Source organism: Gymnoscopelus microlampas, assembly GCF_963454915.1.
Source record: "Gymnoscopelus microlampas genome assembly, chromosome: 13".
In the NCBI taxonomy this organism is placed as follows: domain Eukaryota; kingdom Metazoa; phylum Chordata; class Actinopteri; order Myctophiformes; family Myctophidae; genus Gymnoscopelus; species Gymnoscopelus microlampas.
In genome coordinates this window covers 143,628-215,716 of record NC_139950.1, presented here as the reverse complement: position 1 = coordinate 215,716, position 72,089 = coordinate 143,628, and the positions used below count along the sequence as shown (strand labels likewise).

General features: G+C 43.1%; 2 protein-coding genes across 2 annotated transcripts; one reads left to right on the top strand and one right to left on the bottom strand.

Moving 5' to 3' along the window:
- Positions 1-31,890: 31,890 nt before the first annotated feature.
- LOC311058961 (inorganic pyrophosphatase-like) lies at positions 31,891-33,215 on the bottom strand. The gene has a single exon (XM_084076520.1). The coding sequence runs from the start codon at positions 33,182-33,184 to the stop codon at positions 32,168-32,170; it is 1,017 nt and encodes a 338-aa protein (XP_083932646.1). The 5' UTR covers positions 33,185-33,215; the 3' UTR covers positions 31,891-32,167.
- A 15,837-nt stretch (positions 33,216-49,052) lies between these two features.
- On the top strand, positions 49,053-61,128 carry LOC311058108 (uncharacterized protein; the record flags this gene model as incomplete). Its single annotated transcript, XM_084075414.1, has 4 exons — positions 49,053-49,124; positions 50,181-50,310; positions 58,162-58,375; positions 61,125-61,128. 4 exons carry the CDS (start codon positions 49,053-49,055, stop codon positions 61,126-61,128), a joined length of 420 nt encoding a protein of 139 aa, XP_083931540.1.
- Positions 61,129-72,089: the final 10,961 nt, after the last annotated feature.

The window sequence follows — 72,089 nt, the reverse complement described above, 5'->3', positions numbered from 1 at the left end:
TGCCAGTCTGCCAGTCGGCCACTCTGTCACTGTCTGTCTGTCTGTCTGTCTGCCAGTCTGCCAGTCTGCCACAGTCTGTCTGTCTGCCAGTCTGCCAGTCTGCCACAGTCTGTCACAGTCTGCCAGTCTGCCAGTCTGCCACTCTGTCACAGTCTGCCAGTCTGCCAGTCTGCCAATCTGTCACAGTCTACCAGTCTGCCACTCTGTCACAGTCTGCCAGTCTGCCATTATTCTCGAAACCGCTCATTGCTGCTTGCAGCTATATTTATTATTATTATTCCGCCGTTTTTGCCAGTTCTGGCCTAACCGCCTGGTCACTTCTTATGAAATTCGGCAATATGGTAGAGGGCTATGCCAAACGGCGAAAACCCGAAACTCACAACCATTGGCCAAAGGGTGGCGCTGTAGCACTCAATTGAAAATGCCAACTTTGAACAGGTACAGCTCATGCCCTGTTCGACCTACAGCCATGAAACTTCGATACACACATGCGTCTCCTCATGCCTAACAACTTTCACTGTTTGACTTTTGACCTCTGACCTTTAGATCTCCCACCATTTCGAATTCTATGAAAAGCAGTAAAAAGCAGTAAAAATCTAACTCCTCCTGGGATTTATGAGCAATCTGTACGAAACTGTATACACATGAACTTTGGACCAATGCCGACAGACGTGACCAAGCGGATTTTCCATAAGTGAAAACGTTAAGCTTTTATAAGCCAATGAAAATTGCAGCTTTATTTTAAATTATTCATCTGCCCCTAACACATACATACAGACTCACATTTGTTTGACACTTTGCAATATTGTAGAGGGTCCTTCCAAGTATCACTGAAACCAATCTTACTCCAATTGGTCAAAGGGGGGCGCTATAGCAATTTTTTGAAAATGCAAACTTTAAACAGGCAAAAGTCATGCCTCGTTTGGCCGACAGCCGTTAAACCTGCTTACACATGTGCCTTGACTCATGAGGAACACATGTATCACTTTGACCAGTAAGCTCTGCCCTTAGATTGTCTGCAATTTTGAGCAGTTTGAAAAACATTTAAATCCAGGATTTCTGAGCAATTTGCATGAAACTGTGTCAAATACATGTTTGAGGCCCTTTTTCACAGGTTCAGGTGTGTTGGTTCAATAGCTTGATCGCTTAATCATCTGCCTTGAAACCATAGGGTAGCCGGTTCGAATCCCACCTCAGGTAGACTTCATTATAATTGCATTGCACACAACATGACTATATCAATGAATACATGTGCAATTGTTAAAGATGACGAGAAATGCATACTTGAAAGTAGTTATTTTCAATGTATGACGTACTTCATTCGCGCTTTTGTTTTGTTTTGTTGGATTCTCCCTTTTCACTGTCTAAGGCTCTGTATTGGATAGCTCCACCAGTAGAGTGTGAGTCTCATGTGCCGAAGGTCCCTGGTTCGAATCCCACTTATTACAGTTCACATTTAAATTGCATTGTACAAAACATGACCCTGTTAATTCAGACATGTGCAATGTTTAGACAATAACACGAAATGCTTTTGAGAGTAGTTGTTTTTTATGTATGACATACTTTCTTGTGAAAATAGCCGATCTACAATCTCACACCTTTTTAGATAGCAACGCGTTGTGAGCTTGTAGATCGACTATTTTCCACTAGTTTCCATTCCGAAATATATTGAGCAGTTTGAAAAACATTTAAACCAAGGATTTCTGAGCAATTTGCGTGAAAGTGTGTCATGTGTGTGAACTCCCTTTTCACTAGTACAGGTCTGTTGGCCCAATGGCTTAATCATCTGCCTTGAAAACACAGGGTTCCTGGTGCGAATCCCACGTCATGTAGAATTCATTATAATTGCATTGCACACAACATGACTGTATCAATGAATGCATGTGCAATTGTTAACCAGTAAACTCCGCCCTTAGATTGTCTGCAATTTTGAGCAGTTTGAAAAACATTTAAATCCACTATTTCTGAGCAATTTGCGTGAAAGTGTGTCATGTGTGTGAACTCCCTTTTCATCAGTTCGGGTCTGTTGGCCCAATGGCTTAATCATCTGCCTTGATACCAGAGGGTCGCCGGTTCAAATCTCACCTCATGCAAACCTCAACTCAATTGCATTGCACACAACATGACTGTATCAATGAATAAACATGCAATTGTTAAATGAAACGCTTATTGAGAGTAGTTGTTTTCAATGTATGATGTACTTCATTCCCTCTTTTGTTTTGTTTTGTTTTGTTGGATTCTCCCTTCTCACTGCCAAAGGCTGTGGATTGAATAGCTTGATCAATACAGTGTTAGTCTCATGTGCCAAAGGTCCACGGTTCAAACCCCACTCGTCACTGTTCACATTTAAATTGCATTATACAAAACATGACCCTGTTAATTCAGACATGTGCACTTTTTAAACAATACCATGAATTGCTTATGAGAGTAGTTGTTTTTTATGTATGACATACTTTCTTGTGAAAATAGCTGATCTACAATCTCACACCGGAAGAACCTATAGGACGGAAAAACCTATAGATATCAACAGACACCATCAGGGAGGCCATATCTTTAGCTCAATGAGAAGAGAGGCAGCCTGTGAATCCATAGGTCGCTGGTTCGATCCCTGTCCCCAACAATGCGTTGAGGTGATCATCATTTGGAATTCCCCCTATTCCCATGGATTGGATCCACCCCTCTCACCTGCTCTCACTCATCACCAATCACACCTGCCACATGCACAGTACAATTTTTAGGTACTTTTACTTTACTACTCTACTCTACTCCAAATACAGCAGATGACAGCTTTAGTTACTTGTTACTTTGCAGATGTAATTATTAATACAACACCTACAGTAACCACATACAGCCGATCTACAATGTGACGCGTTATGAGCTTGTATGTATATAATAAGCAACCCATGCTGTATGATAACTTACCACATATGAAATCCAATTCTGTCTATCCAATGGCTCAGTCTGTACTGTGGCCATAGCTGAGTGGTTAGTGAGCCCACCTAGGGAGCCAGAGGCCCTGGTTGCCCCAGGTGCGAATCCAGGCCAGGCCAGCAAATGTGTCGATGAAATGAAATGTGTCCCTGAGCAAGACTCTTAACCCCTAATTGCTCACAGGCCCTCATTGGAAACAAGACCGCAAGGACTTTCATGAACGGAACTGGAATTATCCTTATCCTTTACACTGTCTACCCACAAGTCTATAGGTCCCTGGTTCAAACCCCAATTTAACCGGTCCAAATATAATTTACTGAACAAAAATCATGACTTTGTTAATTAATGCATGTTCACTTCTTCTCTCTCGCTCTCTCTCTTACTGCCTCTTTTTCTCACTGCCTCTCTCTCTCTCTCTCTCTCTCTCTCTCTCTCTCTCTCTCTCTCTCTCTCTCTCTCTCTCTCTCTCTCTCTCTCTCTCTCTCTCCCACTCTGTCACTGTCTGTCTGTCTGCCAGTCTGCCACTCTGTCACTGTCTGTCTGTCTGCCACTCTGTCACTGTCTGTCTGTCTGTCTGTCTGTCTGTCTGTCTGTCTGCCAGTCTGCCACTCTGTCACTCTGTCACTCTGTCACAGTCTGTCTGTCTGTCTGTCTGTCTGCCAGTCTGCCACTCTGTCACTGTCTGTCTGTCTGTCTGTCTGTCTGTCTGTCTGCCAGTCTGCCACTCTGTCACTGTCTGTCTGTCTGTCTGTCTGCCACTCTGTCACAGTCTGTCTGTCTGTCTGCCAGTCTGCCATTGTCTGTCTGTCTGCCAGTCTGCCAGTCTGCCACAGTCTGTCTGTCTGCCAGTCTGCCACTCTGTCACTGTCTGTCTGTCTGCCAGTCTGCCTCTCTGCCACTCTGTCACAGTCTGTCTGTTTGTCTGTCTTCCACTCTGTCACAGTCTGCCAGTCTGTCACAGTCTGCCAGTCTGCCACTCTGTCACTGTCTGTCTGTCTGTCTGTCTGTCTGTCTGTCTGTCTGTGTGCCAGTCTGCCAGTCTGTCACAGTCTGTCTGTCTGCCAGTCTGCCAGTCTGCCACAGTCTGTCACAGTCTGCCAGTCTGCCAGTCTGCCACTCTGTCACAGTCTGCCAGTCTGCCAGTCTGCCACTCTGTCAAAGTCTGCCAGTCTGCCAGTCTGCCACTCTGTCACAGTCTGCCAGTCTGCCATTATTCTCGAAACCGCTCATTGCTGCTTGCAGCTATATTTATTATTATTACGGGGCCAGGCTTCCAGCATGGACCCGTATTGTTATTCTGATTATTCCGTTTCTTCTTCTGCCACTTTTGGCAGTTCTGGCTGAACCGTGCAGTCGCTTTTTATGAAACTCGGCCATATGATAGATGGTCATGAAAAACGATCAAGAAATAATTCTCACAATCTTTCGTCAAAAGGTGGCGCTATAGCACTCAATTGAAAAATGCCAACTTTGAACAGGTACAACTCATGCCCTGTTTCACCTACAGCCATGAAACTTCGATGCACACATGCGTCTCCTCATGCTGAACAACTTTCACACTCTGACTTTTGACCTCTGACCTTTAGATCTCCCACCATTTTGAATTATATGAAAAACAGTTAAAACCTATCTCCTCCTGGGATTTTTGAGTAATCTGCACGAAACTTTTTACACATGAACTTTGGACCTATGCCAAAAAACGTTTGCAAAATATTTTCCATAAGTGAAAAAATGAAGCTTTAATGAGCCAATGAATATTGCAGTTTTATGACAATTATTCATCTGCCCCTAACACATACATGCAGACTTACCATTCTTTGAAACTTTGCAGAAATGTAAAGGGCCATTCCAAATATCACTGAAACCAATCTTACTCCAATTGGTCAAACGGGGGCGCTATAGCAATTTTTTGAAAATGCAAACTTTAAACAGGCAAAAGTCATGCCTCGTTTGGCCGACAGCCATTAGACCTGCTTACACATGTGCCTTGACTAATGAGGAACACATCTATCACGTTGACCAGTAAGCACCGCCCTTAGATTGTCCGCAATCTTGAGCAGTTTGAAAAACACTTAAACCCAGGATTTTTCAGCTATTTGCGTGAAACTGTATCATCTGTGTGATCTCCTTTCACAGGTTCTTGTCTGTTGGTGGCTTCTCGCTTAAATGTGTGCCCCACAACCTGAAGGTCACTAGTTCAAGCCTCACTTGGTGCAGACTTCATCTAAGTTGCATTTCACACAACATGACTATCAATGAATACATCTGCAATTGTTAAAGATATCATGAAATACTTAATTGAGTGTTTTTTACATACAGCTGATCTACAATCTCACAACTTTTCAGATAGCAATGAGAGTATGTTTTTTCAATGTATAACATACTTCATTGTGAAAATAGCCGATGTACAATCTGACAACTTTTAATGGTTTGTGAGCTTGTAGATCGGCTACTTTCACTAGTTTTGCTTCTGAGGAGATGTACAATTTCTTCATTGGTAAATGGTTTGTGAACGAGTGATCTTAGTGTTAGTGAAACAGGGGCTTGGGTCATGACAGAAGGCAAGCGTTTGTCATCCTCAACAGACAACATCAGCCTGGACAAAGCTATAGCACTATAGGTAGTGTTGCAGCTACCTAAGAGTGCCTCACGACCGCAAGGTTGCTGGTTCAAGCCTCACTTGATGCACACTCATTTAAGTTGAATTGCAAAAAACATGACTCAATCTATTCCGTTTCCATGGCTCTCTCTCTCTCTCTCTCTCTCTTCAATCTATTCCGTTTCCATGTCTTTCTCTTCAATCTATTCCGTTTCCATGTCTCTCTCTCTGTCTCTTCAATCTATTCCGTTTCTATCTTCAATCTATTCCGTTTCTATCTTCAATCTATTCCGTTTCCATCTCTCTCTCTCTCTCTCTCTCTCTCTCTCTCTCTCTCTCTCTCTCTCTCTCTCTCTCTCTCTCTCTCTCTCTCTCTCTCTCTCTCTCTCTCTCTCTCTCTCTCTCTCTCTCTCTCTCTCTCTCTCTCAGGGGCGGCCATAGCTGAGTGGTTAGTGAGCCCGCCTAGGGAGCCAGAGGCTCTGGTTGCCCCAGGTACGATTCCAGGCCAGGTCAGCAAATGTGTCGATGAAATTTGTAATCGACACAAGCAAGACTCTTAACCCCTAATTGCTCACAGGCCCTCATTGGAAACAAGACCGCAAGGACTTTCATGAACTGACCTGTTAAAGGAATTATCATTTCTCTTTCTCTCTCCTGGCCCCGTATTATCGCTGCTTGCAGCTATATTTATTATTATTCTTCCGCCGTTTTTGCCAGTTCTGGCCTAACCGCCTGGTCACTTCTTATGAAATTCGGCAATATGGTAGAGGGCTATGCCAAACGGCGAAAACCCGAAACTCACAACCATTGGCCAAAGGGTGGCGCTGTAGCACTCAATTGAAAATGCCAACTTTGAACAGGTACAGCTCATGCCCTGTTCGACCTACAGCCATGAAACTTCGATACACACATGCGTCTCCTCATGCCTAACAACTTTCACTGTTTGACTTTTGACCTCTGACCTTTAGATCTCCCACCATTTCGAATTCTATGAAAAGCAGTAAAAAGCAGTAAAAATCTAACTCCTCCTGGGATTTATGAGCAATCTGTACGAAACTGTATACACATGAACTTTGGACCAATGCCGACAGACGTGACCAAGCGGATTTTCCATAAGTGAAAACGTTAAGCTTTTATAAGCCAATGAAAATTGCAGCTTTATTTTAAATTATTCATCTGCCCCTAACACATACATGCAGACTCACATTTGTTTGACACTTTGCAATATTGTAGAGGGTCCTTCCAAGTATCACTGAAACCAATCTTACTCCAATTGGTCAAAGGGGGGCGCTATAGCAATTTTTTGAAAATGCAAACTGTAAACAGGCAAAAGTCATGCCTCGTTTGGCCGACAGCCGTTAAACCTGCTTACACATGTGCCTTGACTCATGAGGAACACATGTATCACTTTGACCAGTAAGCTCTGCCCTTAGATTGTCTGCAATTTTGAGCAGTTTGAAAAACATTTAAATCCAGGATTTCTGAGCAATTTGCATGAAACTGTGTCAAATACATGTTTGACGCCCTTTTTCACAGGTTCAGGTGTGTTGGTTCAATAGCTTGATCGCTTAATCATCTGCCTTGAAACCATAGGGTAGCCGGTTCGAATCCCACCTCAGGTAGACTTCATTATAATTGCATTGCACACAACATGACTATATCAATGAATACATGTGCAATTGTTAAAGATGACGAGAAATGCATACTTGAAAGTAGTTATTTTCAATGTATGACGTACTTCATTCGCGCTTTTGTTTTGTTTTGTTGGATTCTCCCTTTTCACTGTCTAAGGCTCTGTACTGGATAGCTCCACCAGTAGAGTGTGAGTCTCATGTGCCGAAGGTCCCTGGTTCGAATCCCACTTATTACAGTTCACAGTTAAATTGCATTGTACAAAACATGACCCTGTTAATTCAGACATGTGCAATGTTTAGACAATAACACGAAATGCTTTTGAGAGTAGTTGTTTTTTATGTATGACATACTTTCTTGTGAAAATAGCCGATCTACAATCTCACACCTTTTTAGATTGCAACGCGTTGTGAGCTTGTAGATCGACTATTTTCCACTAGTTTCCATTCCGAAATATATTGAGCAGTTTGAAAAACATTTAAACCAAGGATTTCTGAGCAATTTGCGTGAAAGTGTGTCATGTGTAGGGATGGAGCTCGAAAACCGGGTCCATTATATACCCGGGCATGAATTTATCGAGACCCGGTTTTCGATAAGCTTTAGGCCTGTCGAGCCTGTTATCGAGTGTAGCGACCCATGACGTCATGTCTAAACTATCAAAACAAGAGGCGATCAAGAAATAAATCTAATCACCCACGCTGGCACAAACATGTTGGTCTAAAAGTGTATTGATAGCTGCAAGTTGTGCCAAACAGCGCTGTCCGTCCCTCAGTCTATCGTTGCCGAAAATGGCAGATCTACAAGCTCACAACGTGGTGCGAACAGACGCAGTGTGAGCTTGGAGATCGGCCATGTTTGGTGCGTGACACCGTCGTACGATGAAGTATACATTGCGCTTTTAAAGTGACAGTACACACATTAACCGTTTCTTCAATATTATTTTCCAAAAGTAAAAAGGTCACTTGCCTTCTATCTGTTAGAAAAGTACTGTATTTGAATGCCCTAGTAAAATGTAGTGCACGTGATATATTTTGGTTAAAACAAAGAAAAAAGAATAGAAAAAATAACTATGCATTTTTTGTTTATAAAAAGTTGAAGAGACATGGAGATTTTATAGTAATTATTACAGTACTATTCATAATATAAAGCCATTTAACACTTATTGCACATTATATGAATGGTTGTTTTAATGATAGGCAAAAATATTTTTTACTTTTGTCATCTTCATTTAATTTTAGATAGTGGTCAGCCACAAACTCACTGTCACAACTGGCCAATAAAAAAAGATACCGGTTCTGTTCGCCTCACGTCTTTTTTCTTATAGAAATAGAAAAAGATCGATAGTGGGCTCGATAAAAGCTCGGTTCGATAAGCAGGTTCGATAAGGTGCTCATTATCAATAAAAATTAACGAGCTCCATCCCTAGTCATGTGTGTGAACTCCCTTTTCACTAGTACAGGTCTGTTGGCCCAATGGCTTAATCATCTGCCTTGAAAACACAGGGTTCCTGGTGCGAATCCCACGTCATGTAGAATTCATTATAATTGCATTGCACACAACATGACTGTATCAATGAATGCATGTGCAATTGTTAACCAGTAAACTCCGCCCTTAGATTGTCTGCAATTTTGAGCAGTTTGAAAAACATTTAAATCCAGTGTTTCTGAGCAATTTGCGTGAAAGTGTGTCATGTGTGTGAACTCCCTTTTCATCAGTTCGGGTCTGTTGGCCCAATGGCTTAATCATCTGCCTTGATACCAGAGGGTCGCCGGTTCAAATCTCACCTCATGCAGACCTCAACTCAATTGCATTGCACACAACATGACTGTATCAATGAATAAACATGCAATTGTTAAATGAAACGCTTATTGAGAGTAGTTGTTTTCAATGTATGATGTACTTCATTCCCTCTTTTGTTTTGTTTTGTTTTGTTTTGTTGGATTCTCCCTTCTCACTGACCAAGGCTGTGGATTGAATAGCTTGATCAATACAGTGTTAGTCTCATGTGCCAAAGGTCCACGGTTCAAACCCCACTCGTCACTGTTTACATTTAAATTGCATTATACAAAACATGACCCTGTTAATTCAGACATGTGCACTTTTTAAACAATACCATGAATTGCTTTTGAGAGTAGTTGTTTTTTATCATCATTTGGAATTCCCCCTATTCCCATGGATTGGATCCACCCCTCTCACCTGCTCTCACTCATCACCAATCACACCTGCCACATGCACAGTACAATTTTTAGGTACTTTTACTTTACTACTCTACTCTACTCCAATTACAGCAGATGACAGCTTTAGTTACTTGTTACTTTGCAGATGTAATTATTAATACAACACCTACAGTAACCACATACAGCCGATCTACAATGTGATGCGTTATGAGCTTGTATGTATATAATAAGCAACCCATGCTGTATGATAACTTACCACATATGAAATCCAATTCTGTCTATCCAATGGCTCAGTCTGTGCTGTGGCCATAGCTGAGTGGTTAGTGAGCCCACCTAGGGAGCCAGAGGCCCTGGTTGCCCCAGGTACAAATCCAGGCCAGGCCAGCAAATGTGTCGATGAAATGAAATGTGTCCCTGAGCAAGACTCTTAACCCCTAATTGCTCACAGGCCCTCATTGGAAACAAGACCGCAAGGACTTTCATGAACGGACCTGGAATTATCCTTATCCAAATATAATTTACTGAACAAAAATCATGACTTTGTTAATTAATGCATGTTCACTTCTTCTCTCTCGCTCTCTCTCTTACTGCCTCTCTTTCTCACTGCCTCTCTCTCTCTCTCTCTCTCTCTCTCTCTCTCTCTCTCTCTCTCTCTCTCTCTCTCTCTCTCTCTCTCTCTCCCACTCTGTCACTGTCTGTCTGTCTGTCTGCCAGTCTGCCACTCTGTCACTGTCTGTCTGTCTGTCTGCCACTCTGTCACTGTCTGTCTGTCTGTCTGTCTGCCAGTCTGCCACTCTGTCACTCTGTCACTCTGTCACAGTCTGTCTGTCTGCCACTCTGTCACTGTCTGTCTGTCTGCCAGTCTGCCACTCTGTCACTGTCTGTCTGTCTGCCAGTCTGCCACTCTGTCACAGTCTGTCTGTCTGTCTGTCTGCCAGTCTGCCACTGTCTGTCTGTCTGTCTGCCAGTCTGCCAGTCTGCCACAGTCTGTCTGTCTGCCAGTCTGCCAGTCTGCCAGTCTGCCACTCTGTCACTGTCTGTCTGTCTGCCAGTCTGCCACAGTCTGTCTGTCTGCCAGTCTGACAGTCTGCCACAGTCTTTCACAGTCTGCCAGTCTGCCAGTCTGCCACTCTGTCACAGTCTGCCAGTCTGCCACTCTGTCACAGTCTGCCAGTCTGCCAGTCTGCCACTCTGTCACAGTCTGCCAGTCTGCCAGTCTGCCATTATTCTCGAAACCGCTCATTGCTGCTTGCAGCTATATTTTACATTTGAGACTTGACATTTTCTTTCGCATTGTTTTTGAAAACCTGTATTAATGTCCAGTTTTGTTTAACTGCATTTCAGCTGCTGAAGCCATTCATGCTGAAGGTGAGAAAGGCGTACATCACTACTGCCTGCTATATGCAGAAGAAGCTCCCCTTGGCCAGCCAGACACTGAGGGCCCTGTCTGCTCTGGACCCACTCATGAGAGGCCATTCACAGGCAACCATCCAGCTGAAGAAGTTAGGTGGAATGCTGGGCCACCTCTTACCAGCTGATGGAGACATCCACAAAGAGCTCACACGATACAACACCGATCTGAGCCTGTCCACGTTCAAGGAGGGAGAGAGCATGGTGGAGTGGTGGGGTCAGGTATTTGATAAGGGGGATAAATACCCAGCCCTCAGTGCATTGGTCAGATGTGCTCTCTCCATCTTTCATGGACCCACCGTTGAGTCGTCCTTCAGCCTGATGAATGAGATCATCGACGCCAGAAGTGGAAAGATGAACATCTCAACGTTTAATGCCATCCAAACAGTCAAATACACCCTCATGTCAAGGGAGAAGACTGCTGTTGAGATGTTCAGGAGGGAGGATGCTAAGTATGGTGAGGTGGATGGCGTACTCTGCAAGAATATCCGGTCAGCAGGAGCCACTGACAAACGCCAGCGTCAACGTAATCTCCTAGAAAAGCAACAGCAGCAGAGCCAATATGACTGCCAACCTTCTGGCAGTGCTCAGGGGAGCAAAAAGCAGGCAGCTGAACAGGAGAAGAGAGCAAGGCTGAAGCATGCAGCAAAGCAGAGACAGAAGGCCCTTGAAACACTGGTCCAGGCCAAAAAGGCAAAAAAGGCAGCAGGCCAGGACAAAACAAAGGCACTTAGGCCTCCACACTGACAGAACTGTTCCCAACATTATTTTATGTATTTGTATTGTTTATTTTTCAGAAAGTGATTGAGACTGACAAGTGTCCTGGCTGACAGTGTGTGGCTTGGAGTTACAAATGTTCAAATCCATCCCAGTGGCCCAACAGTATGAAGAGGACAGGATTTGTTAAGAGAGCAACAGTTTTACCACTAATGTTGTTATTACCTGTGGCACTGTGAGAAAACTTTGCTCTTTGTAAAAGTATACATACAGTGTACAGTATGACCTGCGTAAAGATCTCAGTCAAGCATGCTAAATCAGATTCTTTTGGTGCTAGATTTGGCGAGTGTTGCTGCCCACAGACAGGTCTCCAACAAAGATAATTTCATCCTGATTTGTCTGTCTGAAAAAGTCAATTTGAATGTCAGAATGTTCAGAACACATGTTGCTTGTGAAGAATGGGTTCAATACTTCAGTGACTATAGGGCAAAACAATCGGTCATCATAATCTGTCACTGGTGGTCACTGCTCCATCGGAATTAAGAGACTGGTGTCATAAACTCATATGACACAGATACAGGAAATCAAGAGTATGTTTGGGAGTCTTGGTTTCTCCCATAATCTTTAGAGACAAATATAACCACTGAATCTCAGGCAGTGACAGAAGGGCTGAATATTAGAAGTGTGTTCTCCAGGTGTCTTACATAGCTAAATTGCAGGCCTCAATTGCCTGGCAAAGCAGTACTGACTGAGGTGTCATATTAACCACAAATCTAATTTATTTGTGCTGACCTGTGAGCTGACCTGTGATTGAAATAAAAGACTTGTTGGAGTAATTGAGGCTTCTTTTTGATTGGCCTTTTACAGGCCCTACCAGCCTGTAAGGGGAGGTAGAGAGTAATATAATACCAGCATGTAGGGGGAGGTAGAGAGTAACATTATAATACCAGCCTGTAGGGGGAGGTAGAGTAACATTATAATACCAGCCTGTAGGGGAGGTAGAGAGTAACATTATAATACCAGCCTGTAGGGGAGGTAGAGAGTAACATTATAATACCAGCCTGTAGGGGAGGTAGAGAGTAACATTATAATACCAGCCTGTTGGGGGAGGTAGAGAGTAACATAATACCAGTCTGTAGGGGAGGTAGAGAGTAACATTATAATACCAGCCTGTAGGGGGAGGTAGAGAGTAACATTATAATACCAGCCTGTAGGGGGAGGTAGAGAGTCACATTATAATACCAGCCTGTAGGGGGAGGTAAAGAGTCACATTATAATACCCCCCGTTGACAAAACGGTGGCGGGGGGCACCAAGCCGGTTCAAGCACCGGGCACCACGAAGGGTTTGGTACCCTTAAAAACGTGTTTGGTACCCCTAAAAAACTTGTCACCTTTTTCACCATGGGCCTGTTTGCATGCCTGAGATAAGGACTTCAGAATTCTCCAGGCGCTCAACCGAACGCTTGTTTGCATGCAGACCTAGATGTGGAGCGAATTGCCTTCGTGATATATCAGGTCGTATTGTTTTAATATCATTAATTTGCTGTTATTTTATTCACATAGTATAAAGGGAGTCTCCCTTGTTTGTCAATAAAGATGCCTTGCGCATGTGAACGGTAATTTCTGTGTATGTCGTCTATAAACTGGACTTTAGGGTTCATTGAACCAAGAGTGACAGGTCTGTCACGGCACATCAGCATTCAATTCATAGACATATATAGTGGCACCACAGTTCGAATATCATTACACAAAGAAAATAAAAAGTAAAAAAAAAAATAAAAAAAAAAAAAAAAAATATATATATATATATATATATATATATATATATATATATATATATATATATATATATATATATATATATATATATATATATATACACACACACACACACACACATATATACACACATATATATATATATATATATATATATATATATATATATATATATATATATATATATATAACACTATGTACAACAAAAGAAATAAAAAAAAAGGGGGGAAAGATATGTACAAGAACAGGGGGGGGGGGGGGTCGGCTGTCTAACGGGAAAATAGTACTACCTCCTCTTTTGGCCTCCTGAAAGGTGTTTTTTTTAAGGCTCTTTTAAATGAGCCCAGCGAACTGCATTTTTTGAGGGATGGGGTTAGACCATTCCAATCCTGGGTGGCAGTGCTGTAGAAGGAGAATTTGCCCATGTTTGTTTTAATGGGTGGGTGGTACCAAATTGTTGTTAACGCTCCCTCTGGTATTGTGACTGTGGGTGTCACTAACCTTTTGGAGGTATTTACTCAGATATGCGGGAATAGGGGGCATATCAGGCAAATTTTCATTTAGAATTTTGAAGGCCAGTCCCATTTTTAGCTGTTTAACCCTGTCTTCCACCCTGAGCCAGCCTAGGCTGGCAAAATGGGTGGGAGAAAGGTGGGTCATGGGCCCCAATCACTGACCTTGTTTAAGATGAGATCCCCATGCAAACAAATCATGATGACATATAAGAGACACAGAATGTCATACAATCAGCTTACAGGTTAGCCTGGTAAACCCTCCCCCCGGAAATCTCATTACGGGGCCGGGCTTCCAGCATGGACCCATTTTGTTATTGGCATTACTCCATTTCTTCTTCTTCTTCTTCTTCTTCTTCTTCTTCTTCTTCTTCTTCTTCTTCTTCTTCTTCTTCTTCTTCTTCTTCTTCTTCTGCCGTTTTTGCCAGTTCTGGCTGAACCGTGCATACGCTTTTTATGAAACTCGGCCATATGATAGATGGTCATGAAAAACTATCAAGAAATAAATCTCACAATCTTTCGTCAAAAGGTGGCGCTATAGCACTCAGTTGAAAATGCCAACTTTGAACAGGTACAACTCATGCCCTGTTTGACCTACAGCCATAAAACTTCAATACACACATGCGTCTCCTCATGATGAACAACTTTCACACTCTGACTTTTGACCTCTGACCTTTAGATCTCCCACCATTTTGAATTACATGAAAAGCTGTTAAAACCTATCTCCTCCTGGGATTTTTGAGCAATCTGCACGAAACGTTTTACACATGAACTTTGGACCTATGCCGACCAAACGGTGCAAGCGGATTTTTTCTAAGTGAAAAAATGAAGCTTTAATGAGCCAATGAATATTGCAGTTTTATGACAATTATTCATCTGCCCCTAACACATACATGCAGACTCACATTTCTTTGAAAATTTGCAGTAATGTACAGGGTCATTCCAAATATCACTGAAACCAATCTTACTCCAATTGGTCAAAGGGGGGCGCTATAGCAATTTTTTGAAAATGCAAACTTCAAACAGGCAAAAGTCATGCCTCGTTTGGCCGACAGCCATTAAACCTGCTTACACATGTGCCTTGACTCATGAGGAACACATGTATCACTTTTACCAGTAAGCTCCGCCCTTAGATTGTCCGCAATTTTGAGCAGTTAAAAACACTTAAACCCAGGATTTTTCAGCTATTTGCGTGAAATGGTATCATCTCTCTGCCCTCAGTTTTCACTAGATCAGGTCTGGTGGTCCAATGGCTTCCCGCTTAAGTAAATGTCTCACAACATCAAGGTAGCCGGTTCAAGCCTCACTTGGTGCAGACTTCATTTAAAGTGAATTGCAAACAACAAGACTGTTTCAATGAACACACGTGCAATTGATAAAGATAACATGAAATGCTTATTTGAGAGGGTATGTTTTTGCAATGTATGACATACTTCATTCTGAAAATAGCCGATCTACAATCTCAAAACTTTTCAGATAGCAACGTGTTTCTGAGCTTGTAGATCGGCTGCTTTCACTGGTTCACTTTTATCTTCAACAGACAACCTCAGCCTGGACAAAGCTATAGCACTATAGGTAGTGTTGCAGCCTGTCAATCCGAAGGTTGAGGATTCGATTCCTGTTAATGGCAATAGGTTGAGATGTCCAATCAATCCAATCTGCTTCCATCTCTCTTCAATCTATTCTCTCTCTCTCTCTCTCTCTCGGTGAGATTTTTGTGGCTCTGAGGAGACACAAAAATGCCTTTATTGGTAAATGGTTGGGGAAACAGTGATCTAGAGTAGTTCGGGACACAGAGGCCTGGTTCAAAATGAACGGAAATACTTGGGGGCCATATATCTAGCTCAATGAGAAGAAAGGCAGTCTTGGAGTCTGTAGGTTGCTGGTTTGATCCCTGTCCACGACAATGTATCGAGGTGATCATGATTTGGCATTATTCGGATAGGCTTAGGCGTTGTTTTACTGAGGTTAGGGTTAGTGAGGGTTTAAAATCCTCATGTTAATTGCATGGTCTTCTTTCTCTCAAGTTCAGTATTCTATGTTTCAATGGCTTATTGTGCATATTACTTATCATTGCTTCTTTCTTTTTTCTCTCTTCATTACCTGGCCCCGTATTATCGCTGCTTGCAGCTATATTTTCCATTTGATTTCAGGAGTGAGTCTGGTACGAACGCCCATTCTGCAATATTGGCTTTGTACGCCAACGGACGAGCCAGCGTCATCGCACATCGTTCTGTGATTGACAGCGACAGTTGGCCAATCAGGTTGCGAGTTCGAGTGAGCCCGAATGGCACCGAGTGCAGCCTGAATACAGCCGACAAAACACGAACGGCAGCCATCTTTTCTGTCCGCTATTTTCTCCGCTGTTTTTTTACTGCAAAAAGCTTGAGAGCTTCTATTTTGAGGCACGGAATTTACTTATAAGATATAATTTGGATGGAATTTAGTTGTTTAACTTCATATATGTGGTCAATTAATCATGACAGAGCCTATTTAAAAATAAAAATTCAGAGAACCGGCCGGGGCGGGCAGTGACACACATGTATCCGAATAAGGCAACCTATTTTGGGCATGGCCGTCTCAAAAGTCCCGTTGCGTCACATTAGTCTGGTGAACTGCAGATTGGCTGAAGGGGTTGTCAGTCAACGGTATTACTCCCGCCCAACTCCAGCCCACAGCCAATATTGCAGAATGGGCGATCAGGCCAGACTCACTCCTGAAATCAAATGGAAACTAGACGCGTCGCAATTCCGGGGAAATTGCAAAGTGTGGTTGCGCCGACGCCGGTCGGACTATCATAATGTCGTTTGGACAGGTTTATCGCAGGGGTCCATAGATCACGTGTACCGATTTGTGTGAGATTTGGAAAAAAATTGTAGGAAAAGGAGCAAAAAGTGTGTTTTGAAGAAAATTCAAAATGGCGGAAAATCTATCCTGACGCAAATGGGCGTGGCCTATATGGGGAGCTGCGTAATGACCCAAGGAATCTAGGGAAAATAGAAATTTTGATTTTACGACCTACGGTTCAAGAGTTAGAGGCCAAAAGGTAAAGTGGGCTGTTATAGCGCCACCATGTGGCCGACTGGTGTGATTCTTTTCATAATAATTTCGCAAAAAACTATTAACCTCCCCTCCAAATCTTGTAACTGTAGCCCTTACGGTTTCCGAGAAAAAAATACTTGAATGGGAGTTTTTGCAATTCCCATTAAAGTGGATGGGGAAATTTAATGCACAAATAAATCAATATCAAGAAATCTATCCTGACGCAAATGGGCGTGGCCTATATGGGGAGATGCGTAGTGACCCAAGGAATCCAGGTGAAAAGAAATTTTGATTTTCGGACCTACGGTTCAAGAGTTACAGGCCAAAACGTAAAGGGGGCTGTTATAGCGCCACCATGAGGCCGAATGGTGTGATATTCTTTTCAATAATTTCGGACAATATTATGAATTATCCCTCCAAATCTGATAACTCTAGCTCTTACGGTTTCTGAGAAAAAAATACTTGAATTTGAGTTTTTTCACTTTTCCATTAAAGTGGATGGGGACATTTAATGGCACTAATAAATTAATATCAATTAAAGTATTCAACCAATCTCTTAGCAAAATACAAGCACACGATTCCCGTTCAAGACAGTCATTTTGATATATGGCACAACATTGGGGTATAAAAACTGTGGGAGGAGTAGCGGTTCGAAAAAAGTTAATCTATAAAGATGGAAAGCTATAGAGTACTATAGTCTGGTTGCCCTGTTGGGCAACCACACTAATTAGATTTCCGGAGGGAGGGTTTACCAGGCTACTTACAGGTTACTGGTATGAAGAGTGAAAGAAATGTACAAGAGAAGAAAAATAAATGGGGGGGGGGGGGGGGGTAGGTTAAGACTTAGACGGGGCCATTTTCAAATTGCAGCCTCCTTGAAGGTGTATCAAATGAGTAGGGTTTTACACTCCTTTACTCCTTTTGGTAGGGCATTCCACATTTCCGCTGGGCCAGCGGACGCCCCTTCATTCCCTTTGTTGAGCCAAATCTGGGTCTTTGGTTAAACTTTTTGATCACTCTTTCGGCGTTTTTCCACCACCAGTTCAACGACGGGTAACGCAAACAGGAACAGGCCGTGGGAGAGCAGGCAGAGGAAGAGCTGGAGCATCTGTGGGTGAAGATTTAGTAGGCCCCACTCCTCCACAGGGAGAGAGAGAGTGGGAGGAAGACGAGGGAGAGGAAGAGCCAGAGGAAGAGCTGGAGGAGAAGAGATAGGGTGCATCCACACATGTGCGCCAACTTGACCCCTGGAAGTCGGAAGTGTCATATTGTAAGTTTTTGAAATTTTGATTTTTTTTTGAAATTCAGGGATGATAACAGGGAGTTCTGCTACGCTGGTTACAGGCAGTGCGTGTTCTGGCAACATGGTGCTCTTGGTCCCGGCAACAGGGTGGTTATTCCCAGTTGCATTGTATCTGCAATTAGAAGTACCTATCCTGACCCATTTAACAGATACACAGGATATATTCCAGGGCACTAATGATTCAGGCTGTAGAAATCACTCATTCGTTATTGTATATGGTTTTGTTTTGTGACTTGAAAAATAACATGCACAGCTCAGAACCTTCTTGGCTTGGCTGCGTGCTGGATTAAAAGATCAGTTATATCAGCAATAATTACTTTTCTCTTTATTTTTCGTAGATTTTTTTCTATAAATGTTTTTACTTGACTAAGTGCAATTACTTCTTTTTTATGTTTACCGTTGCACAATTTCAAATGTCATATTGCAAATAAAAACATTTTGATTAATACCACCGTTGATTGATTATATACAACCATTCAGTCAATGAAGCAATCAATATATGATAAACACTTTTAATAACGTAACCTTGTGTTACGGTTTCGAACCCGTCACCTCCACCTTCCACGTCTGGAGTTCCTGTGCACAATCCAGTGCGCCGTTCTGCCACCTAGACACTCAGGCTCACCGTGACCTCATCATTCTCCTCCCTGTGGCAAGCTGACTGGGTGTGGCACTGCACACCTGTTTCTATTTCCCCATCATCACCAGAGTCTTCAAGAACCCTGCCTTGACTCTGCCCCTTGCCAGATCTTCCCATAGAATTACCTGGCAAGTATAGCTGAAGCCTACATTGTTGCTGTCCGTACCTGTAGAGCTATTTTCTGTGTTTTTCTGCAATCCTCCTGATCTCTTGTTTTTTGTCAAACTCCAGATCTGCAGTGCCACTCCATGCTTGCCACCACCATTCCTCTGGATCGTTTGTTTGGCTACCGACCACATGCTTGGACTCTGACTACTCTCTTGGACTTCCCCTAAGTATAGCTTTATATTATATAAGATCTACATATATACAAATACATCTGTGCCACTATTGTATGTGTATATTCATGTAGATTTATATAGATATAACTATACAGTTTTCAGTTTGTTGTGCTTTTTTGGACATTAAAACGCCTTGCAAGGCATTAACCCTTTCCTGTCTCCTGAGTGGTTGCATTTGGGTTCTGAACACAACTCAGTCTTAACAGAAGATCTGGCCAACATGAACCCAGCACCCTCAGGAGGTCAGACCCCAGCGCGAGCCTCTTCACCTGGGCCTCTCCTTGACCCTGCCCGTGCTGCTATCCAACGCCAGGACAAAGTGCTTGCTGACCACGCCCGCCTACTTCAAGAGGCCTCCACAATGATGCAAGGCATTGCTGGTGAGCAGCAGACCCAGTCGCAACAGCAGCAGGCACTGCTAACACAGATGCACACCATGTCTGCCCAGTTGGCTGCTCTGGTTGCCGCAGTTCCACGAGCCCAGCCGGTTCAAGTAGCTACCGCTTCAGTTCCACCCCCCACTCCTGGGCCTGTCGCCCAGCCTGGCCGGGAACCTCACTTGGCTAGCCCCAAGCCTTATGACGGGGCATTTACTGACTATCGGGGCTTCATGTTGCAGTGCAACTTTGTCTTTGAACTGCAGCTCAGCATGTTCTCCACTGATGCAGCCAAGGTAGCTTACATTGCCACCCATACCACCGGTGAGGCTCTTCGTTGGGTCCAGTCATTCTTGAGCTCCAACCCGGGGGCACGACACAACTATGCCAACTTCGAGGAGGAGTTCAGGAGGGTGTTCGACCACCCCGTTGCTGGTCAAGATGCAGGCTCACGTCTACTCCACATCAAGCAGGGCTCCCGCCCAGTTGCTGCTTATGCAATCGAGTTCCGCACGCTCGCGGCCTGCACAGGATGGGAGGATTCCACGCTGCATCTTTCGAGAGGGCCTCACAGAGGCGCTAAAGGACGAGCTAGTTAGGGATAAGCCCTCCGATCTCAATACGCTCGTCAGTCTCGCCATTGATGTCGACGAACGTCTCCATGAGCGTAAGAAGACCAGGGCACATTCACTTCAATGCTCCTCCCGGTTGACCCCCAGTCAGAGCACCAGTCCCTCTCATCCTTCTGAGACATTCGTGTCAGACTCAGGCGCAGACTCAGGCGCAGAGCCAATGGAGGTGGGCCGAATGCGTCTGTCTGCTGCGGAGAAGTTACACCGGAGGACACGAGGCCTCTGCATGTATTGTGGGCAGAAGGGGCACCTGAGGGATGACTGTCCCAAGCTGCCAAAAGATTAGGCTCACCGGAGACCAGGGGATTCCAGGTGAGCCGAATCTCTCGTTCCCCCACCTCCACCGGCCCTGCTAGGTTCAAGGTCCATCTTTCCTGGTCGATGGGCATCCTCAGTGGGCGGTGCGATGGCTACTTCGGGTGCGCCGTTATGGTCGTGGATTCCAATACCTAGTCGACTGGGAGGGGTATGGGCCGGAGGAGCGTAGTTGGGTTTCCCGGAGACTCATCATGGATCCTGAGCTTCTGCGGCAGTTCTACAGAGACCATCCTGATGCGCCTGGCAGGTCGCCAGGAGGCTCCCGTAGAGGGGGGGGTCCTGTTACGGTTTCGAACCCGTCACCTCCACCTTCCACGTCTGGAGTTCCTGTGCACAATCCAGTGCGCCGTTCTGCCACCTAGACACTCAGGCTCACCGTGACCTCATCATTCTCCTCCCTGTGGCAAGCTGACTGGGTGTGGCACTGCACACCTGTTTCCATTTCCCCATCATCACCAGAGTCTTCAAGAACCCTGCCTTGACTCCGCCCCTTGCCAGATCTTCCCATAGAATTACCTGGCAAGTATAGCTGAAGCCTACATTGTTGCTGTCCGTACCTGTAGAGCTATGTTCTGTGTTTTTCTGCAATCCTCCTGATCTCTTGTTTTTTGTCACACTCCAGATCTGCAGTGCCACTCCATGCTTGCCACCACCATTCCTCTGGATCGTTTGTTTGGCTACCGACCACATGCTTGGACTCTGACTACTCTTTTGGACTTCCCCTAAGTATAGCTTTATATTATATAAGATCTACATATAATAATAATAATAATAACTTTATTTGTATAGCACCTTTCATACATAAAATGCAGCCCAAAGTGCTTCACATGAGAACAATATAAGCATAGCAGTATTGTTCAAGGAAATAAACAAGTCAATGAGGTCACAGTTGCAAGTGAATCAAAAAATAATAGAACAAATAAATCAACCAAAACATATAAAATAAAATAGGATGAAAGTACAATGCAAAAACATACTAAAACAAAATAATGATTCAAGTAAAAGCCATATTAAAAAGATAGGTTTTCAGCTTACTTTTAAAAACACTGAGAGAGCTGGCCTTTTTAAGCTCCAGAGGAAGCGTATTCCATAATGTGGGGCCATAAACCCAGAAAGAGGCCTCACCTATGCTTTTATGAGGACCTTTGGGAACATCTAGCAGGAGAGCGGTGCTGGACCTGAGTGTTCTGGGTGGAGTATACCAATTTATCGAGTCTTTAATATAAGATGGTGCCAAGCTATGAAGAGCTTTGTACACGAATAAAAGAGCTTTAAAATCAATTCTAAAAGATACAGGTAACCAGTGCAGTGTTGAAAGGACTGGGCTAATGTGCTCTCTTCTTCTGGTGCTAGTTAAAATTCTGGCTGCTGCATTTTGGATAACTTGGAGTTTTCGAATGGACGTTTTTGTAAGTCCTGTAAAAAGGGAGTTGCAGTAGTCCAATCTACTTGTAATAAAAGCGTGGGTAAGTACCTCTGCATCTCTTTGGTTTAAAAAAGGTCTAACTTTAGCCATGTTCCTTAGGTGAAGGAAGGCTGTTCTTGTGACCTTATTAAAATGAGAATTAAAATTTAAATCTGAATCTAAAATCACACCCAAGTCTGTGACTTCTGTTTTCACTTGTCCAGCTAAAGGTCCAAGCATGGACTGTACTCTCTCCCTCTCAGATTTGGGCCTGTGAGGAGAATCTCTGTTTTTCCATCATTTAACTTGAGGAAATTCTTGGACATCCAAAGTTGAATGTCATTGAGACATGAAACGAGAGTACTTAAAGCATTTGGATCGTCTGGTGAGATAGCTATGTGTAATTGTGTATCATCTGCGTAGCAGTGGTAGTTAATGTTATGACTTTTGATTATGTGACCTAGTGGCAGCATATACAATGAGAAAAGGATGGGTCCTAGAATAATCCTTGGGGGATCCCATACTCAACCTCAACTGGATCAGATTTAAGATCGCCTAGGGAGACAGAGAACTGTCGTTCAGCCAGGTATGATGTAAACCATTTTAGGACATTACCAGAGAGACCTACCCATTTCTCTAGTCTGTCAATTAAAATAAAGTGATCAATTGTGTCAAATGCAGAGCTTAAATCTAAAAGCATGAGGACAGACACTTTATTTACATTACTTGCTAGTCTCAGGTCACTGACTACTTTTAATAATGCTGTCTCAGTACTGTGCTGAGATCGGAAACCGGATTGAAATTTGTCTAAGGTATTGTTATTTTCAAGATGATTACTGAGTTGATTAAAGACTGTCTTTTCAAGGAGTTTACTGAGGAAAGGGAGGTTTGATATGGGTCTATAGTTGTGCAGGTCAGTGTTATCCAGATTAGGCTTCTTAAGCAGAGGTTTTACCAGGGCCATTTTAAAAGATTTGGGAAAAATACCTGATTGTGTGGACAAGTTTATTATCAGGGGTGCACATAACTTTTTAGGTCTGGTACGCAGAAGAGCACCTGGACATGTGACTTGGTGCGCATGGTGCCCGTCCCGTTTTTTGGGGGGGGGGGGGGTTCAGCCCGGACAGTTTTGTCAACGGGGTGGGGGGGGGGGGTTCAGCACGGTGCCCACCGGACAGTTTTGTCAACGGGGGGGGGGGGGGGCGAGAAAAAAAGGACGCTCTGCTTCTAAATTCCGCCGATTTTCGCCGTTTTTTTTCTCACGCTGTTAGATAAAGCCCCCAAGGTTGGTGCCCTGTGCTGCTGCGCTGATTTTATCCGCCAGATTGGGACGTTCACGGCATATTTTGCACCATTACGGTGCGTTCATCATCGGTGACGAGTGCCTCTAACAGCCGCTGCTGGCTGCGTGCACGCAGCGAGGCAATGCGAGGCGATGCGAGGCGACGCGAGTCGTATCTCTACCCCTGTGCCTAATGGCTGTACATGGGGCCGACGGGTGCTTTAGAGTGATTGTGTGAGTGTGGCTTCAGGAAGTAAATTCCTAGCCTCGATCTCCAGGCTTTTATTTTTTAGTTTTGCTAAAAAATAAAAGCTTGGAAATTCCTGTCCCAGCTGTTGGTGCGCAAAAGCGCCTCGCGTCGCCTGATGAGGTGCGCATTTTTTATTTTGGGTGCGCATGCGCACCTGCGCACCAGTTATGTGCACCCCTGTTTATTATGTTGGTTGTAACCTGGGAGAGACAATGGGAGGTAGCCTTGAAAAACTTGGTTGGGATGGGGTCAAGGGCACAAGTACATGGCTTCATTTTTCCTATCAAAATGCTGACATAGTCAACATTGACAGGCTCAAATGACGTCATCTTGGATGCAGGCCCCTGAACAGGGAGATCCCAATTTGTGGCTATTTGTGTGGAAGTAAGAGCAGGACTAGTGATTTCAGATCTTATTTTTACAATCTTATCTCTGAAAAATAAGGCAAGATCATTACATTTTAGGGCAAGTGCTTGATCAAATACAAATACATACAAATACATACAAAATATATACAAATACATCTGTGCCACTATTGTATGTGTATATTCATGTAGATTTATATAGATATAACTATACAGTTTTCAGTTTGTTGTGCTTTTTTGGACATTAAAACGCCTTGCTAGGCATTAACCCTTTCCTGTCTCCTGAGTGGTTGCATTTGGGTTCTGAACACAACTCAGTCTTAACACCTTGGGCATAAACATGTACACTTCACAGGTGCCGGTTCTGAGAGCAAAACAAATGAGGACACTGCCTAAAAATGTAAACACTGTGGTAGATTTTACACATCATTATAGACACATTACAATATATACACACAGGTGTCCAATAGACTTTTGGCCGCCATATGTTATCCGGTTCGTTTTATACAATTCACCGTCTATGCAGTTCTGCAATAAAATTAGGCCATACATTTGTATTGCTTTTTACGCAATACAACATTTGTATCAGCCCACTTATGTGAAAATAATTTGTGTTGTGCATTGGGTTCATCGGAGCAGGGCTCTAGCAAGGAAGCATGGGACAGTAGGATGAACTCAGCACCTACAAGACAAATACATAAAAGGTCACAAACAATGTTTTAGAATTGATTTATGCCATTCGATGTCAAAGCCTCCTTAGGATGTCTATTTCTTTCCCTTTACATAAATTGTCCAGGTAATAAATACAGTGTTGTTTTTTTCAAAAAGCATTACAACAAAAACATTATTTTAGCTAGGACAAATAAATAGTACTTAGCAATTTGTTTGATGGTGACTATCATCATTTTGACAAATCATATATCAAAGGCATAGGAATAATGGGCCCAACAAACTAAAGGCAAAAATTTAGTGTTCAATTTTTCTTACCTCAGCGATTCATCTTGCTATTCCATCTCGTCAACAGATGGGACAGTCAGTGGTACGCCCGGTCCTATTGGAAAAAGATGGGTGAAGGGGGAGGGGAGGGATATAGTGTAACATTATTAATTATTTGTGTGCTACTCTAAGTAACGTTATAGACCAGAGCACAGACATTTCTAAGAAATTAGAAGTAATGGATTTCACATACCGTAGCTATCACCTCTCCTGACATGGGCGGAAACCCTAACCAAAACGGTTTCCGTAGGAAAAGATCAACTTTATCACAGATCCTTGCTCTAAGGAGAATCGTCGAAGAAATTCGGGTATCAAAGAAGAAAGCTTCCATCATCTTTGTAGATTTTTGTAAAGCATTCGATAGCGTGAACAGGAAAGCTATGATGCATATTCTGCTCAACTATGGATTATTTACCAGAAGAAATGGTGAAAGCAATAGCAGTGATGTATGAGAACCCTGTCTGCTTTGTGCAGAGCATTGACGGACCAACAAAGGAATTCCAGACAACCACAGGCATCCTTCAGGGTGACACACTTGCTCCTTTTCTCTTTGTCATTGTCGTTGACTACGTCCTCAGGCAAGCCTTAGACACCATCGCCTCCAAAGGTCTCACAATGGGTACATCCACACATCTCCGTTTGCTGGCGTGAAACGGTACGCTACGAGACGGAAGCCCTTCCGGATCCGCCGCTACTTTGATATCTTCCGGAGCTCTGAGCAGCTGGTGGGCAGTGCCGTTTTTCAGGAAGTGTAGTTAATTGATTAGCGCTATTTGTACAAGACAAGTGAGAACTGAATAACACTAAACATTATGCACGTGCAATATAAAATATTAATATTATCCAGTGATTTGAAAACATTAGCTAATGTTTTTATATCACTGGATAATATTAATATTTTATGTCAAGGTGACAAAATTAAAACACCATTACATTATTATGAATAGTATTAACCCCATGAACCCCAGCATGGGGGCAACATAAGTCAAAAATAGCCAATGTACAAGCTCACGACGCGTTGTGAGCTTGTAGATCTGCTATTTTTGGCAGAGAGATTTGGTGTTGACAGAAAAAAGCGTCCAAGAAAAGTAGGTCAGTTTTTACTGAGAATAGATGGTTTAAGTAGGCTACATAATAATAAAATAATAACTTTATTTATATAGCACTTTTAAAAACATGAGTTACAAAGTGCTGCTGAACAGCAGTTAATGTTTACGTTTTATTTTAGCTTTAGCTTTAATTTATTATTCTGCTATTCTTTATTATGCTCATTATAATATATCTTATCTACATATAATAGGTCCTCACTAATGCTCATTATAATATTATATTATATCTTATCTTCATATAACTGGTCCTCATAATGCTCATCATAATGTATTTTGGATAGTAATTTAATGTATTAATCTTCTATTCTTTATTGTGCTCACATAAACTATTCATGTGAGCACAATAAATCCCTATTCAAGGGATCAACTAAACAGTGCAAAGTATTCAGGGCATTCACCACAAATAAATAAGGACGTTAACATTTATTGAAATAGAGTGCATGTGTTATACTGTTGTGTTTGTGCTGGAACGTCTGCCTTGCATTTCCCCTGTAAGGAAACTACAAGAGACAAACACGCCCAGTGGAGAGAACACAGGACGATTGGTTGGTGCCTATCACTTCCGGGTGATCGTTTCTTGAGCGGAACCCGGATGTGCTTTTTCCGGACCGGATCCCGTCCGTCTTTCCATTTTTAGCGGTGCCAACCGCTCTACATTTGACTTTGTCTGTGTGTATGTTTGAGCACGAGGTGTCTGTGTGTATGTTTGAGCACGACCTCTGCATGACCCCGTATGTTTGAGCACGGCACACGCAGTGTGCAGCCACCAGGAGGCAGAGTTTAGTAAAACACATTTTTGGAATAAATTTACAGGGATTTAACATTGTTTCTCTAGTTCATATATAGCCCAATTAAATAAACTCATCAAAGGCACCGCTTCCTTCACACAGGGTGTGATTTTTAGCGGCGCTAGCCGCTCTATACCTTTAGGTATAGAGCGGATATTAGCCCTCTATACCTGGCTTTTGCGTCAACGTTCTGATTGGTCAGACACGTCAACAAAGTGATTGGTCAAGCTTCACGTGACACGTGGCTATAAACACATTATAAACACTTATTGATGACAAAATGTATCAAAGGCGCCGCTACCTTCACACAGGTGTGATTTTTTTTTTTAACATGGGAGTGGATGGGACTTCCGGCCGTCTGTACGGACGCGAACGGACATGTGTGGATGTACCCACTAGGCAGAAGATCTGGTCGTCAAAGTCAGAAGTGGCTGACTGACCTTGACTACGCGGATGACATCGCACTGATAGCTGAACACATATCCTCTGCTCAAGAGCTTTTAACATCACTAGAAGTGTCAGCAGCCAAAGTGGGCCTTTTGCTGAACGCCAAAAAGACAGAATGCCTGCTTCTGAATGAAGACTCTGATCATCCAACCATCTGCTCCATAAACGGCAGTGACATCAAAGAAACAGAGAAATTCAAGTACCTTGGATCGTATGTTCTCCCTGTACACCAACAGCTGTGTTTCCCTCCACCCGTCGGTCAAGCTCCTCAAGTTTGCCGATGACACCACCTTGGTGGGCCTGATCTCCAAGGCGGACGAGTCGGCCTACAGGAGGGAGATCGAGCGGCTGCGTAGGTGGTGCAGCAGCAACAATCTGGAGCTAAATGCCCAAAAGACAGTGGAGATGGTGGTGGATTTCCGGAGGAACGCAGCCCCTCCCCCTCCCATCATGCTGGGAGGCACCCTGGTGAACTCTGTGGAGTCCTTTAAGTTCCTGGGCATTACCATCTCCCAGGACCTGAAGTGGGGATTGAACATCATGGCCCTTCTGAAAAAGGCACAGCAGAGACTGTTCTTCCTCCGGCAGCTGAGGAAGTACAGACTGTCGAGGGCTATGATGAATCGTTTGTATACGGCCATCATTGAGTCCATCCTCACCCACTCCATCATCACCTGGTTCCCCGCTGCAGCTGCAAAAGATCTCGTCAAGCTGCAGCGGGTGATTTGTTCCGCAGAGAGGGTGATTGGCCGTCCCTGCACGACTCCAGGGCGCTGAGGAGGGCAAGAAAGATCATGGCTGACCCCTCCCACCCTGGCCACGGCCTCCTCACCCTGCTCCCCTCTGGGAGAAGGATGCGGTTGCTGAAGGCCACCACAGCACGCCACAGACTCAGCTTCTTCCCCTCAGCTGCCAGGCTGCTCAATGAGTCTGGCTTCCCTTCTCCCCCGCCCCCAAGGGTCACTGAAACTGAAACTTGACACTGGCAATGACATTGCACTACTGAACACTATGGCACTTTATATCTATCTATTTTCTTGCACGGTGTTGTTTTGTGTTTGTTGGTATTTTATGTTATATGTGAAAAAAAACACACTCATGTAATTGCCAAAGCAAATTCCTATGTGTATTACACCATGGCTAATACAACAATCTGAATCTGAATCTGAATGTAGTCAGTAGCAGAAAGGACTTCCTGACAAGAAAAGGTCAGGCCTGGAGTGCTTGCAATAAGCTACATCAAATATGGCAGTCAGACATCTCAAGAGCTACCAAGATCAACCTTTTCAAAGCCTGTGTGGAAGGTATGCTTTTGTATGGTGCCGAAACATGGACAATGAATAAGGAGCTACGGGATCGTATGGACGGAACATACACAAGACTCCTCGTGCGTGTCCAGAACCTTTCATGGAGGAACCATCCCACTAAAGCTCAGATTTATGGCGGCATCCCTTCCATCTCAGTTGTTGTGGCACAAAGAAGACTCCGCTTTGCTGGACATTGTCACAGAGCAAAAGACCAGGTAATTTCAGATATTCATCTGTGGAGACTACCCTGCCCATCAAGAGGAACTAGACCACTCACATTTCCAGATGTTCTGAGTAGGGATACAGGACTGACTGTGAATGAACTTGGGGTGGCAATGAGCAACAGAGACCAGTGGAAGCAGCTTGTGTCGCAGATCTCGAGGGCACTCGAATGATGATGATGATGATGATGACATGGGCCTGGAGAAGTTCTTCCATTGGTGGTGCAGGGAGAGCATCGAGAAGTCCAAATCGGCGTGGATCGTCTGGTCTGAGCTTCGTGGTTCTCGGAAGACCCTTCCCTGATGACACTCTCTTTTCAAGGATACGCCGTTGTAAGTCAGGAATGTAGGTGTAGGTCTTATCTACTCTCAAGGTGTGCACGTTCCATCGATTGGACCTTTTTTGAAGATCTTGGTCCTACTGTAAAAGAGAGAAAATATTAGTTTACCATTAGAGTACAATAGGGGGGTTTAGTTGAGGGTTAATGGGGTATTAATAATTAGGGAGTGTCATTGGAGGTCATTAGCCGAGTGACCCTATACCTCCAAACAGAGGGCACAAGGTGGAACTGCAGATGTACTAGGACAGGACTGTGGGTCAAAGAGTGCAATGCTGCATTCACACAGGCAGATACAAATATACAGACTACCATTCATTTTCAATGGAAGCCAGCGACATGAGGATGCAAAGAAACATCTGACTTTTGTAGCTGCTACAACAGATACAAAGCTACACATTCAAGTTGAGCTGGATTCAACTTCCAGATACAAATATGCTGTGTATTTTTGTATCTTTGTATCTGTCCGTGTGAAACTGTTTGTCTTTCTGAATCAGGGTCTATTATACAGAGAGGAGACACTAAGCTGGGGCGCCACGGTTATATTATAGCAGATGTTAAACACTATCTAACTAACTCTGAACAACACCTAGAATCCATTGCACACATCACCAATGGATGTAATAGTGCATATAAATATGTGTACATTGCTCGCCACGACCGCATTGTCGACATAGTGTCCGATGCAGTCAAAGAATGTATGCCATCCAAATAACATCCCAAATACCCTTGATGTTGTTTTTGTTGACACCTGTCACAATGATGTTCTGATTCTGGAGGTGGGCTGTGTCTTTGATCTATACATGGACCAGGCTTTCCAAGCATTCTAAGTACCAACCGCTACTGAGAATCATAACAAACCTTGGGTACAGATGCAGATTCGCTGTACTCATATTTGGAAGCCTGGGCCATGTATATAAGCTGACCACGAGTGGCCTAGCAATCGCTGGCATGACAAAAAGCAAAGCCAAACAACTTGCGAAATATTGCTCTGTTTCAGCTGTTATAGGCAGATTGTCTGTGTGGAGGAGAAGGTGCCATGTGTATCCTTAGGGACCATGAACTATCGGGTGCAATACGTTAGTCCGACAGACCATTCCTCCGACAGCGCATGCCTCCAACGTTTACTATACTAACCCTATACCTAACCCGAACCCTAACCCTAACCGCACGCGGATGCCACATAGTCGGAGAAATGGGATGTCGGACTTACGTATGCCTCCCGAACTATCAACCCCATTATATTTGTTTCCCTGTAAATTAATTGTAATTCGTGGATTAAAATAAAGAATTAAAATGTGTGTGTGTGTGGGTGTGTGTGTGATATATAAGTGAACCAACCCCTGCTTTATTGATTCTGTTAGGACGACCCTTGTTGTGATTGTAGTCTAGCGCAGCCAGGATCGTCCTTGCCTCATAGACCGGGGGGCTGAATGAAAACCTCTTAGAAGCATACATCAGAATGTAATTCTGAAAAGATTCCAGGTCCGATGTAGATCTGTGAAAGCAAGTACCACAGACACAAGCCGAGAGTCTGATCACAGATCGAGGTGGGGTAAGATGCCTAAAATATAGCCATAGCTCTGATCAACAGTCTGTGGCAAGTTTCGGGGCAAATGGAGTGATCCTGTGCTTGCTTACCCCGGACGAACTTTCGGAGCTTTTGTCAATTATATAGTAATATTAAGATTATAACAGGTCGGCATATCCATATTTCAATCGCAAAGGGTATCATTCCATCAACATTCAAATAATCTGTGATGCCGACTTCAACATCCTCAATGCCGTTACCCGTTGGGGGGGGGGGGGGGGAGCCACGACTCCTTTATTTTGCAAAACAGCAGTGTGGGCATGCGTCTTGAACAGGAGGCTGCTGGAGACGCATGGCTCATTGGCGAGTGTTTATCAAATTGCTTATTTTGTGCCTTTTCCTCTCACTTGGCTACATGGGAATGTAATTCACAGGATCGTATGGCTAACCATTAGCCTATCTGTACCATAGGTGATAAAGGCAATGCCGTAGCTCCCTGGCTCATGACACCCCTGTACACACCCCAGACCCAACAAGAGCGGGTTTATAACGCCAGCCATGTGCACACACGCTCAGTTGTGGAGCGCACAATCTGGGTGCTGAAAGTTCGGGTGCAATACGTTAGTCCGACAGCGCATTCCTCCGACAGCGCAGTGCTCCGACATTAAACAGTAAACCCGAACCAAACCCGCACCCTAACCCTAACCGCACGCGGATGCCACATAGTCGGAGAAAAGGTCTGTCGGATTAACGCATGCCTCCCGAAAGTTCGCTGGCTGTGCCTAGACATAGCAGGAGGCAAGCTCCTTTATACACCCGAAAAGGTACGACAAATGAATAGTATAACCTCCATATTACACCAAGACCTGAAAAACAGTGGGCATATGCTATAACAGTATATTTTATGCAGTCTATTAAATAATTAGCTCCATTTACTCTAACATGTATGAAAGATAGCCATGGCCTGCTGTGTTCTCCATAACATTTCCAATCGCCATGGTATCGATGCTGAGGACAACAGGGAAACACTGGCACTGCGCCAACAACTAATAGCTAATTTTTAAGTAAGGATGCATAGACACATGAAGCAAATTAAACATTGACATTTTCTTTATTATCGCCTATTAAGAGCCCTTGCAATCTCTTCCACTGCTGCAGCGACTCTCTCCACCACCGCCAGCAACAGCTCCTGATTCCAGAGCACCGCTGCTGACACCACCTCAGCCCGGTCAGGAGCTGGCGCGCACAGCAGCAGATGATGATGTTGATGATGATGAAGGGGCAGAGGGGGCAGATGATGATGATGAGGCAGAGGAGGCAGATAATGATGGCATCTCAGGTGGAGGTGCAGCAGCAGCAGAGCCCATGGCTTGGGTCTGTGCAGAGACCACGGACACCATTTCATCCAATTAACCTGTAATAATACAAATTGTCCCTTGGGTATTTGTAACCAGTACAAACATATCTAAAACAATCTAATGTACAATTTCAAATGAGTCTTCTAATTTTAATTGAATTATTGTTCACAATGCCAACAAAACAGAGAATCCCACCATTCTTCGTGGCTATAGTTTTTGAATGTCTCCTTTCCATAACAAAATACATTTAACTGCATACAAAATCAATCTTAGGAGGACACAATGCTGGTAGTGCTTCTTTTGACAACAGGGCCAGAGATTTTGCCATCTTTATACACCATCTTGAGGGCTTCAGCATCATTACAGAAAATACCACCTGTCCACCTCTGGAGATACTGTAAGGGCACCTCCAGAAGCAGGGGCCGACTGGACCACATCTCTGGCCTCATCCACACTGCATTTAAATGGGCTCTCACACACGGAAATATTTTTACATTCAATTTCTCCACCATTGGTTTGCTTCTGCACTAGTGCCCTCCAGTGCTCATGAGTGGACTTAATGGTCTTAATGGCAAAGTCCTTGTCTTTGAACTGTCCGTTGAATGCAAACTGGTTCTCAGGCTTGCCATCTGGTACCTTGTATTTCTTAAACCAGTCAACGGTGGCTTCCAAGTGACCAGGCCTGATTTTGCGTACATCGTCTATGCCGTTAAGGTTTTCAGCATCTGGGTCTTCTGTGTTGATGGCAATGACCTTCCAGTCTGTCTCTCCCTCATCAATCATGGCCAGTATCCCCAGCACTTTCACCTGGATCACCTGACCTGGCGAGCACACCATGGAGCCAATTTCACACACATCAATGGGGTCGTTGTCTCCGCAGCACTTTGTGTCTTTGTCTGTGTGGTTTGGGTCCTCCCATGTCTGTGGGAGTGCCCCATAGTTCCAGATGTAGCCTTTGTGAGGGAATACATTGGCCACATATCGGAGCTTGCCTTTCTTTACATCTTGTTTGATTGGATTCAGTGGTTCCTTTGTTGCAATCTCCATTTTAGCGTTTGACCATCGAGGAACCTCCACAACCATGTTATACAGCTGCTCAATCTTCTTACGTTTTTTCGATGGCACATCACTGTCCTGTTGTGCCTCGGTAAAAAGTGGAATGTCATGGAATGGTGAAATGTATTTCCCTTCAGAGTTTTTAAAATACATCCTGTAGTTTGGAGAGTTTGGCCTTCCTCTTTCTTCCGTTTGATAATGCATCAATTTCCTAAGATATGTGGGCAGACCTGCTGCTGCTTGTGTGACCACTTTGCTCTCAGCAGAATGTGAACCAAGAAACGGCAGCACGCCCAGCGAAGATCTCAACAGCGGTCTCATTGTAGAGTAAACCCCCTCTATTCACACACAGTTCCTGCTTCCTGTCCGTCTGCGTGCACCAAGTATGGGGTGGTTTTTGTGTGTGTTGTTTTGGAGACCTCGGATGGCATGTGTCCAGTCCATGATGTCATTCACCTATGACATCAGGACTATGACATCATAATCCATATTTGGACTGATTTGTATCGGATATTTTTTTCACATATAGGGGCGGTGCAACCGCCCCTATATGTGAGGTTTGGACATCGATCCAAATTGCACCCCCCCAACCCTGCGCTGTGATTGGCCACCATGACTCTATTCAGGACTGTGATTGGCTAGAAACACATGACACATGTGCATAGCCCTATAAATACGCGCGCACACTCACTTCCATCACTGTGATGACCACTGTGACCACACCGCCCACTTCACACTGGGTGTGATTTTTTTTTAATCTCCATATTTGGGCAAAGTTGCAAACCTTGACAGGGTTCCAGGGAGTGCTACGCAGATTAGGTGGAACTGTCTTAAAACAAGGCAGGTTGCACTGAGAATCTTCGGTCGTTTTTTCAACAATTGCGTACAGAAACACGTGTCATTTGGACTGTGGGGTAACAATTCAATTCAATTCAATCCAATTTTATTAAAGTGTCAAATCACAACAAGTTGTCTCAAGACACTTTACATGTAGAAAAGAGACCCCTTAACTGGAAGAAACGTCAGGCAGACCCTAGGCTCTAGGGTGGGGGCCTTCTGCCTCGACCGTGTCGGGGGGAAAGAAGAGAGAGAGAGGGAGAGACAGAAAGAGATACAAGTAGTAACAATAACAATAGTAGCAAATATAATAGTGTAAGATAGTATATGATAATACTAGAAAGTAATGTTCTTGAAGAAACAGTGTGGGATCGCTAAGAATGTTGAGCTGGTATTGAGTATTGATAGTGTTAGTAGTGTTATAGTCATAATACAATGACATCAGTAGTATGACGTCACTAGAATGGCATTACCATTCACTAGAATGGCATTATGCATTATGACGTCACTTAATGGCACGTCTCCATTGAAATGACCCAAAAAACGGGGGGAATAATAATAACTAGAATGGCATTACCATTCACTAGAATGGCATTATGCATCATGACGTCACTAAATGGCATTTCTCCATTGAAATGACCCTACTGTAGTCTTGTCATTAATGCTTTTGAAAAATGGTGTAATGTTTTTCCCATTCCAGCAATGGAGGAGACCTTTCTACACAACGCCATTACTGAGGTCCTACCTGACCTTTCAGAGATCATTGTCAAGATTCTAGAAGAGAAATTACAGGAATTGGGGGTGGAGGATGGTGAAATGAAGACGCACAGTAAAATGCATTAATATATAGATGAAATATATGTGTGTTTTGCAGACCCTGACTCCTGAAACCGGCTGCTTAGCTAGTGCTGCTTCACCAGAATGGCCCGGTCCGTCATCTTTGGCATCAGTATCATCTCGTGCAGCTGCATTGGCATCATCTGGTGCATCATCAGGACTGTCTGCATGCTGTCAGTCTTTTTCACCAAGAAGTTTATCATCAAATGATTCCATCATCTTCCAAAGTCCTGACAGAGACTGGGTGGAGAGCTTCATGATACCGTGGGATCAGTTCCCAGATGAACTTATCCACTCATTGGAGAGAGGAGAAGGACCATCAAGTAAACTGAGAAAGGAGATGATACGGATTCTGGTCATTGCAATGAAGAAAAAATGTTCTCAGTTAGGGTCCAAGCACGCAGAGGCAGTTGCCAAAAAGATGGTGGAAAAATACCCCGAATCTCTGAAAGACGTAATAGCAGGAGATGTCCCTGGGACAGGATATGACTCTATAAAAAAGCAATTGGTATGTAGGATAAGTAATCAGAGGCGACCTGAGATTCCCCACATGAGGAAACGAAAGCGTGGTGAATCTGATTCTGGCTCTACCACAGACGAAGTCAGTCCTGAACGAATAGCAGCAGTCCAGGACACATATGGGTGCATCAACTGGCAGCAAAAATGATTGCCCCTATGAGACCACACAGAGCCAGCTACAGAAGAAAGCTAAAATGAAGAAGATGGAGGATCAGCAAACTGATGTGGATCGAGATAAAGTCAAAGGTCTAATGAAGGCGACTTTCTACACACAACGAAAAGAGGTAAACCAGTGGAAAAGCATCAAGGACCTTCTGGCAGAGTGGCCATTGTGGTTCCAGGAACTTGGCATGGTGGTCCATTTCCAGAATCTTACTGGAATTGAGCTGAAAGAGGTTTTCGGACGGAATCTGGAAGTCAAGGGAGTACTTGAACCGCAATCCTCTAAAGATCAGCCAAAGGTACATGGACACCCACACAAAGTACAAATTGATGAGGGGAGAGCAGGGTGGTATGTCTGATGATGTAAAAGAGATGGTGCTCCTTCTGCTGGCCAACTTCAAAGAGAAAAAAGACGAAATGGTCCGTTATGTGGAGAAAACATGCCTGGCACAGGAAGTTCAGATGGACAATGTTCCCTTGACTCCAGCCATCATTGTGTGCGGTAAGAAATGTTTTTTTTTTTTTTTTTCTACGGTTCTGTCTATTGTGTATAACACACACACATTTTAAAATCTAAAAACAGCTCAATGTGTTTGTGTTACATTTTATTTGAATGTTGCTTGTTTTTTTGTTTTGCTCCTTTTTAGGGAAGTCCTGCTATTCAGCAAAACGCTATATGTTGAGTGTTGACCAAGTCATTGTACATGACAACATTCTGTCCTTCGTGTCAGCAGTGTGCATTATATTTGGAAGCTGCTATTGCTTCAACATCCACTACCCATCAACGCTGGCATCAACCCTGGAGTTTCTTCAGAGGTGTGTATTTTTGGTTAGCTTTTTCCTGCATTTTCACTTAATTTCACTGAAAGAAAGTAGTGCTGCCTAATCAAAATCTTTGCCATATGAAGTTGCTTTAATATAATTAGTGCAGCAAGTTAATGACTTAATCGTTCACTTTGTGATGCAAGCATGAAATTTGGCACACATACTCTCTAAGGGCCACTCTTATGGAAAAGGGCGCTGGCCACTCAAAAATCCAAGATGGGGACCATTTTTTTCAAGATGGCCACCACCTTAGCGGAGCAAATAGTGATATAATCTTTCAAGTTGTGATACAATGATGAAATTTGGCACACGTACTCTCTAAGGGCCACACTTATGGAAAAAGGCACTGGCCACTCAAAATTCCAAGATGGCGACCATTTTTTTCAAGATGGCCACCACCTTAGGGGAGCAAATAGTGATATAATCTTTCAGGTTGTGACACAATGATGCAATTTGGCACACATACTCTCTAAGGGCCACTCTTATGGAAAAAGGCACTGGCCACTCAAAATTCCAAGATGGCGACCATTTTTTTCAAGATGGCCACCACCTTAGCGGAGCAGAGGGTGTTATAATATTTCAGGTTGTGATACAAGGTAGACATTTGGCACACATACTCTGTAAGGGTCACTCTTATGGAAAAGGGCACTGGCCACTCAAAAATCCAAGATGGCGACCAATTATTTTCAAGATGGCCACCTTAGCTGAGCAGATAATGATTTAATCTTTCAGGTTGTAATACAAGGATGAAATTTGGCACACATACTCTGTAAGGGCCACGCTTATAGAAAAAGGCACTGGCCACTCAAAAATCCAAGATGGCGACCATTTGTTTCAAGATGGCCTTCTCCTTAGCAGAGCAGATAGTGATATAATCTTTCAGGTCATGATACAAACATGAAAATTGGCAGGAGCAGTCTCCAAAGGCCACTTGACAATAAAACAATCACAGACACATGACATGTGAAGATGGTGACCATTTTCCAAGATGTTGTTTTTGCCCAAATAGTTTTACTCACATTTGCAACTGCAGAGTGCTGTGAAGACAAACCCCAATTTGAAACATTTGCACCTTCCACTGCACCCTTATTTGCAGCCACATTTGGTGAGTTCTTGACAACTCTCTGCAAGTGGTGAATTGGCTGTCCAGAAGACCTGCCATTCTTCACCAAACTTCTTCCATCCCCAGTCAGCTGGACTTTCTGATTCAGGCTGACGCTGGGTGGATTGACCCCATATGCAGCCGGCCTGATACGCTGCACGTTTGGTGTGTTGAATCAGAGCTGCCCTCGTTGGAGGAATGGCTTCATATGGCTTCTGCTTTCGGGCAAACATGTCAAATCTAGCTTCATCCACACTGACAGCTGTGCTCGATCGATCGTACATCAGGACCACAAACTTCTCCAGGATCTTCAGGTCATCATCACTCAGTTTGGAAGGATATTGGCTTAGTTTGGTGAAGCAGTGAAGGCATGAAAGAACAGTATGCCTCTGGTCTTTACTGGTCCAGTACAGCGGTACAGGTCATGTACACCAATCCACCTCTGATGTCTTGTTGTCTGAGGAAATTGCGCCAATTTGCTGGAACTTTATTCTTGTTTGTCACTTGCCGTCGACCTCCCTGGCTGAGTTACACAGCAGTGATGCCACCATTGTGCCCTGGTTGTGCAATAACATTCACTCTATTATAATAAGCTATATAAGACATAATGATACAACCCCTGGAAGTCATCTTGAAAAATGGCGGCCATGTTGATTTTTTGGAGTGGCTAGCTCCCCTTTTCATAAGAGTGGACCTAAAAGAGTATTTGTGCCAAATATCACAACCTGAAAGATTATATCACCATCTGCTCCGCTAAGGTGGTGGCCATCTTGAAAGAAATGGTTGCCATCTTGGATTTTTGAGTGTCCAGCGCCCTTTTCCATAAGAGTGGCCCTTACAGAGTATGTGTGCCAAATTTCATCCTTGTATCACAACCTGAAAGATTATATCACTATCTGCTCCGCTAAGGTGGTGGCCACTTTGAAAAAAATGGTAGCCATCTTGGATTTTTGATTGGCCAGCGGCATTATCCATAAGAGTGAACCTTAGAGAGTATGTGTGCCAATTAAATGTCATCCTTGTATCACAACCTGAAAGATTATATCACCATCTGCTCCGCTAAGGTGGTGGCCATCTTGAAGAAAATGGTCGCCATCTTGGAATTTTGAGTGGCCAGTGCCTTTTTCCATAAGAGTGGCCCTTAGAGAGTATGTGTGCCAAATTTCATCATTGTATCACAACCTGAAAGATGATATCACTATTTGCTCTGCTAAGGTGGTGGCCATCTTGAAAAAAATGGTCGCCATCTTGGAATTTTGAGTGGTCAGTGCCTTTTTCCATAAGAGTGGCCCTTACAGAGTATGTGTGCCAAATTTCATCATTGTATCACAACCTGAAAGATTATATCACTATTTGCTCCGCTAAGGTGGTGGCCATCTTGAAAAAAATGGTCGCCATCTTGGATTTTTGAGTGGCCAGCGCACTTTTCCATAACAGTGGCCCTTAGAGAGTATCTGTGCCAAATTTCATGCTTGCATCACAAAGTGAACGATTCCTTTGAAATCTGCCATTAACTTGCTGCACTAAATCACTTGAATAGAAAAAGGATCAACTTTGTTCTTAACATAGCTGTTTCATAATCTATACATTTCTTCTGTGACTGCAGGTGTATGTTCTCAATCAACCCAGAGAAAGGCACTAAAGTGGAGAGCAAGAAAAATATTTTTGGCACACACACACACACACACACACACACACACACACACACAGTGAGATACGTACATATATATATGTACATGCATATGGTAAGTACACGCTCACATTTTATGTCCACACGATTAGAAAGTACACTAACATTACAGGTGCAGTTAGGTTACATTCACAATCTCATGGCACATGTCTTCACGATACAACAAGAATGTCACTCAGCAGTGTCTCCGCCATATATGGTGGCAGAGACGGTACAACACTTGGCCAGTCCTTTTGCCTCGCCTCTTGACATCCCAAGCTGTCGAAACCCTCCAACAACCAGTCTGGGCATGTCCCATGCTGGACCACCAGAGAAGGCATAGTTCCGAGTCCCAGTCTGCCGGGTGACAAAGCGCCCTCCACAGCTGCTCCTATGGGCCTCCAGGGCCTGGAAGTCCACCCACCGCTTCTCCGACGGCGGATGGACACACGCAGGGAAGCCGACAGGTCCACTTGCCTCTCCCCGGCAGCTGTTCACGGGAGGGATGGTCAGGCGCCAGTCGCCGATAGACTACATCAGCAGTAGTGCCTTCCTGTTGATTGTGATCAAGCACGAAGCCACAGAATTGCAAAATGCATTCTAAATCTGCACCGACTACATTAACACTCGTAGTTAGAACGGGTGTGATGCGCACACAGTACTTAGATATACACACCCATTATTAATATAATTTCTTATATTTTCTCAGGTGTCATCCATCAACCAATGCAGATAAAGTGGAGAAGACCAACCCCCCCCCCCCCCCCCGCCCCTTACGTGAAACTTGACTCCAGGAACCTTTGATAAGCAGTAAACTTTAATATGCAGTACACAGGGCACACAGAGATGTGTCTTCACACACACACACACACACACACACACACACACACACACACACACACACACACACACACACACACACACACACACACACACACACACACACACACACACTGCACCACCACCCGCCAATCTTTTTGTTTGTTTTTGTTTTTACAAATTGAAGACTGGTTGATTGTTCCAAAGCACGTTTAGTCTTTGATATTATTGTTTTTGTTATTTGAAATGTTCTTTATGAGTGTCATTTTGAAACTGCAATGTGTACATCGTCTACTTTCACTATTTGATGTACAAAAAGTATATATGCTAGGGTTTAAGTAGTTGTCATTTATTTTTATTTTGCCAAACCAAACCACAACTTAACTCTCTGCTCTGCCAGGTAATTTTGCTGTAAATGACCTGCTTTGGTTTTACAAATTGAAGCCTGGTTGATTGTTCCAAAGCACAAAATCAAAAAGGTTTCCCGCTACAAACAATTCTATTCCACCGCACCGCCTGTCTCACTCTCCTCCTCCTCTCCCCGACCAGCGTTGCCAGATGTTGTGAGATAAATAAGCAACCGCAGGTCTATGAAAACAAGCCCAACAGAGCTTTAAACCTTTACTATATACTGTAGCCTATACATCTGCTGTGTTCAAGCAATGTTTAAATAAAAGGTAGAATATTAGAACAACACAAATGTGTTACGGGGCTCCCTGGCTCAAAACATGTGCAGATGGTTGATTGATTTAATAGGCTACTTTATTAACAGTTTGCAAAATAGTACAGAGGTACAATTATACAATAATGCTAAAAGGATAACACAAAAAGTCCCAAGGGCTTGTTTCCATTGTGGTCCAGTAGGCCTACATGAAAATGTTTGAGAACCACTCAAGCTCAAAGTCGCTTATAATAAGCGGACATGGCAACACTGGTTCCGACCAAAGAGACGACAGCATTGTTTTCACATCCACCACTAGATGGCGCCGAGGCAGCGCTGCTGGAGTGACGCATTGAGCTTGTAGATCTGCTATTTTCAAAGGCCGAAATGTATAGGGCTGAAGTGGTTAATCATTAACATGTTTTGTAATAATAATTAAAATATACAATGTAACTAGTAACTAAGGTTGTAAAATAATTGTAGTGGAGTAAAAGTATAATATGTGCCTCCGAGATGTAGTGGAGTAGAAGTAAAAGTAAAGGACATTGGAAATACTCCAGTAAAATAAAACAATACCTCAAAATTGTACTTAAGAACAGTACTTGAGTAAATGTTATTCTTAGTTACTTTACACCACTGTTTGTTCCGCCCCCATGCAGGACCGCGCAGAGGCTGTTGTGTCCTGGTGGTCAGATCTGGTATTGCAAAGACTTCCGCCTTGAAAACGCTACTGCGCGTGCGTCAGTCGTCTGAAAAACTCTAGCGCGCATGCTCTTTTGACAACAACGTGGGCGTTGTAGAGTGTACTTCCGGGTGAGCAACTTCCATTGAAATGAATAGGTGGGGGCGGGGCCGTCCGTTCTCTAGATATTATAACTCTATGGGCTGGACGAGGATAGTGTTGCCATGTCGGCTGTTTATAAGCGACTTTGGGCTTGTTTTTCTGTAAAGTTGCCTGTAAATATTGGCGTTTGCAGGGGTTTTTTGGGCTTGTTTTTAAGGTACAGTATAGTTGTTTGGGCTTGCCTCCATTTTGTTTAATGACTGTTTAAACCAGTCGTTCTCACGTATATGCATGTCAAGGACGACCAAATTAATGTATTTCTCCACAGACCCCCATGTGATTATTATTTGTATTTTAATTATAATTATAATTCCAAATCTTTTTCTTTTCAACATCTTTCTGAAAATAGCAGATCTACAAGCTTGTACATCGGCTTTTTTCAAGTAGCCAATGCATATAGGTTTAAAGTGCTTGTATCCTATCCACAGTCTATGATCCTATCGGTTACATGGCGGCTTTCCGACATGTCGCCTTTCCGACGTTAACGAACCCTATACCTAACCCTCACCCTAACCGCACGCGGAAGCCACTAGTCGGAGTGGCAAGATGTCGGCATGGAAGACGGTTACCGATCCTATCATAGGATACAGGCACTTTAAACCTATAGGGAAAGGGCGTAGCGATGTCACAGTTTCGTCACGCCGTTAACTCCGCCCACTTTGGCCGCCATAAGCCTTAGCTTGTTTGGTCGCGCTGGTACATCACTCTGTAGTGAGCATGCAGCAAGTGTAGACGGTGTACATGATCTTCCATCTCTCTACTATCTTTGTGGTCGCGCTGGTACATCCTGGTACATCACTCTGTAGTCCTGTGCTCGTTGTTCTCAGCAAGCAGCAAGTGTAGACACTGTGTACATGATCTTCCATCTCTCTACTATCTATCTGGTCACGCTAGTACATCCTGGTACATCACTCTGTAGTCCTGCTCGTTCAGCAAGCAGCAATGTGTAGACGATGTACATTATCTTCCACCTCTCTTCTATCTATATCTAACTTGTATAATCTCTTACACATATGCTTCTGTGCTCAAACAAGCATGACAGCACACAATAAAAATATAAACATCTGTTGTGCTCAGAGTCTCAGAGCAGAGCATCGGCTAAGTGGCTAGGCTAGCAGTTTGAATGGGACGTTTACGGCAGTATTAGCTAAATCTGGCATTAAAAAAAAAGAATTTATATCGAATATCTTAAATACAATGAAACAAACACATTTAGGCTCTCTACCCGTGTTCAAACAAGCATGACAGCACACAATAAAAAATATAAACATGTTGTGTTGATAAGACCGTTTCTGGGAGAGAATCAGCGTTGCCATGTCGGCTTATTATAAGCGACTTTGGGCAGAACTTTTTCTGGCTTTTTCTGTTAAGTTGCTTGTAAAATTGGTATTTGCGGCCTATTGCGGGTTGCGTTTTTTGTGTGGCTTATTTATAAAGTGTTATAGCTTATTTAGGCTTGTTTCCAAAAAAATAAAAATTAAACCAGTGGTTCTCAAATATTGTCATGAAAATGTTCTGTGCCAGGGAGCATTTGTGTTGTTAGAATGTTTAAAAAAAAATCCAAATATTGTTTATTTTATTGCAAGAGTTTTTTTTTAAATAGCCTATGTACAAGCTCACGTGAGCTTGTAGATCGGCTATTTTTTTCAAGTAGCCAATGTCACAAAGCCACTTCTTTTGGGCTTGTTTTCATATACCTGGTTGCTTATTTCTCTCGCGAAATCTGGCAACACAGGTCCCGTTCCATTCACTTACTAGCTCAATGATTAATGAATGAACAATATAATAATAATAATAATAATACTTCGCTAATAATAATAATAATAATAATATATAGATAATCAGTACTCAAGATGACTATATTTTATTTTCGGTTCAGGTGAACCAGTCTATGAAATGAATGATTGTGACTCTGACTGGGCACTGTCATTACAGGGGCACAGATGTAATGACATTTTTCCCAGGTAGCGTGCCTTTGCGTCCGCGTTCAGCTTCTCTCTGTATGGTAATGTCACGCATTGCCCGGTCCATCTTCTGTCCTTTAATGTGTTGTAGACTTTACACAGACTGTGCGTTCAGGACACGTTGTGAGTAACTGTCAATGTTGTTATTGATACGAGGCTAACTAAGATGGCTGCCGAAATACGTCACTGGTAGCTAGGCTCCGCCTCGACTCCTCCCTATGCCCGTTCCCTATAGGCATTGGCTAATGAATGTAGCCTAGCCATAGGATTCCTATGTCTCTAGGCTACATTCATTTTCGATGAATTGAGTACAAATTGAGTACCCAATGGAAACAAGCCATAGCCTCTTAGCATACCTTGTATTGAACTGTACTTTCCTGTCCTTTTTTTTTTACAAGTCTCTTCTTCTGGCCTTGTTTTCATAGACATGGCTGCTTATTTCTCTCACAAAATCTGGCAACAGTGGACTGGGAGGGATTCACATCTCGGCGGAGAAACAACAATTTGATAAATACACCGTCACAAACACCGAATACATTGAAGTCAATCCGAGCGTAAGAATAACATACTTTTATCTTTGTATACACTGTGTGTGTGTGTGTGTGTGTGTGTGTGTGTGTGTGTGTGTGTGTGTCTGTGTGTCTGTGTGTCTGTGTATCTGTCTGTCTGTCTGTCTGTCTGTGTGTGTGTGTGTGTGTGTGTGTGTGTGTGTGTGTGTGTGTGTGTGTGTGTGTTGCTAACGTTGCTAAATGCTAGCTGCATGGCTAGCTAGGTTTGTTGGTTCAGTAGGGTGACCATATTCTGAAATCCCAAAAAGAGGACACCTACCGTCCTCATGCACGCGCGCGCGAAGTTTTTTTGCGCGGTTCTGGGCGGATTGGGTTCGTTTTTGCTCGGTTCTGGGCGGATTGGGTTCGGTTTTTTATTTTTTGGTTTCTTTATTTCGGTTTTAGGGTTAAGATTAGGGTTAGGGTAGGGTTGTTATTTAATTCTTATTTTTGCCTGATTTTACCAATTTATTATCAAATAAAAGTCTTTTTTTTTAAACATTTTTATATCTTTGATTTTCGGGACATTGCTCTGCTTAACATTCATTTTTTATTATTCTAAATGACTTGGGGATGTTATATGGACATTATTCAAAATAACCTCTCTCTCATGTCTAAATGTAAAAATGTAAAAAATGCCTCAAAACCTGTTATTTAAACAAAAGAAAATAGAGAAGTAGCCTGTTCTTCAATGTTATAGCACATTCTTCAAAATAATGTCTCTTATGGCTAATGTAGAAAATATAAATAATGCCTCAACATTTAACAAAAAGAAAAAGAGAGGTACAGTAGATAACAAAATAATCACTCACATACAAATATGCTCTATAATATTTCATGTTAAGTTCTGCATGGACATTCAGCTTTTTAACAAAATAAAATAACCTCTCACTCTTAGACTTATCTTAGAACAAGTAAGGTACCACATTATTCAAAATAACCTCTCTCTCATGTCTATAATGTAAAAATGTAAAAAATGCCTCAAAACCTGTTAATTAAACAAAAGAAAATAGAGAAGTAGCCTGTTCTTCAATGTTTAGGTAGCACATTCTTCAAAATAATGTCTCTTATGGCTAATGTAAAAAATAGAAATAATGCCTCAACATTGAACAAAAAGAAAAAGAGAGATAGATAACAAAATAATCACTCTCATACAAATATGCTCTATAATATTTCATGTTAAGTTCTGTATGAACATTCAGCTTTTTAACCAAATAAAATAATCTCTCTCTCTCTCTCAAGTCTTGTGTAAGTCAAAATAACCTCTCTCTCATGTCTATAATGTAAAAATGTAAAAAATGCCTCAAAACCTGTTAATTAAACAAAAGAAAATAGAGAAGTAGCCTGTTCTTCAATGTTATAGCACATTCTTCAAAATAATGTCTCTTATGGCTAATGTAAAAAATGTAAATAATGTCTCAACATTGAACAAAAAGAAAAAGAGAGGTAGCCTATTGTTTAATGTTTATTTTTCTTCAGTCTTCCTGGCCTTCCTCGTCTCCCTGGCCTTCCTCCTCCTCATCTCCCTGGTCTTCCTTGTTTGCCCAAGCATATTTTGCTGAAGTGCTTATTTTCCCCAGCAGTTTCCGATTGCTCATCAAATAGCAGATTCCTCCTCTACAACATCAGGAGGATTCGCCCCTTCCTCACGGAGAAAACAGCCCAGGTGCTCATCCAGGCTCTTGTCATCTCCCGCCTGGACTACTGCAACTCCCTCCTTGCTGGTGCTCCGGCATCAGCCATCAGACCTCTGGAGCTTGTTCAGAAAGCTGCGGCTCGTCTGGTGTTCAACCGCCCCAAGTTCTCCCACACAACTATCCTTCTCCGTTCTCTGCACTGGCTCCCCGTAGCAGCTCGCATTCAGTTTAAAACCCTGGTGCTAGCCTATAGAGCAGTGAAAGGAACAGCTCCTTCTTACCTCCGGGTTTTGGTCAATGCCCACACCCCTGCCCGACCACTCCGGTCTGCCACCTCGGGGCGACTGACTCCCTCGCCACTCAACGGTCCTTCTGGTCGATCGACACGGTCACGACTTTTTTCTGTTCTGGCCCCACAGTGGTGGAATGAACTTCCCACTGATGTCAGGACAGCAGAGTCACTGCCCATCTTTCGCCGCAGCCTGAAAACCCACCTCTTCAGGAAACACTATCCTTCCTCTTTGCCTGGCCTACTTGTTGTTAACTAGTTGTACGAACTCTTGTTTTATTTTTGTATTGTTTTATTGGATCTTGTTTAGTCGATACACTTATTTGTTTTAGCTCGTGCTCATTTGATTTTGCCATTTTTGTCTCATCTGTTTAAGAAAGTAGGTAGCTGATATATTGCACTTTTACCTTAGCGCTAGGTATACTCTTGGTTGCTTGTTTTTGCAGGAAATGTACTTAAAACTTCTGGTGATTAGTAGTTTTCGTTCCCTACCTATGTTGAATACACTTATTGTAAGTCGCTTTGGATAAAAGCGTCTGCTAAATGACTGTAATGTAATGTAAATAAGCATGAAAGTCCTTGCAAGACATTTCTTTGAAATTGTATTGCACTGATAGAAGCCCCTTTATTGACTCAACAGACAACTGGTTTCTTTCCTTGGTCCACTGGCTCTGCATCAGTGAGAAAACCCTCTCAACATTTGCATTGTGAGGAGGAAGGGCAAAGACAAACTGTGCAATTTTCAGTAGCTCTGAGTAACATGCTATGCTTTTGGCCTTCTCAAAATATTTGGTCCACTTCTGGTGCACTTGCAGGCATTTGAACTCTCCATCACTAATGCAGCTTTCAGTGAATTTCTTGAGATTGGTGACCTGATCAAAACACTTTGCATCATCAATTGGCACCCCCTTCTCTCCCAGGTACTTGATGCTGGCTTCCACATCATTCCAATCTCGTGTCTCACTCAGATCCATCCACATGAATGGGGTGAATTCTTCCATGGGTGTCATCCACTTCTCCAGATACTGCAGGCATGCACTGTACAGACCTTGTACATCAGCACGGAACTGGTCACAGCCCTGACCAAGTCCATCTGTGCGGTTCTGTGCCAGTAGTCCCTTAACTTTCATGGACATGAACTTGTTTCTCTTGCGTTCCTCAAGCATAGTATGGACTCTGTGCAAGATGTTCCTCACTTCCACAACAGAATTGTGTTCCCTTTCCATTTCTTGAATGTGTGAGTGGAACACACTCATGAGTGAGTGCATGTGCCAGAGGTAAATCTCACTGAAGTCATTTTCAAAAAACTTCCTGATCATTACAGGTGGCTTTTCCTGAGACAGAAAGAATGCCTTTAATGCTGGAAACATCTGCAGCAGCCTCTCAATTCCAGGGAATAATGACAGCCATCGTGTCTTGCTGTGGGAAAGGAGCCTTCTGTATTCAATGTCAACAAAGTCACAGTACTCCTTCAAATTATCTGTGCGCACAGTGTAAATGTGGAAGTACTGGTAGATTTTGAAGATGATGTTCTCCATTTCAATATCAAGTGTGTCTGCACCATGATGAACACAATTATTCAATATGTGTGCTGGGCAACCCACACCAACCAGAGTCTTGTTCTGCAGCAACCTCTTCAAATTTGCAAACACATTCTTCCCCCCTTCATCACGTCTGATTCCACCGAAATTTGTGTTGCAATTGTCACCAGTAAATGCAATACACTTTTCAGACAAATTGTTTTTTCTCAATGTTTCTATCAAATACTGTGCAATGGTCTCTGCAGTCTCATTTGGTGTGTCTTTCACCTCAATCAATGTACTCTGTACACCACCTTTCTTCCAGTCAAAATATTGTATTATTATTGGGAATATTTTCACTGCACCGTGGTTACTCCCATCAGTAGCAATGCCACAATACTGTATGTCTTTGAGCGCCTCTAGTGCGATTTCAACAGAGTGTGGCGCTATAACGCTGTTGACAATGGCCTCTGTTTTTGTACGTGCACTTGAATTTTTTTTCGCTGTATCTGAGTCTGGGAATGCCCTTTTCAGCAAATTGCTGGTGCAATCCATTGACCTGTAGCTGCTATGGTGTTTTACTGTGTGAAAAGCTAAAACGCCCTCAGCTGCATTGACCATGTATTCTGCTTAGCCTGGTGGAACAAAGTAGTCGGTCAATTTGGCAGAGGAAGTCTCGCCTTGCACAGCTTTCTTGTGCTTTGTAGTGGCAATATGTGCTTGCAGGTCTGACGAGCCTTTATTTGCCACGGACACATATGTTCCTGCTTTGCAAACAGTACATTCTGCTTCAAATTTATCACAACCCAGACGAAAACACGGGTACTTTTTGCGCATTTCGTCTGTGAAGTTGCATTTGCGTTTCGGCATTTTCTCCGCCTCTGTCTGTGTAACTTTTCTCCGTCGGGGATCGAATGACAGGCAGCACTGAGCGCGATGGATATGCTGTTCAGTGTGTCTGTGTGAGTGTGCGACTGACTGTGTGTGTGTGTGTGTGTGTGTGTGTGTGTGTGTGTGTGTGTGTGTGTGTGTGTGTGTGTGTGTCTTGTCACGTGTGCCTCGAGCCTGTAAGCAGCATTGTTGCCAAGTCTCGTGAGAGAAATATAAGAAAAAAAAGGCAGAAAAAGACGCAATTTTTTGTCAAGAAGTTGCGGTAAATATTCGGACATGGCAACACTAACAATGACAGTTAGCTGTTGCTAAAATGCGATAGTGCACGCTACCCAAAACCCCAAAACACCGGACATTTGAAGGATTTTATAAACCCCCCCCGGGCAGGCCGGACAGCCTCGCAAAAGAGGACATGTCCGGGTAAAAGAGGACGTATGGTCAGCCTAGGTTCAGGCTGAAAATCAAACAGTTAATGTTACATATGACTTACATAAGAAAATAAAGAACCCTTAAATTGTTTTGGAACAGCCTTGTATTGGTAAACCAGGGATGGGTTACGACAGATTTGTATTCAGAAAATAACAAAAATCAACCCCAAAACAAAATATATGCAATCAAATGTATTTTCAAACTCAAAGACCAGGGGTTACAAATGGGGGTTATTAATGCAAGTCAACACCTAAAATAAGCAAAATCAAGTCCCTTTTCAATAATGTGGTCCAAACCCAGTTCAGTTCAAAATTTTGATTTTTGATTTGTATGCATGGGGTTCTCATCTTAAACAAGCTTAGTGCTTAATGAGCTATCCAGTTTAGTAGACCTTGTATTGCGAATTTGTACTTCCATGTACTGTTATGTACTGTCATGTACTGTTCTCATGTCTTACTAAATAAAGTACATCAATCAATCAATCAATCAAAACAAAACAGAAATCCTTTTGCTGTCCGTTATTATAAAGTCCTCTTGCTGTCAGTCAAGCTTTTCCATCCTCAATTGTACTTTATATTGTTCTGTGTTACCTTGGTGTTGAATTCCAAATCACTCCAGACACAGAAAGAATCCTGAATGGACTCCTCTTCTCCAAACAATTCCCCTCCTCAGATCCAATTCTCCTCCCTGGATTCAAGCACAGTGGAGGTGAGGTTGAAACTCTGCAGGCCTGATTGTGCAGTTTAGTGAATTTTGTTTAGTGAAGTTGAAGTGAATAACTTTTCTCCAACTCGAGCCACTTCAGGTAAAATACAATAAACTGCATAAGAATGCTGGACAACTGTCCTTGGGTGCTGCTGCCAGCATACAAACTGAAAATTACTCAATCAATCACACCCCTGGTAATTTCAGTCCTAAGCAGGGAAATTGCCATGTGTCAATCATTGTAAATTGTGGATGGCCCATTAATTAGTCAATTGGCCCATTAATTGGAGTCAATTGTGACTCTGGCCGTCACACGTCTCAACACAAGTATTATTACTTAAACTGTGGTGATAACCATGACCGTTTGGTAGTGAATGTTGAAAACTGGGTCATTCACCCATTTTGGATGCTGTCAATGCACTGAATGGGACATTATCACGTTTAATCAGACTATTGATTGGTCTAAGTAGGTGAGATACTGACCTACCCACATTTAATCAGACTATTGATTGGTCTAAGTAGGTGAGATACTGACCTACCGACGGGGCTCAGTAGGTGTGGGAGGCGCGCCGTCTCAAGCGAACTTGAGCCACGAGGGGCACCACCGAGTGAGCTAAAGCGAGCACGTTGCCGTGCCGAAGGTTGCGAAGTTAGCTTGAGCCGACTCAGCGCCGTCCGAGTTATGTACCGATAGGCACAGAATCGTAAATCATGTTTTGGGGTGAGTGTTTACCCCAACTTACATCAACCCACAGAATAACGACAAAACACCTACTGAGCCCCGTCGGTAGGTCAGTATCTCACCTACGTATACAAATCAAAAGTCTGATTAAACCTGATAATGTCCCATTCAGTGCATTGACAGCATCTGAAGTCGGTGGTCATTTCAGTGTTTCAGAGATATTTATGGGGACTAGGGACACCCGGCTAGGAACAAGGACAATCCCAGCCAAACCAGAATGTCTGGTCACTGTGCTCTACGTTGAAAACATGTGCAAAACGTTGAAAAAATCACTGTGTGACCACCGTTAACGTGTTTATTCTATTCCTTCATTACAGACCAGTGTGTGTGTGGAATCCAGCCTGCAGGTGAAGATGAGTTCTCCAGCACCAAACCGCATCGTTTCTATTAAACAGGAACCTGAAGATGACGTTAAAGTTGAAGTTAAAGAAGAACACCTGGACGCCAGTAAGTTTCTTTGTTTCTTTGTTTCTTTCTTTTATCATTCTTTCTTTATTTCTTTTTCATTTTATTTCTTTCTGGCTTGCTTTTCATTCTGTTGTAAGGCAATAATCACCTAATCAAGTTTCAGTTTACATTCATCATGGCAAAAACATCATGATATTAAAGCTGTAGACAGTGGAATCAGTGTGTAAAGCTCAGCCACAGTTCTGTTTCCACAGAGTAACTATTCCATACGTAGCAGTAGTTTGTAAATGTTTAGGGACAATATCTTCCAGTATCAAATAACATAAGGTGGTGCTTGGGGGGGGGGGGGGGCGGGGGGGGCAGTACAGGCTTCACCAGAACTAGGCGTTCAGCAGTCTGATGGAGGTAGACATGAACCTAGCTGAGCCCCTTTTGGTGAATGTCGAGGCTCTGTATCGACGGCCTGAGGGCATTAGACTGTAATGGGTGTGAAAGGTGTGTGTGTTGTCTGTTGAGAGGCCTTGATTGATTGATTGATTGATGTACTTTATTTAGTAAGAGATGAGAACAGTACATGACAGTACATAATAGTACATGGAAGTACAAATTCACAATACAAGGTCTACTAAACTGGAAAACTCATTAAGCACTAAGCTTGTTTAAGATGAGAACCCCATGCACACAAATCATGATGACATATAAGAGACAGACAGATATACACACTATTATACAGAATGTCATACAATCAGTTTACAGGTTACTGGTATGAAGAGTGAAAAATATGTACAAAAGAAGAAAGAGAGAGGGGGGGGTATTTTTGAATTGTAGCCTCCTGAAGGTGTATCTTTATGGCAGTTTTGAAAGTGAGTATGGTTTTACACTCTTTTACTCCTTTTGGTAGGGCATTCCACATTTTTGATGAATAGCATGAGAACGAGTTTATTCCCTTTGTTGAGCCAAATCTGGGTTGAACATGATTTGTGGAGCTGCCTCTGGTGTTATTATCATGGACTTCATTAACATTTTGGAAGTATTTTGATAAATACAGGGGGATCCCAATGTTGCGTGTATCTTGAAGACCAGGCCCATAGCAAGTTGCTGTACTCTGTCCTCAACCCTAAGCCATCCAATCCTAGCAAAATGAGCAGGGGTTAGATGGGTTTTGTGATTGAGGCCAAGAAGTAGCCTTACAAGTTTGTTTGGGATGTTTGGTTGGAGCCTTGTTTTTAAGGCCATGGAGGTGTTGTGATACCATGAAGTGCATGTATAATCATAATGACCTTGTATGAGGGCCCCTGCAATAATCTTCAGAGTATTCTTACTGACTATACGATCAATCCTCCACAAATAGCGTGTTGTTTGGTTGACCTTTTTGATCACTTTTTCGGCGTTTTTGTTACCGGAGAGGTTTGCCTCCAAAATGGAACCCAGGTAGGTAATTTCCTCCTTTCTTGTGATAACATTATCACCCACTTTGATCGTGAAACTCTCAGCCTTGCTAAGGTTAGGACTGGACCCAAAGAGGATGGATTCAGTTTTACCCAGGTGTAATGAAAGTTTGTTGTCGGAGAGCCAGATGCAGATCTTGTTGAGTTCAGTGCTGAGAGTTTTCTCAACCTGCAGCCTGTCCCTGTCTGAGACCAGCAGAGCCGAGTCATCTGCGAACAGGAACAGTTTGCAGTCGCAAGCTGAAGACATATCATTCACATATATCAGGAACAGTAAAGGTCCTAGTATACTTCCTTGAGGAACACCACAAGTCCCTCCCAGTGACTTGAGGGGACTGGGTGCCATTTACTTCCACCACTTGCTCCCTCCCTTCCAGGTAGGATCTCATCCAGTTCACCGACGTATCATCAAAACCTATTGCTTTGAGCTTATTGATCATAATTGGGTGATTAACGGTGTCAAAGGCCTTCTGGAGGTCCAGCATGACCATGCCGCAATATTTGCCCTTGTCGACATCTTGTTTGATAGAGTCGTTCAAATAGAGAAGGCATGTGTCAGTGGAGTGGTTTGTTCTGAAACCAGATTAGAATTTGTAGATTAGATTTTTCTTAGCAAGATACTTATTGACCTGTTCATAGACTATTTTTCCATGACTTTCGAGATGGAGCTAAGAATAGAAATAGGGCCGAGTTACCAGGGTCTAATTGGTTTCCATTTTTGTACAGAGGGGTCACCCTTGCTTTTTTGAAATCGTTAGGGACCCGTCCCTGTATGATGGAGAGGTTTATTATGTGGGTAATGATTGGAGCAATGGAGGCCGCTGAGTCTTTTAGAAATTTGGAGGGGATATTGTCGAGGCCTGTGGCTCTGTGTTGATGAAGTGCACTCAATTTTTTAAACACCTCATCTGTTTTCACAGGGGAGAGTTTAAAATCATCTTTGCGTACACCCTGTTTTTCGTAAAATGAGTCAACATACTCTTCACCATAGCACCCAGAGTGAGGGGGTAGTTTTTCAACCAAATCTGAGGCTACGGTCGTGAAGAATATGTTGAGGATTTTACTCACTTCCCGTTTGGTTGTAGTGAGAGTGTCATTCACCTTGAGGCTTATGTTTGCAAACCGGGTTTTCAATTTCTTGCTGCAGCCTAGTTGGTTGTTGAGTAGCTTCCAAAGCTCTTGTGGTTTGCTTTGATTTTCCTCAATGTTGTCATCGAGGTAGGAGCATGCCATTAATCTTGTTTCTTAGCATGTTTTTCTCTTTTTCGAGTTTAGCTACGTGGGATTCGAGACCTTTGTTAAAGCATTTGGCGAGTTTGATCCTACCTTTATGAAACTCAGAACACTTTTTGTTTCTGACTTTTATGGCAGTAAGGATGTCCGAATTCATCCATGGAACCGAGCGGGTTTTGACCCTGATGGTTTTCATGGGAGCCACACTGTCCTTTCAGCTCATCAGCTCAACCTCCTTGGTTTTAGTTTGGAACTCCACCTCTCCTGGTGGAGGGCCAGCTTTAGACTCTCAAGTCCTCCTCAGCTTTAATTAGAGACACCAGCGGATCCGTGCTCGAACCATGGGGTGTGTCAAGGGACCAAGTTTTTGGTCTCTTTGTTTCAAAATAAATGTTTTAACAGATAACAAAAATAAGTGTGCCCAAAATAAATGAAATCAAATTAAATAACTAAACAGAAACTGAACTGATCAACACAACTGAACTCAAACTGAACTGGACTCTGAACTAACCAGAATGACACATGAGGTGGACATATTTAGGGACGGGTCAGACCACTGTTAACACAAAGGGGGAAAAGACAAAGACTATCACTTAAACACACTCTAATAACCCCTGCCCCTCCCTGTGGTGCAGAGAGATGTGGTGCAGTCCAATTGTCCACATTAGATGCAGATCTGAAGCAGCTGATCCCCATTCCTTTGGCCAGCCCATCATCTCCATTTCTGTGAGCAGCTTCTCACAGAACATACAGTATAGTCTCAATGTGTGGCTGCTGAGTCAGCCATCACACACTCCCCCCCTTTGGAGCTCTTGCTGAAACAGCGAGAGAGGTAATCTGAAGTCACGTTGAGTTTGCCGCGGATCGGCATCCATTGGTGTCTTTCATCCGCTGCATCCACTGGAGGGCTTTATGGTCCGTCTGGATCCCCTCACACTTCACGCTTCTCACTTCACGTTTCTCGCTTCACACTTCACGTTTCTCGCTTCACATTTCACATTTCTCGCTTCACATTTCTCGCTTCACGTTTCACGTCCATCATGTCCATCACGCAAGGGACGACACAAGCCCTTTACCAGGTCAGCAGCTGCACACAAACATCCCCCACCCCCTCTCACAACACACTACCAGAGGATCCACAGATTGGCTATCTCCATGCTGATGAAATGTTTTTCAAAAGTTATCAGAAAATGTTCACTATCATCACTCTCAGTTGGAAATATAGGTTCTGGAGAGAACCGAAACCAACCTGAGGTAGCGACGTCTGGAGAACCCTCTGGAGACACTGTTGCTTCGGCCTGTGGACCACATTGCTCCCGGGCCTCCTGTTTGTTCATGTGAGCCTGAAAAATACCGGGCAAGTCTGCTTCTCGGCTGATCTCCTCAGTGTCCCCTCCAGTGGCTCCAGAGTCTGGAATACCCTCCTCCTCCTCCTGTATTGGTTTTGGTGGTCCTTTTCCTCCTCTGCCACGATTCATGGCTCATCAGGGTTTGGAAAAAAATATATATTGAAAAAAATCACACCCAGTGTGAAGTGGGCGGTGTGGTCACAGTGGTCATCACAGTGGGTTATTCACTTAAAAAAAAAACTCCACCGTTATCCCACCACTGCCACCATCTGGTCCCTTGACAGATGGTGGCAGTGGTGGGATAACGGTGGAGAGCACAGGTTTATTTTGTGCTCTCCACCGACCAACTCGGTCCCTTGACCGAGTTGGTCGGAAGGAGAGACACAGGGAAACTTGGTTGTTGGTTTAAAATAATGTTATCTTGACCTCCATAATATACTCACTATGGGATAACAGTGCCCCCTGGCGATGAACAGAGCAACACACATTGACTCCCGTGACAATTCTGTTTCGTTAGGGTCATGTTACGCGATCCGGCAGTCCGGAAGAGGTATATAACCCCTCGTGTAACTATACCACACCCCCTTACTTGACTCCGCGAATGCGGAGTCAAGTGCGAATGCGCACGAGCCAAGACACACTCCGGATAAAATTCTACGAAAACCAGCTTTAACCCAAAGCGGGGTCACTTGGCTTATTTTATTTCTTTCTTTCCTGTCTCCTTAAAGTTTTCCCTCCGTGGCTCAAGATTAGCCTTGAAGCTACAGTTAGCGGCTACAGGCTAAGCTACTGTTTAGGCCAGGCTAGGCTAACGAGCTAGGCTAAATTAGGCTAGGCGGCTACTTAGCCCTTTGTTCGCCACGTGATGGAGTCTCCAAGAAAGTGCGGCCTGGAGGACTGCGTCTTCCTCGTCGCCGCAGACGACCCCCACCGCATCTGTATATCGTGCCTGGGGGTGAACCCCACCTTTGTCGCCAGATGGCATCCCGGTGATCTGGACGCCTGCAAAGCGTATGCGATATACACAGTGTTCCACCTCGACGGCCGGCTCACGAGGGCTAGATCTCTCGCAGCCACAGTCAGCGGGGCTAACGGCCCCGCTAGAGGAGGAGAGCCGTGGAGCCATGGGCCCCCCGACAGACGTCGCCCCGCAGCGGTGCTAGCCGAGGACGGCGCGGCGTCGCCACCAGGACCGTCTCCTCGACGCCAACCCCCGCTGCTGCCGTGGTGTCCAGTGTTCGGTTCAGTCCGGTGATCGGTTCAGCTCCACAACGGCAGCTGCGCCCTTGAGCAGCCAATGGAGAACCTGCAGGCTCAAGGGAAGAGGTGGCGCGGCACACAGAGGTGGCCATCGCACACCTGACGTCCGTGGGCTTCACTATCAACACTCAGAAGAGCGTCTTGGTCCCGTCTCAACAGACCACTTTCATTGAGATCTCGTTGGCACGTCTGCCTCAGGACAGGATAGCCGGTTTTCTGGCATGCGTGAGGTCTCTTCGCCTGGGGCGTTGAGTCACGTACAGAACGTGCATGCAAGCGGCGGGTCTCATGGCATCTGCCATACACCTGGTCCGTTTGGGCAGGCTCCACATGAGACCGTTTCAGAGGTGGATGCGGGCTCTAGGGATCCCGCACACCATGGGCTCTCGGAAGGTAGAAGTGTCCTCACAAGTGACTTTTCTTTCCGAAGGTGTCAGCATAGGCGCTGTGATATTGCGGAAGGTCATTACCACGGACGCCAGCCTCTCGGGAGGGCTACTCGGCCAGGGGGACGTGGGATCCCGTTCTGCGGGATCCCACGTCAAGCCCACATCAATTACCTGGAGTTAATGGCGGTCTTTCTTGCTCTCAAACACTTTGAGGCTCGTATCCTGGGTTGTCATGTCTCCATCAGAATGGACAACACCACGACTATGTGTTATGTCAACAAACAGGGGGGCTTGGCCTCCCTGGTGTTGGCCAAACTACTACGCGATCTGACACTTTGGTGCGACTCGCGCCTGGCGTCAATACGAGCATTTCATGTACCGGGCCTCCTGAACTGCGGGGCGGACCTGCTGTCCAGGGGCGGGGTTCGGTACGGGGAGTGGTCCCTCAACCCTTGGGTGGCAGACCTGATTTGGGCCAGGTTCGGCCGGCCTCAGGTCGATTTGTTTGCATCCAGAGAGAACGCGAAGTGCTCTCGGTTCTTCTCGATGAGGGACGGGGACCTCTCTTTGGGCTTGGACACCCTGGCACACAGTTGGCCGGACGTCCTACTATATGCTTTCCCGCCACTGGAGCTGATCCCAGGGTCCAGGGTCTATCGGTTTTACTGGTGGCCCTGGCGTGGGGCGTGTGGAGGTCGGAAATAACGCCTCCTCTACGGCGAGCCGTAGCCCCTCCCCCTGTTCAGAGACCTGCTGAGACAGGGAGGAGACGAGGTTTTCCACAAACGCCCTCAGGAACTGGACCTGTGGGTCTGGCCCGTGAGAGGGCGAATTTGAGTTTGCATGGTCTTCTCCTGATGTAGTAGCTACCATCCAGGGCGCAAGGGCCGTTCCAGTTCCAGAGAGACTGAGGGCCCACTCGACTCGGGGCATGGCTGCATCTTAGGCCCTCTACAAGGGGGTTTGGATGCAGGAAATATGCTCAGCTGCAAACTGGTCGTCTGTCGACTTTTGCGGCATTCCACGGATTGGACGTGGTGGCGTCTTTAATGGCGCACACAGTCCTGGGTGTAGCCGCTGTCTCTAGCCAGGAGAGGGGTGAGCAGGCCTAGGGGTCGTGCTTTCTCTCCTGGTTTTCCGTCCTCTTAGGTCCCCCTGCGACCGGCTTAAGGCTGGGTCCCAGGGGGGGAGGCCCTGTTTTCCCTCATTGTGGTATGGGATAAACTTGTGTCTGTCCATTAGTTGAATGAGGCAGACCTTGTGGTCTGTCAGGGTCTTTCCTTCTGGTCCTGCACCTATGCCCGGAGGGCTGGGGCGCCTGTGAGGCCGGAGTCACGCCTTGGGGCGAGGCCTGGGGCTGAGGACGCGCGGGTCTGTAAGGGTCGTGTGACTTGTTGACCCAAGGGGGTTTATGAGTCCCATAGTGAGTATATTATGGAGAGAGGTCAAGATAACTAGATAGAACTAGACAGTTTCTTTACTCTCTGAGTAATATACTCAACTAACACCCCTTCTGTGCGGATTTGGCATGCAGAGGGAAGTTGTTAAGAGGGCGTGGTATAGTTACACGAGGGGTTATATACCTCTTCCAGACTGCCGGATCGCGTAATATGACCCTAACCAATCAGAATTGTCACGGGAGTCAATGTGTGTTGCTCTGTGCATCGCCAGGGGGAGCTGTTATCCCATAGTAAGTATATTACTCCGAGAGTAAAGAAACAGGGGTTACATACGTAACCTCTAGTTCTTTTTTTGTCTTCATTTTTCTTTCTTTGTCTCTTTGTTTCAAAATAAATGGTTTAACAGATAACACAAATAAGTGTGCCCAAAATAAATGAAATTAAATAACTAAACAGAAACTGAACTGATCAACACAACTGAACTCAAACTGAACTGAACTCTGAACTAACCAGAATGACACATGAGGTGGACATATATAAGATATGTAAATAACACAAACTAAAATATGGCTGGCCATAAGAACTTGGTTCAGAGTATGGGAAGCCATTGGCGACCCCTCATTGGCTGGCCTTTAGTCAAAAGGGCAAAAGTGAGAAAGTGACGACTAGTTGTAGCGTCTGTTTTTGACAGCAAACAAAGACTATCAAAATCATTACAAAACAAATTAATACGTAGAAGAATCAACCGTATCAATTTGATAAACAATTGTATTGCTCTCCGCTGACGTTACCTCCTCTCTCCTCGTTCTAGATCTCCAATTCCTGTCTATGTGTAAAGAGGAGGCTTCCCCTGAACAGCATGAGATGAGTCCCAGTCTGGTCCAGGTGAAACTAGAACCTCCACAGATTAAAGAGGAACAGCAGGAGATGAGTCCCAGTCTGGTCCAGGTGAAACTAGAACCTCCACAGATTAAAGAGGAACAGCAGGAGGAGACACTACTTCAAAGACCAGAGGAGGCTGCAGGGTCATCATTGACATTACTAGCAGTGAAAAGTGAAGATGATGATGAAAACAGAGAGACAGAGCCTTTAGCCAGCACCTCAACTGAACACATGAAAACACAAGCTGATGTAGAGCACTGTGGAACATCACAACCAACTAGTGATGACCAGCTCCTCTCTTCACACAGTTCTGAATCTGACATTACTGAGGACAGTGATGACTGGCCTTCACACTGTTCTGAATCTGATACTGAAGACAGTGATGAGTGGAAGCCCAGTGATGATCAGTCTGTTTTAAACACACTGAAACCACACAAGACACAACGTGTGGAAGGACAAAGGTTGTCTTTGAGCAAGAAGTTGTCTCAGAACATGAAATCGTCAAAACAAACACCATCCATGAGGAGTCAAAAAGGAAAGAAAAGTCCTTGTTGTACAGAGTGTGGCAAAGTCTTTGTTTCCAATGGTAATCTGAAAAGTCACATGAGGACTCATACAGGGGAAAAGCCCTTTGCTTGTTCAGTTTGTAGTAAAAGCTATACCCAATCTCAAAAGCTGAGAAGACACATGATGACTCATACAGGGGAAAAGCCATTTGATTGTTCAGTTTGTAGTAAAAGCTATACCCAATCTCAAAAGCTGAAAAGACACATGATGACTCATACTGGGGAAAAGCCATTTGCTTGTTCAGTTTGTAGCAAAAGCTTTAACCGTACTCAAAGTCTGAAAAGACACATGATGAGTCATACAGGGGAGAAACCATTTACTTGTTCAATATGTAGCAAAAGCTTTACCAGATCTCAATATCTGAAAACGCACGTTAGGAGTCATACAGGGGACAGACCATTGTCTTGCTCAGTTTGTGGAAACACCTTTAATGAAACAGGGAATCTGAAAAGACACATGATGACTCATACAGGGGACAAACCCTTTGCTTGTTCAGTTTGTAGCAAAAGATTTACCCAACATTCACATCTGAAAATACACATGATGACTCATGCAGCGGAAAAGCCATTTGCTTGTTCAGTTTGTAACAAAAGTTGTATCCATTCTGGAAATCTGAAAAGACACATGAGGACTCATACAGGGGAAAAGCCATTTGCTTGTTCAGTTTGTAGCAAAAGCTTTAGACATACTCCAAGTCTGAAAAGACATATGATGACTCATACAGGGGACAAACCCTTTCCTTGTTCAGTTTGTAGCAAAAGTTTTACCCAATCTGGACATCTGCAAAGACACAGGAAGACTCATACAGGGGAAAAGCCATTTGCTTGTTCAGTTTGTAGCAAAAGCTTTACGCGTTCTGTAGATCTGAAAACACACATATGGGGTAAAAGCCCTTATCCAGATTGTGAGAAACCCTTCAATCGAAAATGTTACCTGAAGATGCACATAACGATCGCTCGGTTGGTGCAGTGGTAAAGTCCCTGGCCACCACCAAAATTTCTAGGAGTGAATATAGATAATAAATTAAGTTGAACGTCACATATAAAGTATATCTACTCAAAAATATCAAAGTCGTAATCATTATTACATTAAGTAAGATAATACATAGTACATCAGTCATCATTATATACCTTGTACTGTTCCTTCATACTCCCATACAATACATACTGTACTGTGTGGAAGTGTGCGGCAATACTTACAAAACATACACAGATCCATTTGTCATTCTTCAAAAAAAAAAAGCAATAAGGATAGTAAACAAAGCTGATTACAGAGAACTAACAAACCCACTCTTTATCAAACTGAACACACTGAAATATAAGGATCTGGTTGATTTCAAAACCACCCAACTCAAAGTAAAAAAAACTGTCAATTGCCAAACAGTATCCAGAAGTTTTTTGAATGGTGGGAAGTAAATATGAATCACAGTTAAAGGTGTGGAATTATGGAACATCAGTAGTGAATAACTGACGAACTGCAGTACATTACTCAAGTTTAAAATGTGTATATATATATATATAATCAAAATATTAAAAGGATATTGTAATACGCTCTGAAGATGAACACCAGAAGTAGTTTTTTTGGGTTTTTTTTTTTTAAATCTAGACCTGATTTAAGTTGATTTCTAAATGGAAAAAATAGGGGTAGGATCAGATAAGCAGAGGCTTCCTTCATACTCCTTTCGAACAATTATTTTATTGGAATTATGAGCATTATTAGTGTGCATTATTATTTTATTTTTTTAATGTTCTAAATAAACATTCATTCATTCAACTAGTTTTATTTTTTATACAAATATCCTTCTATAATGTGTTTCTGATGCACTCTCTAAATGCTCTTAATGTTTTTGTCACAATCTCAACACAGTTGTATTAATAGCTAAGTAGCAGATCTACAAGCTCACAACGTGTCCAAGCCTAATACATGTGGGAAGCACAACAATTTCAGAACACACTATTAGGAGACAAGGCATCGCTCCTGTAGCAAACACATTTTCTAGAACACATCAAGCCATGCAATTTTAGTCTGGCCCCACCTAACGTGAAGCATTTTGGAGACAAACTAAACACACTAGTGTTGCCACGTGGACTGAAGAGTTGGACTCAAGCTCAAGTTGAACTGTTATTTAGTTTTGATCCTATTTCCTGGATATATGTACCTGCATATTGGAATTATATTTGTGGGATCGCTAAGGCGATCACACTAATGTTATCCTCATTATTTGTGGGATCGTTAAGGCGATTACACTAATGTTATCCTCACTATTTGTAGGATCGCTAAGGCGATCACATTAACGCTATCTTCACTATTTGTGTGATCGCTAAGGTGATCACACTGTTATCCTGACTATTAGTGGGATCACTAAGGCGATCACACTAATGTTATCCTCATTATTTCAGAACCTCAAATCTATCGACCCCTCCTCTCTCTCCTCTCTACTGTCCGACACCATATCAGACCCACCCAACTCAAATCACAGAGCCACCAACTGGAACGGCTCACCAAGAAAACATGTTCTCAATGTCCACTCTCAGGCTTACAAACTACATCAGGAACAATATAAAGACGCCTCAATAGCACACACACCTCCCACTACTCCCCTTGTCATTCCATCTGGCAGTTGTGTAAAGTAACTCAAGTGATGTACTTAAGTACACTTTTGAGGGTTTTTTACTTTACTGGAGTATTTCCAATTTTAAATACTTTAATTTCTACTCCACTACATCTCAGAGGCAAATATTGAACTTTTTACACTACAATTATTTGACTACAATTATTTTAGTTACTAGTTACTTTGTAGATTTTGATTGTTATTACAAAACATAAAAAGTCCTGCTATTTTCAAAAGATTTGTATACATGTTATACATTTGAAAACTGGTGAAATGGGACATTCTGCATAATGAGTACTTTCTACGTTTGATACTTTAAGTACATTTTGATGCCAGTACTTTTACTCAAGTAAATTTTGAATCCCGGACTTTTACTAGTAACAGAGTATTTCTACATTACATGGGCCAAAAATGAAATATATGATATTGTACGTTTGTAATATTTTAATGACGTAAGATTGGGAATGGTGTAAGCCAATTAAATTCATTTATTGTATATTTTGGCGTAAGCCAATTAAATTCATTTATTGTCTCCGCCAGAGGTGGAGAGTATGTTTTCGTCTCCGTCCTTCCGTGTGTCCGCCAAGCTAACATTGGTCAAGCTTCACATGACACGTGACAATATGTTTAAAGGGTGTGCTTTGATTGGCTAGCGAGACGCATGACGAAATAGAAACCTATAAATAGGCATGTCACTTCAAAAAATCTTTTATATTTTTTCAAGTGAGCTTCCATCAGCCAAGCTAACATTGGTCAAGTGACACGTGACAATATGTAATATAAATAGGTAAGACAGGATTAATCAGGAACACATATGGGGTAAAAGCCCCTATGTGTCTATAAAAATCAATGTTGAACAACTACTAGATCTATTTATTGGCTGAAATGACTAGTTTGTTTAGAAACGCGCTGCAGAAGTCCCACCGTGTGTGTATTATATTCTCCATGACAATTTCTTCTTGCTGACGGTGTTTTGCTGAGATTCTTCTTATTTTCTGCACTGTGCCATGTATTCTGCGGACGGCTTTGAAATCTGTGGTAATTCCCGTGACCGCGGAATCCTATTTCACTCTACACAAATCGACTCGCCAATAATAGCGGATCTACAAGCTCAATAAAAAAAGTTTTGAGCTTGTAGATCCGCTATTTTTGGCGAATGTTCCCCCCAGAATGCGACATATCTAAGTGCATGGTGTATGCTTTTGGGCGGGGGTGCGGGCGGGGACTTCTTTCTTCTACAATAGAAGAGTTAGGACGTCACATTCTAATACAACCAAAATACCCAATCTCGGCACCGACCACAGTGGCGCACCTTGCTAATCATTAGACTCCCAACCCACTACCACCACCTGATTCGGATGCTATCAATGCATTGAATGGGAGATTATCACGTTCTATCAGACCATTGAATGGGCGAAGTAGGCAACCTACTAGCTACCCCGCGATTTGTCAGACCATTCATTGGGCGTAATCAGGAGCTACTGACCTACCGACGGAGATGACTTAAATAGTTCAGTTTCGGTTTTGGTTTTGGTTGTTTTGGTTTCGGACCATGACGGAGGCGCGCAGTCTCAGGCGAGCTGGAGCCCCGCGACGGGCCACCGGCACCGAGGGAGCTAAAGCGACCGAGTTGCCGTCCGGAGCGGTGCGACGCTCGCCTGAGCCTACTCAGCGCCGTTGGAGTTATGTACCGATAGGCACAGAATCGTAAATATTGTTGTGGGGACTGCTCCGCCTCCGTCGGTAGGTCAGTAGCTCCTGATTACGCCCAATGAATGGTCTGACAAATCGCGGGGTAGCTAGTAGGTCGCCTACTTCGCCCATTGAATGGACTGATAAAACGTGATAATCTCCCATTCAATGCATTAATAGCATTCGAAGCCGGTGCTACCACTGGGAGTCTGGGTTCGACTCCCGCTTGGGATAAACTTTTTCAGTCATCCGCGGACTACTTTTTTTCGCCGATAAAGTATAGTTTTGGACCATGACGGAGGCGCGCCGACTCAGCAGACCTTGAGGCTGAGGAGTTGCGCCCGAGCGCCTCCAGGCGCGAGTGCCCGCAACGACCAGCCGATGGTCTGCTGGTCGAATCAGCGTCGTCCGATGGATTTTGACTCGATGGCTTTACCTGGTTCTTCTTGACAGATGTTCTGCTGGACGCTGCATCTGAACTTCTCCCTCTTTCTAATTTAGCTGTCAGATCATTTAAGACAATAATAATATGCTATTATCAAGTGTGTGTGTGTGTGTGTGTGTGTGTGTGTGTGTGTGTGCGCGTGTGTGTGCGCGCGCGCGTGCGCGTAAGTGTTTTTTTTATACTTGTGAGATGAGCTTGTCTGTAAGGATAAGATAACAATCGAGAGAGAGACAGAGAGAATAGAAAGCGAGAGAGGGCTTCTCACATGAAGCCTTCAATTCTCTTTTATTTACTGAAGACCCAGATGTATGTATGTATGTATGTATGTATGTACTGTATGTATATGGCGGGTTGCTTCAAAATATACTTAAAGTACCAAAAGTAAAAGTACTCATCATGCAGAATGTCCCATTTCACAATTTTTCAAATGTATATAAAAATCCTTTGCAAATAGCCAGTCTACAAACTCACAACCCGTCGCATCGCAACACGTTGTAAACTTGTAGATCTGGTATTTTCAAATTGCCAAAGTATGTACATATCTGAAGTGGTTTTGTCATAATCAAAATCTACAAAGTAACTAGTACCTATGGTTTTCAAATAATTGTAGTGGAGTAAAGGTAAAATATTTGTCTCTGAGATGTAGTGGAGTAGAAGTAAAATGATTGAAAATTCTCCAGTAAAGTAAAAAATACCTCACAATTGTACTTGAGTAAAGAACTTGAGTAAATGTACTTAGTTCCTTTCCACCTCTGTGCATAGGAATGCATTGACATGAGTTGGCTGAAGACACCGATACTGTCAACCGAGGGTCTCTAACTTTGTTTCATGTCAAGGGCCCACAAAATGATATGTATTTGGCCACGGACCCCCATCTGAGAATATTGCGTGCCAGGGACTCTCATAAGAGAAGATTATTCCAGGTTTTTCCAAATTTTTCGAAAATAGTAGATCTACAAACTCAAAATGTTGTGAGTGTGTACATCGAGCCCAGCGTAAAATTGGTTTAAAGTGGTTAAAAGTTTGACCCTTACGGCAGTGTTGATTTTGACAGCAAATTTTGATTTAGTTTTAGTCCATAGTCTTTTGAATAAAATTCCATTTAATTTTAGTCATATTTAATCATCTGCAATGTTTTAGTTTTTATCTAGTTTTAAATATACGATTATAGTCGACTAAATCTACAGTTGATTTAGTAGACTGATTTTAGCTGATTTTACACTGGTTGCATTCTGAAAATAGCCGATCTACAAGCTATTTTCAGAGCGCAACACAAGTCATAACATGACTCATCTTTCAGTTCGACTGGATCTCTTCTCCACTAGTCTTAGTTCTACTGGATCTCTTCTCCACTAGTCTTAGTTCTTCTGGATCTCTTCTCCACTAATCTTAGTTCTACGGGATCTCTTCTCCACTAGTCTTAGTTCTACGGGATCTCTTCTCCACTAGTCTTAGTTCTACGGGATCTCTTCTCCACTAGTCTTAGTTCAACTGGATCTCGTCTCCACTAGTCTTAGTTCTGCGGGATCTCTTCTCCACTAGTCTTTGTTCTACTGGATCTCATCTCCACTAGTCTTAGTTCTACTGGATCTCTTCTCCACTAGTCTTAGTTCTACTGGATCTCGTCTCCACTAGTCTTAGTTCTACTGGATCTTGTCTCCACTAATCTTAGTTCTACTGGATCTCGTCTCCACTAGTCTTAGTTCTACTGGATCTTGTCTCCACTAGTCTTAGTTCTACTGGATCTCGTCTCCACTAGTCTTAGTTTTACTGGATCTCTTCTCCACTAGTCCCTCACTAACAATTTTTGACAAACTTGTCAGTATATTTAGTCATCATAGCTTAGTTTTTATTTAGTTTTCGTCAGTGAAAAAGGTAGTCGACAAACATCTTTCGTCATAGTTTTAGTCGACAAAATCAACACTAGTTGTCTCTATACTAAACCCCCTCCTGTTATGGCTCTACACTAAATCTCTTTAACGAAAATACCAGATCTACAAGCTCACCTCGCAACACATTGTGAGAATAGGGACGGTGGAGTTAAAGCTCACTGCCATTGGCTCACTTGTTGTGGAAGCGTGTTCACAGTTTTCACCACGTATCAGCAGGTGAAGATCATACTCTTCAATTTACAGAGATGCAACAATACCCCCATGAGCAAGCCCTTGGTGACTGCACTAATTAAAAACACCTGTTTGTGTGCCGTGTCATGCACCGAACATAGCAGATCAACAAGCTCACAGCATGTCTTGTTATTTCCGGTGCACGACATTGGCTCACAACATGTGAAGTTGAAATATTTGTATTGAATACATCATCTGAAACAGACGCTTCTTTTTCTGTGTGAAATGATCTTTATTGGCTTTTTCATTAAGCAGGATTTGTGAGCAGTTTTACAGTGAATCTGACATCTACAGTCCACCATTATATATACTGTATACCCGTAGGCGTAAATATAAAAATATACAATAAAAAATGATTAAAAAAAATACTAAGAAACAAACAAAGGTAAACAGAAACAACAAAACAAACAAGTATTGTATATCACAATCTATTCTAGCAGTTTCTGTTCTATTAATGCAGTGCAATATAAACGAGCAGTGCACCTGAATACAGTATATGTTTCAAATCTCCCATCTCAATTTTACACTGAGGACAGAGTGGATATTACTTTATTCATTTATATTTGTATGACTGATTCTTTCAGGTGAATTAACATCTTGTTAATGTATTTAAAATTGAGAAGCTTATATCTTATATATTCTCTCTGGGCATCTCCCAAAAGTGGATGTTGTTTATCTGAATTCTCATATTTTCCCCATTTGTTCTTTAGCCAACATTGAATTAACCATAAACACAGACTCTTCTGTAATGTAAGTGAGAAATCGATCTCTGTCATAAGATAACGACAAGCTGAAGACAACAGAAGAACCACATAGTTGTTTTCTGTAACAGATAACTGGCTCTTACGTTGAATAAGATACAGTAAGACACTGCCCCCAAATGGATCTCTGTTTGTAAAAGCCCTATGACTTCTGTGATACGGAGAACAACAGGATGGAAATGGAACATGAAAAGGAATGTGTGTGTGTGAGTAGTGTCATAATACACTTGGGTAGCTAACGTTAGCATGCTAACAGTTTCTATAAATAGAATAGGTGCATATCTAAATATGGCTATTCTAAATATAGCCTAATTCTAAATATAGGATTTTATTAATACATATGATATATATATATAGATTTTAATCATTTTAATCCAATCATTTAATCCGTTTATTTTAATCCAATCAATTAATTCGTTTTTAATGTCATCTCTGTCTGATTCTCTTCTCTCTCTCTCACTCTCTCTGTCCTGACCAAAAGCCCCAGCTGTTGCCTGTTTTGACACCTGTCAAAAATGTTTCCCTCTCCCCCCTCCCTCCCTATGTTCTCTCTTTTCTCTCTCCCCCTTTCTCTTTCCCCTTTCTCTCCATCCCATTCCCTCCCTCTCTGTCTCTCTCTCTTGGCAAAATTGATGGAATTGGGTAAAGGGGAGATGGGTGGATAATGATCATCAGTGGTACTGCAGGCACACATACATAGACCTATCAGAATTTAAAACAATTGGGTGTTGGTTTAAACTCTTTTGTCATATTATAGGCTTATTTTTTATTTATTTTTTGAACAATAATAACTTTTAACAGCTGCCGTAGCGATGATAGTGAGATGGAGACTGTCTTATCCCTCTACGGGGGATCAAAGCAGGGACTCAAATTGCTCTGTAAATGGATGAGAGGATTGGGGTAGGTATTAATCTATAGCATTATGCCCCATGGTTTTAGAAGTTCACTAATGCCCAAATGCATGCTGGGATAATACTTCGTAGCCAATGGAATCCCATAGGATACAATATGCTGTGATCCTCTCCCATGGGCTTTGTTCACACCTAGGGTGTTGGAGCTATTGTTTTCTCGGCCCACAGCTGCAATCAGGCCTGGAACCTTAAAAATAGCCTGTCTCTTAGTAGTAACCAAATGGACCCAGGATGTTCTGAAAAGATCTGTAACTCTAGCATCTGCATCACTTGATTAAATAATTGTTATTTTGATCAGCATATGCCTGTTATCACTCCTATTGGTACCAACTCTCCATCATTTTACAGTATTGTAGCTGGGGATCCCCCTGGAACCCCTCCCCCCTCCTGGACAGCTGTTGTTCCATTGACAAATGGTTGAGAACCACTGAATTTTCAGGTCTCGTGTGTCACTTTTAAAATCATATGATATATATCAAATGGCTGTAATTGGTACTGAATGCATACGTTCTACATACAATAAATATTTATTATGGCTGAGTGAACATCTAACATTCTGACATTAACCACTTCAGTCCATTATACATTCAGGGTTAGGGTTACAGTTTTGAGGTGTTTCTACTCCAGTAATATATAGGGATATTATTTTATCCCATATGTCCCCTAACCATCAGTTTAAACTGTTATACAGTTTATTATAAGCACATAGACACATTCAATTAAAATGTTCTGCGGTTACATGTGTGTATTTGACATGTCTGTACATGTTTTTATAAAACATGTACGATTGTCTATAACATAGATGCCTGTACATGTTTGATCTGACTGTCTATCTATCTATCTATCTATCTATCTATTTATCTATCTGTCTATATGGTTTTCTGTCTGTCTGTTTGGATCTAGTGGTGTTCTTGTACATGACTTTATAACTTATGTCCACTATCTGTGGCAGATAGGCTAAAATATAGAGGAGACTTTGTCCGGAGGATGCAGCTGCCTTTCACATCTATTTGCGATCTTCTGCTGTGTCCATGATGGGGAGAACAACTGAACCAGGGGTTGTAATGGTATTGAGAGAGAGTTTTTGATGATGATCAACTCTATGGTCTATACATTTTGGCTATAGTGATCCGCATAGACAGTAGGTTGTCTGTTTTCAGTACAATAATAATACATCTTACAGGGGGTTTTCATATCTATGTGTTATATTCTGTTTCTCGATGGGGGTGTTACCTGCACCTGGAACCTTAAAAATAGCATGTCTCTTAGTAGTAACCAAATGGACCCAGGATGTTCTGAAAAGATCTGTAACTCAAACATCTACATTACTTGATTAAATGTTATTTTGATCAGCGTATGCCTGTTATCACTCCTATTGGTACCAACTATCCATCATTTACAGTATTGTAGCTGGGGACCCCCCTGGAACCCCTCCCCCTCATGGACAACTGTTGGTCCCTGGACAAATGGTTGAGAACCACTGACCTTTCAATTTTCAGTACTTTTTTTTACTTACAACATCACTAGGGTTAGTGTTAGGGGATCGTAAAATAGTGGTCCAATGGTGTTGGTAACGGGATATGGTACCATATCTGTCTGTCTGTCTGTCTGTCTGTCTGAAATGAAACTTAAAGTGACTTCTCCAAAAGGAAGGAATGGCCTAATATTATTAATGCATTTTGGCTGTGTGCAATAATGCAACTGCAGACATTACAGTATATTGCCTTTTGTTAGGCTATTCAATGTTTTGAGACATTGTATTTTATTACTACACAATAGTAAATAAATAATTCTACACAATAAATAAATACGTTTTAAATAACTGATCTCAATATGGATCCATTCTAGTTATGATATGAGGGTTTTGCCATAATCATGTAGCTCTACAAGAGAGGCATAGCCATGACAGCAATGGTACAACAAAATGTTTTAAAAAATGCATATATATTTAAAAAAAATAATACTTTAAGGCCATTTGGTATTCGGCCGTCGGCCAAGTGTTTCCTATATTCGTTTTTGGGCAAGTATTTTCCATTCGGTGCATCCCTATTAAATAGACATTTGACCTCTTATTTTTTTTACCATTTTGGAACCGAAATATGGAACCGTTAAGAACCGTAACCGATAAGCAGAACCGGAACCGGAACCGGACTGGTAAAAATCCTAACGATACCCATCCCTAGGCCGAATAAATATTACCGAATCTTTAGAAGAAATACACAAACAGCACAAACCGATTGTTAAAACACTGTTGAATGGAGAAGTATACAGCAGCTGCTTCTCTCAGTTAAGTCCAGCTGACATTCCTAGTCATAGAGCTATTTAACACTTATTTTAACCAAAGAAAATCACTTACCCTACCTTTTAAAGTCCTTATTCATGTCACATCAAAGTCCTTATTATTTAAGTCATTAGTCATGTCACATCATATAAAGTCCTTATTCATGTCACATCAAAGTCCTTTCTTCTATTCCTTCATTCCAGACCAGTGTGTGGAGTCCAGTCTGCAGGTGAAGATGAGTTCTCCAGCCAGGACTGTTTCTATCAACCGGGAACCTGAATACCACCTTAAACAGGAACCTGAAGACCACATAGATCTCAGTAAGTTTCAAGCCCTTTACAACAGTGTTGAACCAGTGCTGTACACTCGGTAACAAAAAAAAACTAAAATATACAAGAGCAAAACAATAGACAATGCCTAGTGGAAACAGCAACTCTGTCAGAATTTTCGAACGCCAAGGAGTACAAGTGAGTTTTCAAATGTGATTTAAACACAGGCAGAGTTTGAGACGCTCTAACATGGGGTGGAAGCTCGTTCCACAGTTTGGACGCTACGGCGGAAAATTTTCTCCCCGGGTCTTCAGTTTTGTTGGTGGGACCTTAAGAAGTGACTTGTCAGTAGACCTCAAGGCCCTTGTAGAGTTATTGGGAGGTAGAAGCGCCGATATGTGCAATGGTGCCAACCCATTTAAAGACTTAAAAACAACCATTAAAGTCTTCCACTGAATCCTGTAATGAACAGGGAGCCAGTATAAGGAGGTAAGAATCGGATAGATCATACTTCTGTTCCCTGTTAACAATGTGATTACATCAATCCGTGTCAGATCTTCATCAGGAAATTGAGAGCACAATAAAAACAGCAGAGCTTTTTCGACCGATGTGTTTACTTTATTTTCCTTTGTTGAGAACTGCAACCTGGGGATGTGTGTGCACTAGCTTTTCATTCAACAGAGGAAGCACTGCATGAAAATAATGTTCAAACCTTTACCGGTCTCTCTTTGTATCTATTTCCTAGACGTCCTGCACCTCCCTGTGTGTAAAGAGGAGGTTTCCCCTGAAGAGGAGAGGAGCCCCAGTCTGGTCCAGGAGGAACCAGAGCCTCCACACATTAAAGAGGAGCAGGAGGAGCTTCTTCAAAGACCAGAAGAGGTTGATAGGCCAATGCTGACGTTACTCAGTGAAAAGTGAAGGTGATGATGGTGAAAACAGAGACACAGAGCCTGTAGCCAGCACCTCAACTGAACACATGAAAACACAAGCTGATGTAGAGGACTGTGGAACATCACATCCAACTAGTGATGACCAGCTCGTCTCTTCACACTGTTCTGAATCTGACATCACTGAAGACAGTGATGAGTGGGAGCCCAGTGTAGATCAGTCACCTTTAAACACACTGAAGTCACACAAGACACAACATGTGGAAGGACAGAGATTGTCTTTGAGCAGCAAGATGTCCCAGGACCTGAAATCATCGAAAGAAACTCACTCCATGCAGAGTCACACAGGGAAGAAAAGATTTAGTTGTAGAGTGTGTTGCAAAATGTTTAATCAAAAGGGACATCTTAAGACGCACATGAGGACTCATACAGGGGAAAAGCCCTTTACTTGTGATGTTTGTAACAAGGGCTTTCGTCAGAGCTGTCATGTAAAATTACAGGTGTTCACTCTCCATTCCGACATCTCACCACTCCGACTAGTGGCTTCCGCGTGCGGTTAGGGTTAGGGTTAGGGTTAGGTATAGGGTTCGTCAACGTCGGAAAGGCGACATGTCGGAAAGGAGAAATGCACCCAAAATTACACATGAGGACTCATACAGGGGAAAAGCCAGTCACTTGTACAGTTTGTAACAAAGGCTTTAGTCACAACGGTCATCTAAAAACACACATGAGGACTCATACAGAGGGGGAAAACCTTTAGCTGCAGTTTGTGACAAACGCTTTGGTCCAAATGCACATAGATTCATACACAGAGAAGCTGTTAGTTAAATGGAAACAATTGTTTTTTTCAAAGGATCAATCTGAGTTGATAAATGACATCAAACAAACATATGATCTATCACCATTATGTATAGCTTCTGCCTCGATTATTTACGATTAATGAGCAGTGATAATGCATTGTATAATTATTATAATGTATTACAACTATGAGAATTATTATGAATCAAGATCCTGGCCTAAATAAAAATTCTGTGAGTGACCTTTAATTATGAAGCTGTGTGATACTTGACCTTATACATTATAAATAAGTAGGTGGGAGGTGGCTTATTGTCGGTATCAGCCGAGTAACACGCGGGAGTCTGTCCCCGTTACAATGAGCTAGACCCCTGGGAGATGGATTGCTGAGGTGGAGCGCCACACCTATCCTCAGCTCCCAGTACTTACCGCACGACTTACCGCACCCAAGCCGTGCTACTCATGCACTGAGTTGGCGGTGCCCGGGATCGAACCCATGACCTTGTGGTCTGAAG

Bases quoted from the DNA above. Each gene is read 5' to 3' on its own strand.
- LOC311058961 (XM_084076520.1), bottom strand. From the start codon at position 33,184: ATGAGACCGCTGTTGAGATCTTCGCTGGGCGTGCTGCCGTTTCTTGGT.